The sequence below is a fragment of the Manduca sexta genome, chromosome 10 (genome assembly GCF_014839805.1).
Source record: "Manduca sexta isolate Smith_Timp_Sample1 chromosome 10, JHU_Msex_v1.0, whole genome shotgun sequence".
Classification (NCBI taxonomy): Eukaryota; Metazoa; Arthropoda; class Insecta; order Lepidoptera; family Sphingidae; genus Manduca; species Manduca sexta.
This window is the reverse complement of record NC_051124.1, coordinates 12,299,818-12,371,906: the sequence shown is the minus strand read 5'-3', so window position 1 is coordinate 12,371,906 and position 72,089 is coordinate 12,299,818. Positions and strand designations below refer to the sequence as shown.

Below are 72,089 nucleotides of genomic sequence, written 5' to 3'. Positions count from 1 at the left end.
AGAGTTAATTTATTACATAAATACAAATTTATAAAACATAACAAAAAAAAATTTAACCCTCATTCGAGAGAGTCGCTCTTAATAAGTACGTCTGTCTTCCATCAAGCGTATGCAGTTGTGATTCGATGGACATTGTTGCTAGAAACTAGTACTTATTACATTAATTGCAAGTGTGCTTTTACGTCATCAGTTGAAGGCGGGCATGCTTACTATCGAGCGAAAAGCTGGCTCGTCCCGTCATCCATTTGTTTAAAAAAAGTAATATACAGTTTTAACATTAAATATTCGACACTAGTTCTCAACAGTTGCCATTGTCAAGTCAGCATAACACAAGCAGACTGGACAGTTCCTCAGAAAACTCCGCTCCTACGAATATGGATGAAGTGCCTCTCCAGAATACGAAAGTAGGGCGACTGATAGTCTAAAACTGTCAAGTCTGCCATTACCATAATATTCCACCACATATAGTAACGTTCGTGGGTGACCGTCAATCGTTCAGACAATTTCCATATTCAATGTAACTTTTGATTATAATACATGAAGGGAATTTATATTTGCTACTTGGTTTCGTTTACCGATCCACCTACGTAAAAATATCCCGATATAAGAGTCCCACTGTTTTATTTTTCGGGATAAATATTAGCCTTTATTTTCGGGACATGGTATATTTGTGTTTTTGGAGTTAACTTCAAACAAACACCTTTACATACCTTTTCATTTATATGATTATAGCGTAATTAAATACTCACTTTTATGTGCCAACAGTGTAGGCTCGACTCGTGGCAGTTATATCACGTTAATGTGAGGTATTCAATACGCATCGCGCTCTGTGGGCCCGACACAGTGCCCTAGAGTTCGCTTTCGATTTGCGAATCAACGCGAACGTAAGCTAGTATATGCACGCGTGTTTGGTACGAATAGTTAAAATTAACCTTATAGTACACTGTTTATTTTTATATACAGATTGTTAAATGGTAGAGTGACACTAAGGACAAGTTTACAAGCAGTTTTCACCAGAATTACCCTTTTAACATTGTAATAACACCTACAAATTGCCTGACCATAAAATATAACGACCTTTTTGCTGCATTCAGCCACAAAAAAAGAAAAAGATAATTTCAAAGTAAGAACATAACATATTTCAAAATTAGAACAGTCGAACACTCGATCTGTTAACAGGACGCTACAAAGCATTGCGTCCAATAAATTCGTGACATCACTGCAAACTACAACCAAAAACAAACGCACACGCCGTCAGCGACCATTAACCTGCTCAGTTGCCCAATCCTGTCATTAAAGCGACACAGAGCGCTAACTTGGGGATATTACGTCATAATGTAACGTAACAACGGCGGGAATTGTATTGCACTTCATATCCTGAGGTCTATAAACAAGATCTCCCTGTGCGATACTGTTTGTTATAAATGTTATGTTATTAAAATACGCACTCCTCATGTTGTGGAGTTATCGTTGTATTACATAGTTCTCCATATATAATAATATATTAGCCCTGTATTATATACTGCAGGGTACGGACCTACTCTACTATTGAGCCTACACGCTGGCCTAGTGCGGATAGATAGACTTTACACACCCTCAAAATTCCTATAGAGAACTTCTTAGGTATGCAGGTTTTCTCACAATGTTTTCCTTTACCGATAAAGCAAGCGATAAATCAGAAAGTATACACACATAATTATTTTTAGAAGTGACACTGGGACAGTGTGCCTTTAAGATAACAACCAATTATACATATTTTTACAATTGCGATTACTCAATTTATTCGACTCCGTCGGATTACTCAATTCGATGCATATTATTCATATTTTTGTCAGCTTGTTTAGGCTAAGTACATAATACCTTATGTACATAACTAAGTAACTATAATGCGATAATAAATTGATAGTAGGTACCTTATTATTAGGAAACGAGTCAGTTGTTCGCCTGACAGTAACCGACTATATAGTAATAATACCTATCTTGTATAATGATTTCGAGCTGGGACTGAGTAATATTTAAAATTCAAAAACCCAGTCACATATTTTCGGCCCGACTCGAGATTGGAACCCGGGACCTCAGCACGATAGTCATACTCATACCGTTTATCTAATAGAACTACGCCATCCAAAACTGTCAATGTATTATACCTTTTGCTCATTTTGCAGAAATATTACGGTTTTTTCTATACGAATTATAAATTTCTAATTGGTAGTCTCGAAAATACGGTTAGCGCGCTATTTCGCTGGGAACGGCTTAAGTCAAAGTAAGGATAATAGCTTAGCGAAGTTTACTTGTTAGTTGCGTCTCTAACTAGCCTTTGGAGGATAATGGAGTTTGTTGTGTTTTTGGTATTTATAAAACCCATGTTAATTTGATGTCTCCCCTGCACCTGATGGTAGCGAAGTGGGGTTCAGATAGAGAGTCGCCTGTCGACTGACGATAGATGATTTTCCCTCACCAGTTAACACAGTTATGTCGGCCTGGTTAAACTGTTTTATCACTTAAGTTTTTGTGTTTGACTATAGCTATATTATTGGTGATTTCTCGTAATTTGAAAAGTAGTTTTATTAATTACTTTTTTATTGATTTATTATACCCTTTAATGATTCTAAATTAATCGCAAGCCAAATGTAAATAAAATGTTCACATTGAACAATATAGCAAAAAAAATATACTTATTGCTCTATAACTTCAAAGCGCAAATTAATTATATGTTCTAAACAATTATTACTACAAAGAAAGTCCGACCTACATTCGTAATTGAATTAATAATTGTAAATATTAACAGTATATTACAATCCCACGCATTAAGTCGTAAATCAAAAATGTGATTTTACAAGGAAACCGTTTTAATAAACATAATTTTTTGGTAAACATTTTTCCATTATCTATTGATAAAAATGTTAATAAATGAAAAATATAGTCAGGAAAAAAAAACTACATTTAAAAAACAATACTGTATTTTTCTATTCCATTCGAAGGTGTATATGTGTGAAGGTGTAATTATCATTACGTATACTCAGAAATGGCAAACACAAAATAAAATAAACTAACTTAAAATTACAACTAAAACTAAAACCGCCCCAATATCGTAAACATGTAATTAACAATATCGCAAGTAACTAATTAAAAAATAATAAACCACAGTCACCTATGTTTCCTAAATGCAACGATAATTAAAAACTAATTAATTTTGTCAGGCTATCGGCACCGCGGCCATTATGGCGCGTATATTATTAATATCTGTCGGTACAATATTTAGAGCAACAGCCTCTCCCTAATTCTACCGGGGGAGGAATGGGTGGAAGGGGGTTTTTTGGGACAGGACTAATAACTTTTGATTTTATAGTGGAAAAGGTCTGGATTATAACTTAGAGTTCTCAGAGATTTGACATCCTGGTTTAGAGGGGCAATGGTGGGTGTGAGGGAGAGATGTCCTTGCAAGGACGATAAATAATTCAAAATTCAATAAATTTTATTCATGATATCGGGTAAATAGGTACATTGGTCTTAAGTAATAACGATAAAGTTCGCCGACATCTGCTTTTGTAGCATATAAATGGAAAATAGATGCTTAGATCTAGATTAGAATAAGTAATAAGTTTAAAACAAATAACCTTTGACAGAACAAATAAAATATATATGAACAGGTACACAGAATTTTAAACTAAGTTAATTTATAGCTTATACAAAACAATAAACCTTCTAAATTTGAAGTATTAACAGATCAATAATTATTAAGTTATTAAGTAGGATAACTGTATTTTCATTAATATTCTTCTAGCAGTAAAACATTATGTAGTAATAACAATGAGTGAACCTTGTAAATAATCTTGTATAGTGTAGTAACACTTTTCTATAAGTAAATAAAAACATTACAAATTTACTAAAGTGGTACAGTCGCTCTGTAGACATATTAATTTGTAGAATCAGCCTCAAAGGTGAAGTAGCATTTGCTATTAAAAGTATATTTTTAAACATCCTGTCACACCTTTATCTCAGAAGGTGTAGAGTTAGACTGGTGCACCCATTTTATGCCATGTCTATTTCGTCCCATGATGTGATAGAGCGAGTCTATCGCCATAACGAACACAAATACTAGACTTGAGGTTGATACTAAATAGAAAAATCGAATATCACTTTGATTCTTTTATATATTATTAGGTATATATATTTTTGTAGCTGTGTATGTAATATAGTGCAAAATAATTATTTTGTCAGACACTATCTGGACCACTCCACTATCCATTAAGGATCATTTTGGCCTAACGAAAAAAGCATTCGTCATATACTAGTACATTCAACAGTGATTTCATTTGCCATCTAGTTGTTTGTTAAATAAAAACTTTTTGATAAAAAATAAAACCGGCTTACAATCATTACTACTGAAGAATAATTTAACTTCATATGAACGTACGTTTAGAGTCGGTGGCTGATTTAATTTAAAAATTGTTATCGTATACTTGTTCGTGTTACTTAGCTTAGCTGGTAATTCGTAGAGGTTATGAAGTAGCTTTTATATTTTGTTAAAAAATATATATTTTTAACTTCTATTTAAGTTCACAATAGATAAGTATACGATCGCAGCAATCGCAAATAATTTGCTATTACTTATTGAAGACTTCCATTGTCTATTTCTGAAGATATTTATCATATCGAAATATACATTTAAATAAAGAAAACCCCATCCAAATCCGATCAGATTTTTGGGCAAATCATACAATCAATCAAATAAACAAACATACGTACATAGTACATACGGGTTGAATACCGAACTTCTTTTTTATAGAAGGTTAAAACAGAACTTTCTTTGACAAATTTTCGCCACCGACCGTTAATTTTAAATCTCCCACATTTTGTTAGTTGATCCTTGTCCTAAAGGTAAGATAAAGTATCACTTTTGTCGCGGCTTAGCTCGGAGGTACTTGCGGCGGAGTGAAAAATAGAGGTGATCCCGGATTAAAGGCGGGATAAGCCTGGATCACATTATTAAGTCTTACGCTTTAAGTTGCTTTAGGAATACCAATTTTGCGATATCCTTACTAAATAGTAGAGCGCTAAATGTTACTGACAAGATACTTAAGCCTTGTTTGGGTTGATAAATCCTTTCATTGGTATACTGGTAGTTAATTTCTGATAATTCTAGAGTTCTGTGTTCTTTTTACGAATGGAAAATAAAGGTATACGTGTATACTCTTCGAAAAATACACCTGTCAGTATTTTTTTTATTTTTTTTTATAAAAAGAACAAGCCAAAGTGACCTTAATACACCTGATGGTGAGTGAAGTAGAGTTCAGATAAGATATCAACTGACGAGAGATCGACATATTTAAAACCGGATATACACAGGCTGATCCCAACTAAATAGTCTCGTCCTATAACCATATGGGATGAAATATACACTCAGCGAAAGGAAGTTCCCGTTAATACCTTAGACTAATTTTTGTTTGGTGATGAAGGCGTGGTAAATATCAATTGTTATTGTACCTATAGTGCGAATTTCACTTATCTGAATTTAAGAAATATAAACTATAAAATCTAACATCACCTTGCCCGACCCAGGATTCGAACCTACGAATGTCATACCTCGTAATACAATACGCCACTGAGTCTAACATATTTTCCAGAAAGTATGAAACTGTATGTCGTATATACCAGAAACTAACTTCAGAACACCTCGGCACGAATATCTGTCGATTGCAAAAACATCCTCTTTGAAATGAGACCCGTGATTAGGGTTACCATTTATCAATGGCGGAATGCCTGACTTGTTTGCGTGAAATGTCTGATTAAAAAAAACCTGTCTTAAATAAAAATATTTAGGTAACAATTAGAAGACTATAATGATAACAATAATGATAATTATTTTAAATTAAATATTTATTTGTTAGAAATAAGGCTACAACTTATGTTATGATAAATACAATTTATTGTAAATAAAATACAATCAACAATCAGTTAGGGCTAGTAAAGCAAAGGCAGCCGCTATCAAAGAGAGGTGAGCCAAGTGAAAGAACATAAAAAAATAAATACTTCAGATACTAGTTCGCTCTTTCAAGTAGGCACGCCTTATTCATTTGCGTTATTTCCAGCATTATTTAAGACTGATTATTTTCACAAGACATAATTTTTCCAAAATGTCTGTCTCAGACAAAGATAATAAATTATATAGTTAGTTATAGACCGAACATCAGGGACAAACTTTTGCCCCAAAAGTTAGTAACTGTCTTATTTGAAACGTCCGTATGAAAAGATGTCACAGCGTCCTTAGATAATAATACAAAAAAAATTAATTTGCTAAAAATATGTTGATTTTCGAATTAACAACATGCATATTATGTTATGGCGACAATATGAAGTATTATACATTGATGTTTTGATATCTCACGATAGATTGAGTAACCGTCGCACGTGTGTAATATTTTTGTATGACAGTCTTCCCAATGTCCGCTCTATATAATCTTAAAACTCTATGGTCTCAGATCAGTGCTGACCACACGTCTGTCTGAACTTTAAAATCCTGTCAAATGCGATAAACGCATGTATGGTAACCCTACTCGCGACTTGTCGGCGCGCTACCCTAGAGAAATCTGATTCAAACGGGATCCTAGCTTCAATGTATTTTATAAAATAAAGAAAATAGTTCATACATATCGACGCTGCGAGGCTTGATAGATATTGCATTATATTTTTCTGCTAACAAGCATCGTTGGAGATATCTTTTGTTCAGCTTTAATTCCTTGTTAGTATAATTATTGGCTAGCTTTTGTTCAAGCCTTTGCCCGTGTGAAGGAGTTTTCTGGGATAAATTCCTCGCTATTTTCCCGGGATGGAATGTATCCCATAACCTTTGCAGGGTGTTAACATATCTTGAAATCATATTTCTTAAAAATTCGTTCTGTTAAATTTGAGAAAATCGATATACAGATAGACAGAAAAGGGGACTTTGTTTTATAATATTTTGTAAAGATATTAATATTTGTGATAGACGCAGTGTATTTTTATAAAAATGGTTGACGAGATCAGTAAACTGCTCGCCTGATGCATCAATACTCTTTAAACAATAGAAAACCATCAAATAAAGACTGAAGAAACTGCACTGCACATGTTACCCTGAGAGATTAGATCTTTGTCAAGCAGTGTCAGCAACAGATTTAGAATATCTTGCTTATAGGATGTCAGAGATGGTAATGCTGGTGATAGGTTATTTGTGTTCATCCGGAAAGTGACTACCGTACAATGACAACCCGCCATAGTGACCTACGTAAGGGAGTCGCGTTCTGGGATTAGTCTGTATATCCAGTTGCTTATAGGCCGGCATAATTGTATTGACTTTTTTATTCGGACACGTCAAAGTGTTCACACTGCAACTGATTGTAAGTGGAGTGGGTTCTAATAGAACGTCGACTGACGAGAGATGATTACCCCTTGGCAGTCGACATAATTATGCCGGCCTTTTGTAACCAGATATACACAGGCTGATCTCGGAATGAGACATACGTGAGCCACTATGGCGGGTTTTAACACCTTGTGTACGGTGGTCGCTATCCGGGATATAAAATACATCCACCACCAGCAAAGTGCCTCAAACCAGGTGTACACTATAACAATTACATCTGTCGAGATAAGGTAATGAAGAAGTCAATTATACTCCAATTATAAATAATTACTGTCGTATAATACTGATTGCGGGGAAAAATTACTTGTGTGTTATCAATTATCATGATTTGTAAATAATGCTCGCGGTCATTACAGCGACGCTGTTTGTATATAATAATAATATAATAATACCAGCCCTGTATGTACTGTCCCACTGCTGAGCACGGGCCTCCTCTACTACTGAAGGATTAGGCTTTAGTTTACCACGCTGGCCTAGTGCGGATTGGTAGACTTCACACACCCTCAATATTCCTATGGAGTTTGTATATATTACTATTTAGGTTATTTATCAAAATGTTGTTAATTTATAATACCAATACCGACTTGTTTCGGTTTCGCAAATGTAGTACTAATAACTATGATTTCTGATGATCCGATTGCTACCAAATAGTATGATCCCACCAACCAGGCTGGTCTGATGATTATCTAAAAATGACATTATTTTTTTAATTGTAACATTTTACCTTAATGTGAAGTAAAGTGTCCTTTCTATTTCATTATTGTGAAATAAAAGGTAAGAACACAAAAACGGAAACACGATTTGAAATATTGAATCGTTATACTTATGATGATGACTGTACATACTGTATTTACTCAACAAACTTCCATACAATCAATCTTTATCATAAAAGTCAGAGCAACAAATGAAGTCGATTTCGTTACCTCAAAGCCTACGTCCGAAGCAAACAATTTCGATAATAAACAGTGATAACAAAAAAATCATAGCTCGGTAGAAGCGAGGACGGCTGGTTTTTTCCAACCGTACGTCACGGTTAAGTTGCGATTTAGAACATTATGTATCTGTTCCAGTTACCAATCACCTAAATCAATAATTACTAGTTACGTTTAAAAATAATGTTTGTTAGTTGGTTGGTTAAAACTGATAGGACTTTTGCATTTTTTTACAATATTATAACTAACTTGTTTTATGTAATGGTCTTACTAATGACCAGTACTAACTCAAGTAAACACGAGTTTTGAATGTTATCATACTGGATGAATGCTAGTTAAAAGGTCGTCAGATCGTCATCTCGAAGTTAGCAGTTTTTTTTTGTGTATTGGACCTCGCAGTGAACACCATGGGAAACCAGTGAATAGAAAACTGGAATCCCCAGGCTTAGCTAATGCAGGGACTTGGAGGAAAGTTGGAAGGGAATATATGAGTAACGAAGTGTGGGGTAGGAGAAGGAACCCTCTTAGAATAGGAGGAGAGAAAAGGATATCTTCGCGACCCCTCTTAGGCCTCAATGTGTTGCATGAGTTATACACTTAATTATGCCTAGGGCCGCGACAAATGTCTGGCCGCGCGTGCGCGTGCATTCGCTGTACAGACATAGCGCATAGGAATTGTAGTCAGCTGAAGGAAGGTTGTTAAGATAATTATTAAGGACATACAAAATTCTAGCCAAAACTGCAAATAAACCAGCGCTCACCACCTAGTAACTGTCAACGTAATAGTAAAGCGTAATAATTTGAATCTGGTTTGGTGCTTAAAAAAACAGTGCGTATACACAGTTGCTGTCACTGACGAGCGCAATTAACATATTTCGTAACGTATTACCTACGCGTGGCTCTGTGTTGAAATATTTAATAAATATACAATTTTACCACTAAATTCAAACTGTAAGTTGAATATCTTTAAAACATCCGATGTCTCGATGTGTGCATAGCAACGGCAAAGGGTCCATACAACCCGATTCCTGTCGCATTCCCTTTATGCAAAATCTAATTATAAATAGAACTTAGAAAGATACGCAGTCCACATTTATCCATATTAGTCCCTATATATATGACGGGTTCTCTTTTGAAAAAATTCACCTTTCGCCACTGGTGCATAGTGCAGTTTTATTTAATTTAAAGTTCTAGATGGCCCTGTTATAACTTGTTGGTGATTGACATTTAATCAATAGACAATTCATAATCGTTGATGTCTCATCCTCTCCCAGTGACCGTCCTGAGCCGAGGTTCGTAACCCGTGGGTTGCCCTCAGTCGCTTAATTTTCAAGGGTTGCGAGCGCCTAAAGCGTTTTCCCAAAAGTCCGATGTGATTGTATAAGCCGACTCTTACCAGTCTTACGTAGGGTAATGTAGGAAAAAATCTATTTCATTAATAATATTAGTTAATTTATTATCTATTATTGTAAGTATATACAGTAAATATGTTAATTACAAATGCAAGTGTCCATAGATGACTTTCCAAAAAAAATCGCAATACAATGATTTATTACACCTGAAACTCTCTTAATGATTTTTTATGTTCACGCGAACGTTAGACATTGAAACAATTTTCGGGTTTTATCGCAGTTTTAATGTTTTAATGGTCAGTCTGTCCCTCCCGTGACCACGAAGGCTACAAAGTCCTCAAAACGTCGAGAGAAAACTAAAACATTAAAACCACTATAAAATCGAAATAAAAGTTTAAATTTTAAACTCTTTTTTTAGCCTATAGTCATAAATAACTTCACATTTCAGCAACATAACATACTGCGATAGTTATTCCGTTGTGAAGTAGGTTCTGATGATATAATAATGCTTGTTATTGCGGTCGCGATGCCGCGCAAATCTAACCTAGTCACGCTAACACATTGTCTACATTGAGTTATTTATGTTTTTTTAGTATTGAATATGTATAAATAAGTATTCCCTCATTTATATAGTACTTATAATTAAAAAGAAATGATGCACATTTTTTAGTATTAATAATATATATCAACTCAGGTATTTATATATTGGATATTTTATATATTTTACACTTTATCAATATAATAAGTAAATACCAATCATAATACCATTACGCAAATAAATAAACAAACAACAAATATGATATTGTAAAATAATATTTACATGGCATGTTACTTCTTATGTCTATATAAGTAATTTTTTTGTGTGATATTATCTACGCCATAGTTTTTTCCGCAGATCACGTGTAAAAGAAAGTAATTTTCTTTTTTATTCGTCATCCACTTTTATTTTCTTTTCAAAGGCGTGACGTCGCCAAAAATGTGATCTAAATTATTCATTGTGTCAGCGAAGACGCCATTTTGTTTTCAAGGTTACAGGGACGTGTTGACGAAAGTCCAAATTCACGCGCTCCTACAACACATCGATCATCCGAATGTCTTCCAAAATGTATTGAATCAGCACTTTTTATATTGGTTGGTTAATACCTATACAGTTTTTTAAAATTAAACTCTATCTTAAAAGCGGAATGGTATAATTTTGATAAAATTTTGACTTGTACAGTGAAGTGTTACTAATTGTTTATTAATGATCAACTTATTGAATAACGAGATTTAAAACGACTTGATAATTCAACTGTGGGCAAACTTGTAGATTCAGTACAAAGGCCATAGTATTCGGCACCGAAGTAAATAAAAACATTGTCAATTCTATTTATTGAGGACAGCCAGTTGTTGCAATATTTATAGAATTTATAAATAAATACAACTAAGTATGTTAGTGAAACAGTTGTTATAATGTGGGTAATTTGTAAAATAACCTATGCTCTACGAATTAGTAACAAAACATGTGGAAATATAACCACAACAATAAAGTACAATTAATAATTAGAATAAATAAACTAAAACAGTTATATAATACTAAATGTTGAGACGAGAAATTCGCCTGATGGTGATTATTACGATTTACCGCACATTATCAGTACCGTAGTAGCTGTGAATAAAAATAAAGATTATAAAGCACTCTGAGGCTGCATTGCGCTCATTTTCTTTGAATATAAGAAGGATAACCTTATAATGTGCATCAATAACATTGGCAAAATTTTACAAATTCAATTTGAATATATTAAGTTAAAAATCCTAGTAGATGCGCAAATTGCGCCTTGTTAAAGCGAGAAAAAAAAGTCGATTAAATTCGAATTAAAATTGCAAGTTTGAGTTTTATTACGACTGACGTCTTAATAATATTTTTAAAAATGGAATCCTTTTTGTTCTGTGCGTTAACCTACATGTTATGTCACCTTCATTATAATAAAATTAAAAACTTTATTTAAAAAAGGAACAATACAGTTCCAAAGGCAAGAGGTTGTTTAAATTCATTGACATAAACTAATATTATAAAAAAAAAACATAAATAAAACAAACACTGTCAATATTATAATCATGCGATCTAACCTTGATGAAGATGGCATTTTTGTTTGATAGAAAATACGAATACTTGTATTGTGCTTTTGCTGGTAGTAGAATTGCATTCGCCAGAACAGCGACCACCGTAAACAAGGTTTAAACTCCCCACAACGGACGAGGAATAAACATCTCTCATTATTCGAAACTCTATCTAACCACTATCATGGGCAGTGGACTGACTACAAGTTACTTGTCATACAGAAATACGAATATTACAACATAATTCTTTCAGACTGATCCCACAGTTGTTATTGTCATGCCGGCCTTGTTTTCTTTTTCAATATTTAACGAGCGTGGAGTTATATCTTCAATTACTGCAAGGAGGATGTTATACGATGGTACTGCCTGGTACGCGGTGAGAAAAACCTCGTGACGTCATCTCTTTTGTTTTTATAACAACGCAAATCTGCGGCTGAGGAAACGTGAATTCTGTAATAAGTTCATATAATAATAAATTCCACAAACGCAGGAATATTTTTGTTTCAATTAGATAAGTTGTTATTACGTAACTCGGTCAAATGCTGATACTTTGTTAGTTGCGGAATTAAATTCTCCAATTATCGCGCACGTGAAATACAACCCTATTGTAATCAATAAACGATCTCAATTGCTTTTTTAATCCAACCTGAAAAGGACCAAACAGAATAGATGTTTTTTTGACATGCTCACAAATGACCTACTATGATTGGTGTATTTTTAAGATCAAAATATCGTCGGAAGTCGTATATCCATCGTATAGTGTCCACCAAACATTGTCTTAGAAGCAAAAAATGATATAGGGCAGTATTTTAAGGTGGCTAAAAAGCACTCTAAGTGGAAAGGAAGGTTCTGAGTTCGACACCCAGGTTGGACAACATATATTTTTCTAGCATTTGCTCCGGACTGGAGTCCTTAGAATAATTTCAAAAGGCTGGACTAAAGTGCAAGTCTTAGTATCAGGTGCCGAGGGGTCACATTGCAGTACTCGTTTTTGAAATAAAAATAAATTTTAAATATAGACGTATCTATACTTCTATACTATAATATAAAGCTGAAGAGTTTGTTTGTTTGTTTGTTTGTTTGTTTGAACGCGCTAATCTCAGGAACTACCAGTCCAAATTGAAAAAATATTTTTGCGTTAGATAGCCCTTTGTTCGTGGAGTGCTATAGGCTATATATCATCACGCTATACCCAATAGGAGCGGAGCAGTAATGGCTAATCTCAGGAACTACCGGTTCAAACTGAAAAATTCTTTTTGCGTTGGATAGCCCTTTGTTCGTGGAGTGCTATAGGCTATATATCATCACGCTATGACCAATAGGAGCGGAGAAGTAATGGCTAATCTCAGGAACTATCAGATCGAACTGAAAAAAATCTTTTTGTGTTGGATAGCCCTTTGTTCCTGGAGTGCTATAGGCTATATATCATCACGCTATGACCAATCGGAGCGGAGCAGTAATGAAACATGTTGCAAAAACGGGGAAAAATTATTAGTTTTGAGAGCTTCCGTTGCGTGCGCTGCGTCAAACGGTTACAGTTATGCAACAATGATGTATGACGGGATTGTTCCTCTTAAAAAGTTCTAAAAAATATATTATAAAACAAAGTCCCCCGCTGCATCTGTCTGCCTGAACGGGTTAAACTCAAAAACTACCCAACGTATTAAGATGAAATTTGGTATGGAGACAGTTTGAGAACCTGGGAAGAACATAGGCTCCCGGGAAACTACTACTTTTATAACGGAAAACTTTAGCCTGAAAAATTATATAACGCGGGCGGAGCCGCGGGCAAAAGCTAGTTAGAAATAAAATTAAGAATGTAGTGCACTGGCGCCATATTGGAAGGGGTTATAGATAGTGCTGTAGGTTAATCTTTGTAGTTAACAGATTTTAATTATTCTTTTTTTATGAAGTCTACTCCAAAAATATTACAATCATTCAAATCTTGTATGCCTCACTTAATTTCTTTCTTGACTCCGTGATTGTTAAGTATTACCGGAACTAACTGTTTGGGTCTTCGAATATTGATAATACATACCATTTTGACCACAAAACGCGACCTCCTACGGGGAATCAATCCGCCATCAGTGCATCATACTCTTCATAAAAGAATCTCAAAGAAGGTAGGTAAACAAACATTTTTCAAGATGTAACCCTTATTATTTGAGCAGTAAGGGTGAAGGTTGTTACTCGTGCCGCAGCCCGGCATCTCACTTACATAAGCCAGTGTACTTGACTTCCAAGTTTGTTGATGAACCGGTACAGTCGCGCTCAGACAGTTAAGTAACTAAACTCGACAGGGTAAGCTTCATACAAAATTTGAGATTTTGGGATTCCTAGGATAGGCAATTAAAATTTATAATCAGTATTGAACTAAAAAGGTTTTTTGTAAAAACTGCATTAAAATTGGTTTAGAAATGAGGTAATAATTCATAATTAAAATATTGCGATGTGCAGAATTAGGCGCGTAGTGGACAAATCGCTCCACCTCATTCTTTCATAGGCATCGTTATTCCCCATGACGTCACATATTGCGTCTATTTTCTTGTTTCATAACACCTTTGCCGTCTACCGAAATTTAAAAGCTTATAACTTGTTGATTATTTAATGGATTTCAATCGTGTTTTCTGTGGTTCAATTTATGTGAGATAATTATGGATATACTGAAAGAATAAAAATGAGTCCATTACCCTGTTCTAGCAATTTTTGATACTCTTATTAGGAAAACAACTTGTTCTTGCGTTAGTTAAGTACAAAATACACAACAATTTTCAAAACAGTTAGAATATTTTGTATGAAACTCCCCCAGGCGCTAAGTTCGGGGACGGAAACTTCTCAAGTCATATCAGCAGAGTTGGTATTTTATTTTGAAACTATTAAGCTGCCTCCAAACTGATAAGTAGGGAAGTTTGATAGTGCCTAAACTCTTGAATATTAACGACAATATTATTAATCGCTCTATGCTCTCGTACAATCGTTTATATCGTGTATATAATGGTAGCTACACTAACGCACAAAATGTCCCACGTATAGTGTGCTCAAGTTATCTTTTTTTTTGGTTTCGCGGAGAAAGTCCCTTATTACTACCGCCCAGCCTTCGTGGGGGGCGACTGAGCGGTTATGCTGGGGTAACCGTGCCTTACGGGCCGGCGTTAAGCCGCCCGGATTTGATGACGACCGCCGGGCCGAGTCCCTATGTACAACTAACCTACGCACGGCCTACCAGCTAAAACTCCGCGGTGGCCCTCTTCGGCGCATTAGGAACGGCTGCGGGCTTCCTCTGACGGAGTTGTCTAAGTCTTCGTCCCCAGCCGCCCCTGCGCGGTGCCGCCTTGCGGCCCGTCTCCTATGGGTGGGGGGCTCAGAAGCCCCCGCGGTGCTCAAGTTATCTGGTGGCTTAGAAAATAGGCTTTTTGAAATATTTTAAAAAATAAGATTAAATTTATATAAATCTAAAAATATTATGTTATGTTTAAAGTCGCCTATGGTAAATCAATTACGTACACATTAGACACAGTTTCCATTTAACCAATCAAACAGAAAATTACTTTAATGACGTTGATAGTAGACAAGATCCTATTCCGTTCTTCGCTATTCTCTCTCTGAAAATTATTGGAATTTTGACCTTATGTGGTGCTAGAATAATCATTAGAAAACATGAAAAGGATCTTGATGGCATGTATGATTACCACTGTCCACAAACCCTAAAACTTACAGACGGTGCCTCGCGCCCCTATGATATCAAATGTTAACTCTCATGATGCCAGTAATAAAACTGGGTACATCATCAACCAAAACGCAACAGTTACTCCTGGAGCAGTAGTGGACAAGTTATAATTATCCAGACGAATTCTCGCAAGCTGGTTCTACCACTACCTAATAAAATAAAAATTATCAGTATCTTTTCGTATTATCCAGTAAATGTAATTACTTACCGTGGGCTATTTATTTTTATTATTCAGGTATCGAGGAAGCCTTGTTTACGAAACCTATAATAAATTACCCTTTGTTTTGTGTACATTGTAACTAGAGCTATTTTTGTTGTATACTAGCTTAAGCTCGCAATTGCGTTGCGTGAAAAAATCTGGGGTAAAACTACAGCTATATATTATTTTCTCGTGATAACAAGTATGCCTATATCATTTCTTGGGTCCCAAACTATCGTCGTACTAAATTTTATAGAAATTCGTTCGGAAGTTCTTGACTTTCACGCATTCAGACAAATGCGGCGGGGGACTTTGTTTTATACTACTACTACTTTATTTTTACAGATTAAATGCTATTACTTTTGTAGATAGGCTTTTATTTCACATTACCACGCTCCTGTTTTTCTTTTTGTAGGTGTTTGTGAAATGTTAACTAAAAATATTCTCTTATCTCTACATCACCCGAATGTAGCTTAGGAGGAAATACTTCTCGAATTAAGTCCTCCAGTATACATCATTGTATAATGTTTGAAAAAAAAATCCGATAGATACATGTTTATGAAATCTATTGAAGTAAGACGAAACGTCAGAAGAATTGAAAGACCGTTTCTGATCTTTGAAAAAAAGTGGGAATCGGGAAAGTGGATGGAATTAATAGAACTCCTTGCAATTTCATTGACCAACCACCGTATTTAAAGACCTAAGCTGTCATAGCGGTTATTGGGGGACATAGTAGCACTCTGATTCAACCGGCACATTATTCTTCACAAAACTACAAAAAAATATAAATAACTAAGTCATTTCCACTCGGCTGTACCCGCGGAGCGTGAGTGTTTGAAGGTCAGAGCAAAGTATGCAACGCAATCACGACTTATTCAACTCTTATAACAGATCAACGTTACACACACTATTCAAATTCCAACCTTATCTTAAGTATATAGAGTACAAAATCGCCCGTTATAATTTTATATACAGCATGATATTTTAATAATATGGCAGTAATTATGTAATTAATTCAACAGTTGTTATGTTTTGTGTGCGTGCAGATGTACTCAGGTATGTGGTGGGTGGATAGGTTAAGATGTTATGTCCTATGTCCGAAGATTGAAACGGATATAAGGTGGAATAATAACAACTTTAGATGTATCTATTAGTCATAGCCTGTGTACAAAAAACACAAAAAATTAAGAGTCGCTGTGCAGTGAGTGATGAGCTGGCAATCAAACAAGAAGTCTTTGATTTTTTATTGCAGTTCAATGACGAGATAAGCTTGTCGTTCGCTTTCTGCTAAGTGATACGACCGCTCATAAACTATAGCATACAAAACTTTAAATGACATTTGAATTCAATGTCGCATTCACAACAATTTTACTTACGAAAAATAACACATGAAAACAATAATGTCGACAGATGTAGGAGCGAAGAAATTGCATTCTGTAACATAAAGCTAGACTTTCATCTAGGTGTTGCTTCACATGCAAAACTGTTCTCAATATAAGAGTTCTTTTGTAGGTATTTTTTTAGGGTAGAAGCTTTCTTGGATTTTTTTTTATTGCTTTGAACGACGAAACGCGATGCCGTTCGCCTGATGGTAAGCAATACGATTGCCCATAAACAGTAGAAACTCCATCCAACACTTAGAATTACAAAGTATTGTTTGATATTTCACTGCGCTCGCTATCCTGAGACATGAGATATTAAGTCTTATTATGTCCAGTAGTTACACTGACTACAATGTCCTTTAAATCGGAACACAACAGTGCCTACACACTGCTGCTTAGCGGCAAAAAATAATCAAAGGTATTGTCCATCTCTGTATGAAGTTTCAATCAAATTAAAAATATATATACTTATAGAAGCGCTGACAGTTATAGAGGAAGTATTGGGTCCGAAATTAGGGGTAATTGGGCATCCAAACATGGTAAGATATCATGATTATTAGCCACATGAAGTCTACTGGTGTACAAGGTCTCCCCTAAAGATTTTCAGACGGACCTCTCATAGTCGACCAGCAGCATGTTCCTACGATCTTTATCAATTCATCTGTCCACCTTGTTGGTGTATAGTATAGTTTGAAGAAAATTTGACAGTTTTGTAAAACTTGAAAGCGGTTTACATGTTTTAAAACGTTTTCATTATACTATAAATGTTACTGCTATAACCTGCGTAGAAACTATAAAATGTTTCGTCAAATATATTGTCGGTGCTGAAATATCTAGGATGTGGAATTCTTTTCTTTTTACTAATGTTATTTTTATTTAAGTCGGGCACGGCAATTTGAGCCCATGGGGTTTAGATACAGTATCGGTTTTACACCTTGGGTATGGCGGTCGTTATCCGAGCGGATATTATAAGTAAAGTAGTAAGTAAGTACGTAAGTAAGTAAGGTGTAAGTAGTAAGTATCATACCACCACCAAATGTAAAAATAAATAATAAAAATACCTAGTCGTAGTTCACACGAAGTTAAACCTTATATCATTGGAACAAACTGGAAGGGTACTGAAGTTCCTCAACACGCAGAATCAAACCAAAATTTATTCCATGGCGAGGGTTAATGTCGTTTTACACCACTATTCCATAAACTAAAATTACTGTTTCGTAATAGAGTAGTTGACTACTTTTTTATTACATTAATCGAAAATGTATGTCATGCAAAATATAAGGACAAAGATTTTTCAAAATGCACATAATAATAAATAAGTTACAAAGCTTTGGAATTTAGTAGAAGGGGTAGCTGTCAAATAACAGTAATAGCAAACTGTGACGTCATCAAGTTTCACCGGTCATAATGCTATGCGTGTGAGAAAGAGATACCCCGATAACTCCACCCACCCCCACTTTGCGCACAACAATATCATAATATATGAATAATTGCTTTGACCAATTTGAATGCTGTTTATACAGAATAATTATTTTTTGTTACATATAAAACAATATATAAAATTGAACATATTAAACAACCTTATAGCTACAAAAAACTTTAAATATAAGAGTAATATTGATAGATTCCATAATATCATGGTATTGCCTCAAATAATTTAAAAAGCAATAAAATTATACAAATGCTTCACATTATTGTAAATTTCGAAAACATTCTTGGCAATAACATGAATCTAAATTTGTAAGTTGTTTAACATTGTCAATAAATAAAACACGAAAAGAATTGGATTTGGTTTGCGAAAATAGTTTTGTCGCGAAGGAGTAAGCAGAGGTATAAGTAACTAATGCATCCACGGTCCGTCACTTTTACTTCCGTTCTTGTAAACCTATTGTAAAACAGGCAAGAATTTTTATATAGGTATTAGAAAAGAAAAACAGAAATTTTGATCACCGTGGATATCAAACCCAAGCACTGTAAGTACACATTCTACCATACAATTTATAACTACGGACATAAAATAGTCTTTAAACAAATCTTATGAACAAACACAAACAGTTTAAAACAATTTGAACCTTATGAACACTAATAAATAATACAGACCCAGGCTATTGAGAGGCCCCATTTTGTAACATCAATTGTTATGCGGTCAATGATCATAGAGGAAAAAACTTTGTAAAAACAAGAGTACACGTCTTTAGACGTTTGGCATTGTCCTTGACTTCTCATCCGGTATTCGGGTGCATCTATATTTTGACAGGCAAAGGAGTGCGATTTGGGGTCATAATATACAAAATAGTTGATGAACTATAGTCATAAGATATCGAAATAAAACTAGTTTTGGGATTTTCTCTTGACGTTTCGAAGACTGCAGCCTTCATACTCACATACATATATATATAACTCTTAAGTGTAGGTAAATATTGTAATGTTGGCTTTTCGGACGACCAACACCTCAAACCCGCCTGTGAATGATCACAAGCGAATCTGAGGCTACAATGACAGCGAAACTTCGTGAGAAAATTAAAATATAAAAAACGATAAAATCCGAAAACTAATTTCATTTTGATGTCTAAGATTTTCGCAAACCTAAGTAATCATTACAAAATAAAATAGTTATTTAAAAAAAGAAAGAAGTTTATTGTTGGAACAAACATAAAAAATTAAAAACACAAAATCCTACAAAACATAAACAATTATTGCACCAACAATGGGCCTCCCATTCAGCTATATACCACGTATGTAATACTGCAGCACTGGTTTTCAATGAGATGCCCATTATTTACTTATGTTGGCTACCTCGATGTTGTTAGCGTGGTACGACACCGCTCTGAGATCACGGTTTTAAATTCCAGGTTGGGCAAATTGATATTCGGTTTTTCAGTTCAGTATCAGCTCGATTCTATATGCCCAATATGACAATAGGCTGGCCTCTATCACATCATGCGACGGAACAGATATGGCGAAAAGTGGGTACCCCGGTTGCACCTCTGTTTACCCCTTCGGAGATAAAGATGTGATGTATACATGCACACTTATGAACTACGCTTGGTATATGCAATCAACATCCGCTATAACAATTTTGCTATGAGGGTGACATTATCATCTGTGATAAAACACTCTATAAATAATTAAAGAATTAAAAAAAAATGTGATGGGTATATCTATTTATGTTTTTTGTACAATAAATGTAACAGCGCTTGTAGAAATCCTGTGAAAGCAAAATTAAAATTGGTTACAATTCTCAGATTAGGTTACTATTGTAAGACTCTTTCGATCCCAAAAACACACCTAACAAACTATGAGCTAATCATGTGTCATCATCATCACCATCATCAGCCCTGTATTATATACTGTCCCACTGCTGGGCACGGACCTCCTCTACTACTGAGAGTGATTAGGCCTTAGTCCACCACGCTGGCCTAGTGCGGATTGGTAGACTTCACACGCCCTCGAAATTCTTATAGAGAACTTCTCAGGTATGCAGGTTTCCTCACAATGTTTTCCTTCACCGTTAAAGCGAATGATCATTCACAAATCATGTGTATACCCTCTTAATTATAAGGCGTGATCCTTTAAATCCTAATTGTTTTAAATACAAAATATATAAATATAATTTAACTAGGTTATCCTTTTACTAAATGTTTGCGGGTCATCTTCGTAAAATATTGCGCGTGCTTTATGAATATGGATATTAATGCAATTAACCGAAGGTCTCGATATAATACGGTCAATATGTACCCACTGAATCCACGCACTGCGTACAATCGGATAGAAAATTGCATACGAAGATTCAACTTCCCGATAACCTTATTTATAGGTAACCGTTTATATCTATCTAAGTGAATGCCGGATACACACTGTCTGTAAGAATAGAAAAAAAGACAGTCTTAATGAGAACCTCCTCCCTTTTTTGAAAGTCAGTTAAAAACACAGACACTACAGCATCACGCATTTATCCGCGAAGAGGTTTACATAGGCGCAACCAGGGCACCCACTTTTCGCCAAGTGTGTTCCGTCTCATGAAGTGATCTTTTTTAAAACCTGGGTTAATAAAATAAATAGCATCTCTCTCCTCTATCTATCAATATTGACACCATGCTAAAATCAGTTTAAATGGATGACAGTTCAATTCAGTTAAACATAGTGAATGTTCGGAACGCCAAATCTAGTACGTAGTACATATATATTGATGATTTATATCCGAACGCCATGGTATATTAGGCTTCAAACCAGGCGTTTTTGTCCATAATAGTACACAATAAATTTAAGAACACGCAACATCCCGTGTATTTATGTAGGATAACATGATTTATCATAATTAATAACGCCTCGACCCGTGATCCGATTGTTTGACTGTTCTTGTAAACATTTGCATAATTTGTAGCCAAAGATGTTGCTCAATGAGTTCCGTGTTCGTTATAGTCTGCTAATTGGTATTTTAACCCTATACTGTTCCATGATACATCGACGTGTTATTTCTTATACGTCCATGATACCTCCCTACACCTGATCGTAAAGTCCAAATAGAGTATCGAGTGACCATCCATCACCATCATCATCACCCCCCCCCCCCCCCTCCTCCTCCAGTGGACTCAATTTTACAGGCCTGTTTGAATGAGGATATATACAGGCTGATCCTTGAACGCGAATTTCTTATGTAGGCCACTATTGCGGGTTATACATTCAGTGTTCGGGGCTCGCTATTATATATCTAATAAATATAGACAAATTTGCATGTGACCTGTGAATAAAGGTGCCTCACGCATGAGCATAAGGAAAGGTATATTTTACGGCACGCGCCATTTGCGACATTTAAATATCTTAAGACATAAATACTTATATTGTGCGAATTATCCTTCCTTCTTATTATTTTTTATTTAAACAGTAGAAATAATATCCAACACCTTGAATCGCCATCCTGAGACTTGAGAAGTTAAGTCTTGTTATGTGAAGTGGTTACACTGGCTACAATGTACTTCAAACCGAAACACAACAGCGACTACACACTGCGACTTGGCTGTAGAAATAAACATTGCTTTGATACCTACCCAGGCGGACTCTCACATATGATGCACCTACCACCAGTCTCGCATATTTTATCTTCAACACCTAATAACCAATATTTTAAGAGTCAATAAAAGTTCAACGACACTCATAAATCGATAGGAAGGTAGGAGTGGTGCAGGTGTAATTTACTGGTTGCCATGACGACCGCTCTACAAACGAAATGCGGTTGCTTCCGAAGCATGCCGTCAGCGGAATAAAACTAATTACTTACTTAATTATTGACTTAGCAATTGCTTTTTGACCGTAAAGTGAGAAATCGCGAATGTATGATATGCTATATGGGTAAGTTCTAGAGCAATCAGCATTGTTTTTTTCTATCGCTGAGCTATTTGCAAGCGTTTCGGTTTCACTGACAATTACTTACATGGGAAAACCTGACGTCATTATTATGTCTCAAAATGACCAACACAGTTCAGGACCTTTGGAATCTTTGTAAGTCAAAATCTTACATATTGTTACAGTATATAGTCGTATTGCTAACCATTAAGGTTGAGAAAGAAAAGCAAAATTTTCAAAATAAAAAATTGTGAAAATTTTGCTTCACAATGCTCAAATAAATGATATCCAGTTAACGTATACGTTAGTGCATATACTACTCTTTTTCACCATTTATGAGGGTTTAAATTTTGTATTTATTCGCCCTATATTCGACGAACATTTTAAAACAGTCGCTTAATCCCTTGAAGTTCTCACAAGTTTTATCAATCCACTCGAAGTTGGTGTACACTGCTTACTTGCCAGTTGCCAGTGTTTCGCAAGTCACGGGCCCGTCTGCAGGAAATGTCTAACGACACGCTTGACTAACACCATTACACATCCATAGCCATTTGCCATTACATTTTGCTAGTTTTAGAGCTGTTGGTTCAATGAGTCATCAGATTTTTTACATCAAACGACAATTTTGTGAGATTGACTATTGATATTGCAATGAAATAATGGAAGATAAATTAGTTGTAAATTAGCAAGATTATCTGATGAGTAACTTTAACTGATGGTAGGATTTGTAGCAATCGCCATACACAAGGTTGAAAGCCTGCCACAATTGCTCTGGTAAATGTGTCGCATTCCGGGATCAGAATGTGCATGTGATATTTCAAACAGGTAGTTGTAAAGCGAGATTATCGCGAGAAGAAAATTATAATATTAAAACCGCGATAAAATCCGTAGAATATTTTTATTTAAATGCATAACATTCGCGTTAACATAAGAAATCATCATACCTATGAGAGTTTAAATTTACATGCTACGATAATTTACTACAGTATTAGCTTACCATCAAAATCACTTGATTCTACACCGGGCTCCTGCAAAACTAAATATAAATCAAACAACTGAATTATCGGTGTAGTCAAATAAAAAGTGTAACAAGTTGAAACTGCATTAATTCAGTTTTTGTTTCTAACGTAAACGGGAAAGGGAAGTTTCTATCGCGTTCCAACGATGACGGAAAACATTTTGATGTCCGTATGTTTTGTATGAAACTACATTCAGTAATGATTCGTTTTACATAATATACAGCCGTCCCACTGTTGGGCAAAAGTATTTATTTAAATGGAAGACTGGAAGTTGATCAATGTGGATTTATTAGTCGCCATTTTTTCTTGATCGGTTGAGTAATCGCATAGAGAGACCGAGTTGTCGTTCTAAAAACATAACTTCCTGCTAAGATTCTATGGAATATGCCCTTCAGTCATTTAATTAAACTAAAGCAGGGTTCCCTAACCTGGCCCCTCTCGAGGGGTCTGCATGCGAAACAAAAGTTATAAGAAAAACTATAAAGTGCAAGGGGCACGGCCGAGGGTTTGGCAGAAATATGCAAACAAAAACAAAGCCGCTCGGCGCGTAGTTGCTGCACTGCACAGTGAAATGGAGCGATTTTTTGTTTGTTTTATTCATAGGGATAGTCCGCGTATCATAGAGAAACATTATTGGAAAACCCTGAACTAAAGTACAATAATGAATTATTCACATTTACAAAGTCAGTCTAGCTATTGTCCTGTAAACACTACATACAATATTTAACAATTATACAATAATCCTTTATGCATAAGCGAGAACAAGTTACGCCCATTCATAGTGAACAATGGATAATCACGGCTATCCTTAGTGTTGTGTGGTGTGCAGGAAACTAGCAAACTCGCAGACCGCCGGACCGACCAGTCCGAGAACTTACTTGCACTTGTGTAGGCATACCATCACTTTGATTAACACGGGATAAATTCCTCATGACATATTAATATGTCCCCTAAATGGGGCAGAGGGCATCCACAGTGTGCCGCCATCTCGCTCGGCCTTGAGCTTCGCGTTTTATTTCGCTCCAGGTCTTCCCGGTGTTCTTTGCCTTTGCGATGATGGTCCTCCGCCAGGTCTGCTTTATAAATTCCTCATAATTTAATTAAAATATTTTATTCAAACAATACAGTACTGATAAGTTTTAATACAGCAAAAATAGACGTTTATTATTATAGACTTTTTATGGCGATATTAAAATGGTCCACCGTGCAGTATCTAACGTCTAGAAATCTCTTAATAAGAGGTTACCTATACTAAGTTACACGTCAGAATATTATAATAGATATATTATTGCAAAATTGTTATTTTATTTACATTATTTGGCATTCAAGAATTGTGTTCTTTCAATAATCTTTATCATATTTCTTTCGATTGAATAATATGATAAGGTTTTTCCCAAACAATGCAAACTATGACGTATCCAGTGAAAATAGAACGAATGGAAACCCTACATTGGAGAATAAGCGGCAAGTACTAAACAGTTGGTTACCTTCTAAACATCAGCGTCTGAATTACACGGAAATTCTATTATATTTAGCATTTATGCCCGCCAGGGGTATGCAGAGGCGCAATCAGGGCACCCACTTTTCGCCAAGTGTGTTCCGTCCCATGATGTGATAGGGGGCGAGCCTATCGCCATATCAGGCACAAATTCCAGACTTCGGGCAGATACGGAGCAGAAAAACACAAATAGGATGTATCTAAGAATGTATTTATCACAAATAAACTTTAGAAATACCTAGCAGAGCTATATACTTTCACAGTCTGACCTAATAATTCTATATTTTGAGCTGAAGGTATTAATACTCTCTTACAATCATAATATTGGCTCAGATTTCTGGCAGCAGGGAACATATCCGGCGAAAAGTTTTTTCATAAACCATAACAATCACATTACTCGCACTTTCTGTCAGTTTTTTCGTCAGGGGATGTTCCGGACAACATTTGATCCGGGCTGATCCTACGGGAAAGGCGTCGGGACATCGGCCCCGGGGGACCTGCGGTTCTCAAACTTCAAGCTAGTTTCCAAGTCGAAATTCGAGATATTATGAAACAATTTTTCATATACCGATATGCTTTTATAATAATAATTATATTTTTATGTAAACAATAACAAAACGATTTTTTTAAATTATTGTAGATAGAGAAAACTGAAACGACTATGAACTGATGAATATCCTACGTAACTGCGTCGCGTTCCGGGATCAGTCGTGTATATCGAGTTTCGAACATGCCGGCATTGTTTTTCAAACGATGAGGAAAAATCATTTCTTGTTATTGATACTTTGTCTAGAAGTCATTCCATTTACTATCAGGGCTCACTATATACTATACAGGGTCACTTTGTCGTTATGGTAAACAAAAATATCAAAATAACACTTAAAAACATTGTGAATGTTGAGAACCCCTGCCACAAGTCTTTATTACGCATATAAAAGGGGACTTTTTGGGTTTTTTGTTTGTGTTCGGTTGGAGAAAATTTGCTAAGCGATTGGGCGGAAAAGGTGGGGTGTGTGAAGTTTGTTTCCTTCGATTTATGTTACTAGCTTTTACCCGAAATCTGTCTTCGAAACTCGTTTTGTTTTGATAGAATTCAACCTTAAAAGTTGAATTTTCAATGATTCCTGAATTTTTGATTTTGTATTTTTTCTATGTGTCGCAATTGGATTATGATGTTTAATTTTAACATATTTTTTTATAATGACCTGACTTTTTATCTACATGCAATAATTCATAAAACGCCATTATGTATGTATCAGTAGGCGCCGGCAATAAATTGACAGATATGTCTGATTTACCTGTTCTGATCATATAAAAACAATATATATTTTTTATAGCTTTGAATGACAAAACGAGCTTGCCGTTCGCCCGATGGTAAGCGATATGACCGCCCATAAACAATAGAAACACCATCCAACACAATTACAAAGTATTGTTTTTTATTCCACTGCGCTTGCCATCCTGAGACACTCACGTCTCACATCTCAATGTTAAGTCTTATTATGTCCAGTAGTTACACTGGCTACAATGTTTTTCAATCCGTAACGCAACAGTGACTATACACTGCTGCTTGGTAATAGACATTGCCAGTGCTACCAATTCTATGCTAACCGTAAAAAAAAATCATTTTATTGTTAAAAAGTAAAACCAGAACAGTTCCTACAACAATAATAATAGCAAAGTCACGCAGCTGTAACTTTAGTCCTGCCCTGCGAGAAGACGAAGCTAATTACAGCACTGAATTTAGCGAATACCTCAAGAAGCGTGGGTACAGCATGGCAACTATATCGGAGTATAAGAAAATTCTGAAATCAGCTGGCTTCCGTGATTTCGAAGTAAAAGACTGGGAAGTGGAGTGGAAGAATATACTTCAGGTTGAGATGAACAGGCTTCATTCCAGCAAGGAGATGTTCCTGCGCAGGTTCTCGCGGCAGGACTTCGATGATTTGGAGAACGGGTGGCTGGACAAGATCCGAAGAGTTGACGCCGGCTTCCAAGGCTGGTTGCTTGCTGTGGCGAAGAAGTGATATTCATGTTTATCATAACATATGCAGACTGTCTTAAACCTTTAATCCGTGCTGATTATATGTAACACAGTTGAACTTTGTTATTTGTTCCATTAAATATTTTTGTATCAGACGTATGAAAATCATGAAATATACCTATATGAAGGTAATAATAAAAGTTGCCAAAAAAATACAAATTACTCTCAATAACGTAGTCAACGTTATTCCTGAGTCCTCTTTGCCTTTTAAACTGCAATCAGGTAATAAAAACAAAGATGAATGAAAATACCGAATTATAGGTTTTTTCCAAATGAATAATAAAATTTTCTTATGTAGGTACTTTGACTTATCATAAGCGCAAATATGTTCACCTACGTGATAAACAAAGCATTTTATTTTACTTTAGTTATTCTCGTATGTAGTTGTACTAGAATGTATCAGTGTGATTCAAATTTCAACTAAAATATATTATAACCAGAGGTCATTTTTTATATCAGTAGACCAATAAGCCAGTAGTTCTACTTTCGTGGATAAAAGTTGTTTTAAAGATTAATGAAGGATTCTAAGAATCCTATAAAGGCAGACGGCTGCTTTTTCTTTTTACTTAATTAGCTTAATGGTTTTAGCCGATTCCACTTGTGGAATTTAAAAGACATTGAACAGGATTTCATGAAAATCCGTAACCTAAATGAATTAATTAAATGTAATAATAAAAACTGGTACTAGGAAAATGAAAAACAAAAAATAATTTAAGTACTTCTTAATAATATTTTTACTGTAACAGTTTATAAAGATTTTTCGATGAATTTGACTACACCGTCATCGTCCTGCATTGAGCAAACAGCTCATCTATTATTTACAAAAACTATTTTACGAATTTTTATGCGGTTTTTTATATTATAATTTTCTCCCGACGTTCAGAAGACCTTGCAGCCTTCATGGTCACTGAGGACTGAGTTGTCGGTCATCCGAAAAGTCAAAATTTCAATATCTACCTACATTTTACAATTATACACAACTTTAAATTGTTTACTAATTGACAGTCCATCTATATACGATAGAATTCGTATATAACTTCTACAATAAAATAGGTTTATTCCAATCTTTAACATTCGCGTAAACATAAATCATTAGCATCTATCTACAGATATCAGAATCATGGGTTTATGACATCTTTGCATAACATATGGGCTTCCAATGAACTTGCTAATGAGGAAACATTTTTCAAGTCTTTATATACAAATAGTATAATCTACATTACGTCATTAATTATAAAACATAATTTATCAATAAAATCGAAAGACAGTTTCAATGTGATGTTAACTTCTCGGTAGCCAGGCAAGGAGAGAGCTCGTGAAGCCATCACGACTCTGTCAAGCGATTTGATTCACGAAGGAGTCCCCAATCTTGAACTGAGCCTACATAGATTTAGTTTTCTTTTGTCTTAGATGTACCATTAAGAGTTTAAAATAAATAAATGAAGTATTTTAAAATTATTAACATAACTAATATCAAACATAGCTGTAACAATATAATTATTTTAAACGCTCTAAGCTCATAAGTAGTTATTATCATAGTACCCACAACGCAAATTTTATATTTACGTGCAATGTTTTTAGTCAAACTATACACCCTATGTTTCACTTCATATCAGTCTAATTAGTATAATTAAATATTATTTGTTTGTTATATTGTTTAAATTGATTAGAAGCTAAATATAGTTAACAATTATCTCCCAGAGCGACATAATTAAATTATAACTTAGCTCAGTAATAAAAAGAAAACAAAACTACTTTGGGTTAGTACACAACAAACACTTTAAAATAATTTATTGTTATATTGTATCAATTAACATAACGTTATTTGTAAGTGTATGTACAATTTTTGGGAAATAAAGTTGTTTTTAAGTAGCAAACATCAAACATACCTTAATGATTTCTTACATTTACGCGAATGTTAGACATTAAAATTAAACTATTTTTTTCGGATTTTATCGCGGTTTTAATATTTTAATTTTCTCAAGACACTGTGAGCTCATTCTGCGTAGATCGGACCAACAGCTAAAATAAAATAAAAATGTATTTTTGTAAAATGTAGGTAGATATTGTAACTTTGACTTTGCGGATGAACAACACCCCGTTATCATGAAGGCTGCAAAGTCTTCGAAACGTCGGGAGAAAACGCAAATATTAAAACCGCCATAAAATTCGAAAAAATAGTTTAATTTTAATATCAAACATAGGTATAACACGATTCTTTCAAACCAAACAGATTACAACATACATTCTCCAGCCCTTTTCATGAGGGTGGACGAACGCGGTAGGACATGTTAATTCCATACAAAAAGCGCTACCAAGATGTAAGGTTGGGCAAACGAGTCAGTTTTTATAAATACTACTTCCCCGATATCAAATGAGTCAGTTTTTTAAATACCCCCGATATCTAAAAAACTTGACACGAAACACGATCCTGTATTTAATCTTGGAGCGTAAAAACGTTTGCTTGTTATGGATTATTTTAAATAGCGAGAGAAATTCCTTACATTATGTTAGCTTATGTTGTCTTTATTTATTCTACAGGAGCAAAGGAAGGAATTGCAAAAGTAAGCCTATTTTATTCTCAATATATTTTTTATACGGGCAAAATAACTGCACCTTATGGTAAATGGTAAGCAGAGTGGATCCAGAGTTTACTGAGAATGATTATCTCTTTCTCGCTAGTCCATACAATTATGTTGGCCTGTTTGATAACGACTATATATAGGCTGATCCCGGAACGCGACACGCGAAAGCAACAATGGCGGGTTTTACATTTTGTATGCGGTAGTCGCTAACCAGGCGGATATAAAATATATCCTACCTCCTATTTGCAATATTTATTATGAGTTACGTTAAACGCTTGTGATAACGATATTACAATTATATAAATAGATATTACAATTGAGTCCTAAAATCACAGAAAATCAAATAGTACATTATACACAATATATAAACACGCATCACGCCCATATCCCCGAAGGTGAAAGGAGTAGGCAGAGGTGCCGCCAAGGCACCCACTTTTCGCTAGGTGTGTACCTCCCCATTATGTGATAGAGGTGAGACTGTCGCCATAACAGGCACAAACTCTAGACTCCAGGGATTTTACCCAGTATAAGCATGGCAACAGTATTTACTCAGTATAACCGCGTAGTCGCGAATTTTAACACGAAATGGCGATAGGCTGTCCCCCTACTACATTATATTACACCTGCAAGAAATGCTGTCCGCGCTGCACCTGTAAGTCCCCAGCGACTGCTGCACACGGCACCGCCTCCGAACATCACAAAAAATGTACTTAGGTTACCCTTGTCACGGGCGAAACGATTGCTCAACATTATATCCCAGAACGTGGATATATTTGTTTGTAACTTGTAAGAATTCACAGAAGTGACTGACACGAGTCCTAAAACCAATTGTTAAAATTAATACCTACTTTGTCTTATAACATCACTTTAGTATTGTAACTGTTATGCTGTTATATATGTATAAAGCTATATAATATTAATAATTATATGACGAAATACACACGGCGATTTCCTTGCCTTTCCGTACAAGTACGAGGTAAAAGGCGAATTTATAAAATATTCAGGAAAGTAGTAAAAATAACTCATTTAAGTCATTACCTTTCTTTCTTGGTTTGATAAAAGATTATACCTATTTATTTTTCCCGTGAATAAACCGCTGAACTAATTTTTAAGTATTTGGTTGAAAAAAGCAATTAATCGCAATGTGGGACGAATCTGAAAATAAAAAATACGATTAATAACTTTTATAATTCAAGATATTTTCAATAATACCTTACCTTTTGATCCTTTTCTTCTTCTTTGCTCATTCCCACTTTATACGGGGTCGGCTCTCCTAATATGTCTGCGCATGTTCTGTCTTGGGTTGTCAATTCGGGTATTTTATATCGTTGTAAAATTTTGTTCCTAGTAATCCATCAGGTAGAAGAAGGTTCCAAGAGGTATCCATCAGGTTGCTCTCTTTTGTTCTTTCGAAGGCTTATCACTTTTTTTACGAAGTGATTTTCGTCTCTTCGCACAACATGACCAATAATTATGAAATTATAGATATATATTCAATTCATACATTAAAACCATAATTTGGTCTACGCGTGGACAAGAGCCAGGGACTAAAAATAAACTTAACGGTTTCTTGAATCTGCGTGAGTAATCGACCGTGTTATCTGTTTATCCCTCGTCTACCGAGTTGTTTGTCAAGACAGTTCCATATCGCATCGGACGATTTTAGAGTTCCGCATTGCTAGAAAATTATGCTGAAACCTTTTTATAAGTTGTTGGAGAAACCAATCTATGTATTAGTTCCTAATCAACTTCATAACTATTTAAATATGGGTCATATTTGTTCTTTCAAAATAAAATAATATACCTTTACAAGTAAGTATTATCGTACTATACTACATAAACCTATATCAATATCTACTATATCTGCTAGTAGTAGAATATATTTGCCCGGATAGTGACGTAAGTGTGTGGCGTTTCGGGATCAACCTGTGTATATCCAGCTCTAACAGTATAATCATCTGCTGTGAGTCGACTTTTTATTGGACCCCACTCCACTTATCATCAGGTGCATGGGGGTCACTTTGCCGTTACACATATTTGAAATATTGTTATGAGCAAAAGTGGCGCGTAGTGGATTAACGCGGTATCTTTTTCTCACGTAGCATTATGGCCGGTGACACTCGGTGACGTCACGGTTTGCTAATACTGTTATTTGGCAGCTATACGTTTCACCAAATTTAAAACTTTAATAACTTATTTATAATTGCATAATATAATAATAATATCAGCCCTGTATTATATACTGTCCCACTGTTGGGCACGGGCCTCTTCTACTACTGAGAGGGAATAGGCCTTTGTCCACCACGCTAGCCTAGTGCGGGTTGGTAGACTTCACACACCCTCGAAAATTCCTAATAGAGAATATCTCAGGTATGCTGGGTTCCTCACAATGTTTTCCTTCACCGTTTATGCAGGCGATAATTCACAAATAATACACACCTTTTTTTTTAGACAAGTCAGAGGTGTGTGCCCTTGGGATTTGAACCTGCGGACATTCGTCTCGGCAGTCCGTTCCACACCCAATTAGGCTATTGCCGCTTTTTCCTATTATAATTGTATGGATTATGAAAATTCTTTTTCCGTTAGAATATCTATGGCATACGTTTCTGATAAATATATATTTTTTTAAAGTTGTGTACTCTATTCTAATATACAGAACCCACGAATACCTGCGGAGACAGGCCTGCCACACATCACCTGATCATGAGCCGATTAACATCCGGGTGACGTTTGGGCTTATTTTATTTGTGACTATATTTAATTATGTACATATAGATAACATACGTTTGTATACTGAAATTTGTATATATGTACATATTATATAGGTGGATACAGACCTATAATACATACAATTTTCGTACAACCATATATACAATCGTTATAGTTTTGAGCGAGTGTATAAATTTCAGTGAACTGCTAGAATCCATTTTTATTGTATACCTATATCACTGACGTCATAAATTGATATAGCGAATAAAAAATATTTGAACATTATCTATTTTCTCGTAACCAATGTTGGAGTCAGTGCCTAATTCAATTAAAACATTATTTTCGTATTTGTCTAGCCTAGCTAGGAATTTTAATTGGCAACTTACTCCTTTTTTGACGTCATTTAATAAACTGCCGAAGGACTATGCCAAGAAGGAAATCTCCAGTACATATCTTTGTAAGTGTCTATTCTCTTCGCCAAATTAGACACTAATTTCAAAAACCGAGCTGAACGAATGTTTTAGAACCCAAAAACTCACATTAAATCAAATACCGATGCCGCAGAAAGAGTTTGGCTCATTTTTTTTTATACGAGGACGGCAAATTGATTCAACACCTGGGAGTAAGTGGAATGGGATACAATAAAATGTCGACTGTCGATAATAACCCCTCTCCAGTCGAGATAATTATGCCGGCTTGTTGAAACCGAATATACACAGGCTGATCCCGGAACACGACACACTTACGTGGGGCACTATGGCGAGTTTTAACATCTTGTGTACGGCGCTCGCAATCCACGCGGATATAAAATATATCCTACCACCAGCAAATTATTTTTACGACCAGCTTCCTGCTCAACATATCGCTAGAAGATTCAAAATGACTGTATATTGTAATTAATTAAGAATATATAATTCGCTTTAACAAGTGACCAGTCCGAAGCATATGAGGGTTTCCATAAGAATTTTGAAGATATGAGGTCAAGCAACCCGCAATAAAACGTGGTGGACTAAAGGTTAGCATTATTATGCTTTCTAACTATCTAATAGAAGAGGTCCGTCTCAGACAATTTATTATTATAAATGCACTATTTTACTGATAACATGCCTAACAACATACAATGAAACACGAGATTAGCATAATTTGTATGATATCATTTTCTGTCTAGTTAGACAAATATGAACCTGTATTGACTAGAATTAAGCTTGTAACCTTTTTAATGAACACTTATCATTATGTCAATATCACGCGAGGTTGAAATGATAAGAGTAGGAAAATTTAGAGATCTAAAAAAATTATGGATCACAAAATCACGATTCCTCCAAATTATTCATCACTATACAATGACTGACTCGCTCGTAACGAATGTCATAGTTAAAAGAAAATACCGAGTAAAACCGCCGTCAATTATTCGTTAAAATAATCACCACATCCAAAACCGCTGATACATTGTTTTTTTAATATAACATATTACATAGTTACCTCATTTATCGCTCGTGCTCACCCCGCCTACCGCTCACGGTGACCTCTGCTAATTTAACGATAACTAATGTATATAAGAAACGTGTTTAGAGAACTGAACCAAAAGGAAACCATTGCTCGGGAAGATCTGAACATACTTCAAGAACTATCAGAATGTCTGACTCAAAATCATTTCAAGAATTTCTTGACAACGGACAATATTCCAAAAATGGAGTTGAAAGGTACGAATGGATATTTGGAGAAACCTTCCTTTCAAGTGGAGGTATGGCCATCACTCCGAAGGTCCTCAGACACGCTGATCTAGGAAGCAACCCGAAGGTGCTGGACATCGGCTCAGGGTTGGGAGGACACTCGTTCCTAATCGCAGACAATTTCGACGCGGAAGTCATTGGCGTAGATCTATCGGTAAACATGATGGATATAGCCAACAAGCACCTCGAGAACAGGCCACACTTGAAAGACCGAGTCTCCTTCAGAATAGAGGACTACACAAAAAGCGATTTCCCAGCGGGCACCTTCGACATGGTCTATTCAAGAGATTCTTTCATCCACATTGCTGATAAAGTAAGCCTCTTTAAAAATATCTACAAATGGCTGAAGCCCGGTGGTTACTTCTTATTTACTGATTACGTCAGGGGAGAAGATGAGACAAAATACAGTACAGAATTCAGGGAATACCTCAAAAAACGGGGGTACAACATGTCAACTATAACAGAGTATAAGAAAATTCTAAAATCAGCTGGCTTTCGTGATTTCGAAGTAAAAGACTGGGGAGTGGAGTGGAAGAATATACTTCAAGTTGAAGTGAACAGGCTTCATTCCAGCAAGGAGGTGTTCCTGCGCAGGTTCTCGCGGCAGGACTTCGATGATTTGGAGAACGGGTGGCTGAACAAAATCCGAAGAGTCGACGACGGACTCCAGGGCTGGGTGCTGACTGTTGCGAGGAAATGACATATCTGTTTATAACATTCCAATAATAAATATTTTTTTGATTTAAGAGACTATAATAAACAAATGATTTCTGGTGGCCGTCAGGAGTAAGTTAAACGAAGATCAGTGTAAACTAAAATATAACAATACTGTTACATTAAAATTTATGTTACACTTTCAAAAGTGAATTTTATTTTTGACTAAATGGGCTTTGTGAGGGTTGCGGGTGTCACCGGGCGAGCAGGGTAAAGGCTCTTTGCTCTTTTACTCCAATGAGGTGATCCCGAGACGACAACAGGGGTAGTTGGCTTCCCGTTGTCCTAGACGTCAAGAACTCCTTTAGCTCTCCCTTTAATAATTGAGACGGGCCGCATGGTAGCATCGCACAGAGACGGCTTTGCGTAGTTGTTTTCTGCAACAGGATATCCTCGAGCCCTCTTGAATGCGCCGAAGAGGACTATCGCGGCTTTGGTACGTATACTGACACGTATACAGTGTTACTGACTGGGCTCAATGCTCGCTCGGATGATGCTATACTCCCGACTGTAGACATTGGGCTGTAAGACCGGTGAAACTTATATAACCCTTCCACTTACCCTTTTAGTAGCGGTAGCAATAATGCATTTTCCATAAAAAAAATAATATTTCTTACGCATTATAGCTATCAACACGAGCGTTATCAAAAATTTATGATGCACTACAATATCCTGGCAGCCCCGACATTCTAACGGCATTGTCATTAATTAGTAATAAAAATAAGGTTCATGGAAAAGTAAGGTTCATGTAAGCCAAATGAACAATTTTAGGAGTTATATGACATAATTTCTAAATAAAATAGTTTCAATTAAATTTTCATAACTAACAGAAAAACAAGAACCCTAACTTTTGTACCAAAAAATAAACCAAATCCAGAACAACTACAATCCAAAAATAATTGAACTTCATATACGTGTTAATAATGAAAAAATATTAAAACCCAAGCAATGTAATCTTTATGTTTATAATATTCACATTCCATGTATTTGATCGATTTTGTTTCACCTTTTACTATCGACGCTACTATTATTATGAGTGATTAATGTCGTTGCGGGTAAAAACTATACGGGATCCAGAGACCCACTGAACTTCACCGCTAGATTTTTTGATTTTTTTTTATTGCTTTGAATGACGAGACGAGCTTGCCGTTCACCAGATGGTAAGCGATACGACTGCACATAAACAGTAGAAACACAATCCAACACCTTACAATTACGAAGTATTGTTTGGTATTCCACTGCGCTCGCCATTGTGCGACGTGAGATGTAAGTCTCATTATGTCTAGTAGTTACACTGGCTACAATATTCTTCAGACCGGAACGCAACAGTGACCACACACTGCTGCTCAGCGGCAGAAATAGACATTTCAATGTTACCTACCCAAGCGGACTCTCACATTTGAGAGACCTACCCACCAGTATATTAAAGGCATATTCATGAAATTAGTGCCACTATTGTTCCTGATTTACTGGAATTGCTGTTGTGGGTGAGGGCGGCATGGTCTCTACAATTCTATGAAAATATACTTCAATTCGAAACTCTCAACGAGCGAGAATTACGGAATGCATTAAAATGGCTGTTTTGTATATATTGTTAGGTATCAATTATTATAATATATTTAATACGTACATCAGATATAGCATTAAATACGTTTGATTGCTAACAATTTATACTGATAATACTAATAGCCTTGGCTCTCATATTCCACGTTAATCTACCCAGAAGGAATATCGCGCAGTTAATATAGTATTTGCATCGTAAATAATGCATAAATTATTCTCCTTGCGAGGCACTCTGTTGTTGGGGAGTGCGCTTGTTGCAATATGTGTTTCTTTAAAGGTAAAAATAATTTGTTTTTATATTCATACTAACTTTTGCTAGCGGCTTCGCGCGCGTTAAACAATTTTCCGGGATAAAAGTCCCGCTATATATGTTCCCGAGATAGATAGTAGCCTATAACCTTCCCAGGGTCTTAAACTATCTTCATATCAAATTTCATGAAAATCAGTTCAGCAGATTTTGAGAAAATTGATACCAAACAGACAGACAAATAAAGGGACTTTGTTTTATATGTTTGGATATTATTATTTTGATGTAGCTAATGCCTCTTCCCACGTCTCAGCTGGAAGAAGCACTTAGCTAGAGGGGCCTGCAGTAATTCGCCAGCGCATTATTGACATCCCACAAGCACCGGCGCTCGCGCACTACACTCGACGTCGGGTCACACCTCACTCGTAACCGGTGGATGTGACTGGCGATGTGATATCAACGTGTTTTTATTTCAGATTCGTTATTTAGGCATCGATAATGCCACTACAACATATTACAATACTAAATATGTATCCTATGTAAACTTTACGGCTCGGTGGATTAGGAATCGCGGCCTAACGATGCCTTCCGCGACTTTGCATTTTTTTTCGACGTATTCTTTTGATGACAACGTATCAGTAAGTATGAATATAAGAAAAAATAATTGTGACCGTCACACAAATCTTTAATTTATAGTGCTTTTGTACACCAAGCTAGTTATTTATTTATTTTGGGATAACAGCTCCACAACGAAATTTACAAACGGCTGTTACAGTATCAACGTTTACATAAGTCTACAGCCCACAACGTTATCCCACTCTTTACTACAAAGATAACAAGCAATTGCCGTAGATTGATACAAAATTAAAAAGAAAGGAAACATAAAAATCAAAAAACAAATTTATACATAATATGAACGGTTATAGTTATGTAACTTGATATACAATTTCCGTAAATGTATTTTTTTTTCAAAGCATGAATACTCTGTTCTCTATAAGGTGTTATAGCTCTAGTATCCAAAAAAGCTATTTTTATTCAATAATTTTTTATGAAAGACAATAGTTAAATAGACATTTGCTAGTGTTATGATACATTTTATATTCGCCCGGATAGCGACCACCATACACAAGGTGTTAAAACCCGCCATAGTGGCCCACGTAAGTGTCGCGTTCCGGTATTAGCCTATGTATACCCGGTTCCAACAGGCCGGCATAATTATGTCAACTATCGATGGCTAATCATCGCTAGTCAGTCGACATTCTATTGCACCCCCCTCCACTAAAAATAAGGTGCAGGGAATCGTGAGACTTTATCGTGCTCGTTTAAAAAAAACATAACTCCAGAGAAAAAGGACTTCGAAGAATCTTAATCTATCTGCTATTCCTCTAGCAATACACTTTTTATATTAATTTAAAAACTTTGAACTAGTTGCTACGAATGACTCTTGAAAATAATACAATTTTTATAGTATACATTGTATACGGAAGCTTAAAAAGTAACTCCATCAACTCAAATACACCTGCACTTTAATCTGCAGAGCACCAAGGAGTTCTGTTCACACACCTATAACTAAATTGTTCTTATTTTTTTACAGGTGCATTTCTCTTTTTACAAATTTGTGAATAACAGGTACACAAGAGGGTTCGTGGAACTGCATTACACGCTTTGTGATATAGTAGATCGTAACCGGATTTTTGGCCATGTTTTCAAACAGGGTAAATTAAGTGGGTCATGTCCCTATACTGCGGTGAGTTCATTTTCTTTCAACTATTCTTATAACTAAGGCTCAGTCAGTCAGGTCAAATCAGAATGTACACTCTAAGCCTATATTCAAAATTCAAGTAGTCACGTGTTATAATAATATATTGCTGCCACTGCTGGCACGGGCCTCTTTTACTACTGATAGGGATTATACCTTGGTCCCCCACGCCGCCCTAGTGCGGATTGGTAGACCTTCACACACACTAAAATTCTTATAGATAATTTCTTAGGTATGCAGGTTTCCTCACGATGTTTTCCTTCGCTGTTAAAGCAAGCAATAATTCACATAGAATACACACATATTTTTAGAAAAGTCAGAGGTGCGTGCCCTTGGGATTTGAACCTGCCGACATTCGTCTCGGCAGTCTGTTCCACACTCAACTAGACTATCGTCTCTCTCAACGTATTATGTTAAAAAATAATAGATGATTTTAGTCCAAAATTATACAAAAAAGAACTTGTGCAAATCGATCTTCAGCTTTCTGCATGAGTGTATAATAAGTCTTCTCATCGACTCGCTTTGCGGCTCATGACAGCTACTCCTGACGTTGCAGAAGGCTCCGTGCTTTCGCTGAGCCAGTTTACTTTGCATATCCATGATAATGTGTGCTATCATGGAGTAACATTCTTGTAATGTCCCTTGGAGCGTAAAGAAACACAGCTAATAGTTGTTAGCATGGTTTATTTCCAACTGACGTATCCAATGTCATTCTTACAATCTCTGCCCATAGTGCCATAATATTCCGCATAGTTTGCATACTACAATTCTTTGCTATGCAAGGGGCAACTCGGCATGGGACATATTGTATTGAGTCCCCTCGTAACCGGGCAGACACTGATAAACAACGAGAGAATCTTGACATTGCACTTGATCTTATTTCTAAATAAGGTTCATTATCTGGTTGAATTCAAAGGCAAGAAACCCATGTATGCGCGTTCACACGCATAATAATTCCTTTGATTGCTCCAACGCCATCTTCATTGTATTCCACTGGCAATGCAAAATAACCTCAATATCCTGGGTATAGTATAAATCAATATCTATGCCCAGCCAATGCTGGGGTCTGAATCCTAGAAGTCATATTTGCTACATCCCTTGGAGTCAAAATTCTGAACAGGATGTGGAGTTGTGTAGTTGGTAGGCTTTAACTAATAATTTCAGGAGCTCTTATTTTACCGCACTATTAAGCTGTGGAACAGTTTGTAAGCAAACATGTCTCCTTCCAAAATTATAGACCTATAGATCCTTCCGACCGTATAAGGATGGTTTCATCTGTTGCCCGATGTAGTCACTTTATCGAGCTATTAAAAAAATCAGGTACCTATCTTATTTTGCAGTCGGCGGCATGCTGTATGCTATGATGTTTTGTTTCTAGTTAAGATCAATTTACCTACGTATATAATTTTATTTTTTCAGGGGGATTACCACTTCTACAACTTGACACTCCCGATAAAACGGATCCCTAAATCGTTCCCGTATACGAAAGCCAGACTACATATCAATACTACTGCTACTGCGAATAAAGAACTTATATTTCATTTGTATGTTGATTTAGAAATAAAGGAAGCTGATGTCAAAATGAAGGACAAACAATAAAGTTTGGTGTTTTGTCTTAACTAAGTTTAATGTTTTCTTATAATTATAATGTTCATTCTCTTTATTTTAAAGGTTTCTTTTTACATTTTTACATATATTCTTAAAAAAAATGCATATAAAAATATAAGAAAAATAATGACCCTCCGATGGCGAAGCTCAAGACCCAAACCACCGGCGGTTAGGGATTCAAAGTGAGGAATCTCCTCACAATGCGCGCTGTGTCCAGCAATACTGCCTTCTGCATCAGGCTTCGGACCCAACGGCCAATTGAGAGCTTCTGAAGATGTTGGTCGAGGCTCTTTGGTACCTACCCATGCGCAGAAACAACAATATCAGTAATTATTAGCATGTGTGGTCGTGAGATTGTGTGTGTTGGTAATGGCGATGTCTATGAGGTTAACTGTCTTACTATGTTTATCGCGTAGTGTGATATCAGGGCGGTTGTGGTATACGGTCTTGTCTGTAAGTATAGTTGTGTCAGGTGATTCTAGGATAATCTGAGATGTATATTTGTAATATGCTGTTTTTTTTTGTGATGAATTTGTGTTTGTATGCGAATGTCTGGTGTATGATTGCCGCTACCTGATCGTGTCTGTGCTTGTAGTCTGTCTGTGTGATGGAGGAGCATGCGCCTGTGATGTGTTGGATGGTTTCTGAATGTTTGACAGTGGCGGCAACGATCACTACTTAGACTACTATCTCGGATTATGTGTTTCCTATATTTTTTAGGGTTTATAACCTAATCTTGAATGGCCTGCATGAATCCTTCTGTTTCAGTAAATAGCTCGCTCCACTTAAACCATGCGTTTGATTTTGTTAACATTAAGGTTGGTTAAATCGTGACGATGACGACCATGCAGAGATTTTTGTGTCCAAATGTCAATCTTTTGTAACCGACATCATAGTTTGTTCGGCATTTCATATACGACATGGCATCATTCGTTTTTAACTCTGACTGAATATTATTAAATAAATTCTAAAGACGAAGAAATGATTCTTGTCTTGCAATGTTATAGTATTTACTGTGAATTATTTATCAACATAAAACGAATTATGGCTCAATAAATTTTCTGTGTTAAATCATTTGTTTTATAACGTGAGTAAATATATTAATTGAAGATAAAATTTGATATAGTTTAATATGATTGCTTCCTTCTTAACCGAATTTCGGCCACGGAAGCCAATCTCAAAGAAGATCAGCCAAGTACGCAAGACATATTATAGTGCAAAAGTGTGTGCGCAATACACAAGTGCACTCTCTGTTCCTTCACTTTCATAGTCCGATTAGACAGCAATGCGACACAACTGAAGAGTAATCAGGCGCAAGACCAACGGCTTTAGGTGCTTTCTAAGGCACGGGGTTATCACATCGTCAACTTCTTGACCCTGAGCTGCGACTGAGTAATTTTCTTAAGATGGAAAAACCCAATGACATTTATTTGGCTCGACTTAGGATTCGAAACCAGGACCTCAACAATTATTACAACAACGCCACCGAGGCAGTCTGGGTTAATTCATTCATAGCGTAATACATTATTATCTTGAGCCCTTAAGCTAAGAATGCAGTACGACACTATAACGTTGAACCTAAGGCCAGCAGTTTTCTAGTGACTTCGTGATGCTGATACAGGACTAAGCGTCGCGAAACGAAATTCTTTTCTCCAAAATTGACTGTGTAACAAGTGAAGCTGCATAGAAACTATAACTGGAGTAGCGGACGTCTTGTTGAACACCCCCCCCCTCCTACATAGTAAAATTGATGATTACTGCAATTTGTAACACAACAAATTCTATGGTCTGAACGAAAGTCGAAAGAATTTGCTGATAGAAGACAAAAAGGGGCAAACAATTCAAATAATCAAAAAAGAGAATAGCATACACGAAGTTCTTCAGTTGTTTTATTTTGGAATGTCATTTACTATCATGGAATTAATAATTTATTATGTACTATACATTTACTATTTAGTATTTATTAGTGCGACATTGTGTTATTATTATAATGCTTTTTACAGGATTATCACTTGAAAGTGTGAGATGATTTTCTTTTTTTAGAACTTGATTATTAAAAAGGAAAGTTTTAATAATCATAATGAGGAAACTATTCATTACAATGGAATTGAAATATAAAACTAATGTTTTTTTTTATTGTATTGAATGTCGAGACGAGCTTGCCGTACGCCTGATATTAAGTGATAAGACCGCCCATTAACAGTAGAAACATCACCCAACACCTTGTATTACAAAGTATTGTTTGGTATTCGACTGCGCTCGCCATCTTGAGACATGAGATGTTACGTATTATGTCCAGTATTCAAGCGGCGATAGCCTAGTTGGGTGCGGAACAGACAGCCAAAACGAATGTCCGCAGGCTCAAATCCCAAGGGCACACACCTCTGACTTTTCTAAAATCATGTGTGTATTCTTTGTGAATTTATCGTTCGCTTTAACGGTGAAAGAAAACATAGTGAGGAAACCTGCACATCTGAGAAGTTCTCTATAGGAATTTCGAAGGTGTGTGAAGTCTACCAATCCGCACTAAGCCAGCGTGGTGGACTAAGGCCTAATCCCTCTCAGTAGTAGAAGAGGCCCGTGCTCAGCAGTGGGCAAGAATATAATACAGGGCTGATATTATTATTATTATTCACTGACTACAATGTCCTTCAAACCGGAACGCAACAGTGACTACACACTGCTGCTTGGCGGCAGAAATAAACATTGCGCTGGTACCTATCCAAGCGAACTCTCACATTTGAGAGACCTACCACCGGTATAATAAAGGCATATTCATACGATTCATAGATAAGGTGTTCTGGAATTACATAAGTATAATTATGTATAATAACAATATATAAAATTACAAGTAATTTGTGTGTTTAGGATTCCGTGACCTGCCTGCCTTGTGATTTGTGAATCTGTACTTTCATACTGCTATATAAAGCTGAAGAGTTTTTTTGTTTAAACGCGCTAATCTCAGGAACTTTCGAATTGAAAAATTCTTTAAGTGTTAGGTAGCCCACTTATCGATAAGGGCAATTATATTTTTCGCGTTTTTATATGATTATTTTCTCCCGCAGTTTTTCATATTATATGGAGAACATAATAATACCGCGATAAATCCCGGAAAATAGTTTTATTTCAACTACCAGAATAAAATCATGGAATTTTTCTGCTAATAGGACACGGTCCATTATTGCTCCATGTTGTCTGATTGATCAACTTAACAGAGGGTATACTTTCTATACATGTAAATCTGTAATATAATTATAAACTAAGAAAGTCACTGTAAAATATATTTAAGTCAATTGTTTACAATATGTACCTACTTACAACGAGCTCTCATAGTAGGAGTTATACTTTGCTAATTCTGCACCTTATACCAGTGGTTTCTAACCTTTTCAATATTGTAACCCCTGTGATCTATGTGGAAAATTAATTTTACCGACGTCAAAACGTTATCAAAACAGACAATACAAGCAAATACAAACATCTTTATTGATTATAAATTGCACAACAGCCTTACAAATTTAACGTCAACTCTGTTATTTTTTTTTCAGTTTTACGATCCTATAATTAGGTTCTTTGTTACCCCCTCGAAATAGTAACTTTTCCCCGCGAGGGTAATTATCCCCAAGTTAGGAACCCAGGCCCTATACCTTCATTAAGACGCTCGCTCTCTTCATCTTCTTCAGGTGTCTCTCCATCACTGAAGGTTGGCAGTCAGTTCCTTGAACCTTTTCTTGTTAATGGCAAGACAGAATAGTTCTTCAACCGTTTTTATTCCAGTCCACTTCCGTATGTTACCTAACCACAACTTCTCTCTTTTCATACATACATCATGAATGATTGGCCGAAATTTCGGCCACAGTGGCCGATCTCATCGGATATCAGACACCGAGCTCATAATTTATTTAATTGATAAATTTGATCTGATGATTGAAAAAATTACATTAGATTAATTTATTGCCGCAGGTGAAATCTTGTCTTGAACACTAACGGAACCCTCATCATCGTCAGTCACACGCAGTCCACTACTAAACACACACCTCACACAAACCTTTGGGACAAAACCCTCATCGAGCAATAATTGACCGGAAATTAAAGTCATTGACTTTATTTTGTGAAAACTCTTCTATTTCAATTTTTCAATTATGAGTCAAATAATTATGTTTGATTGCAATGATATAAATAGTCCTTGTTTATAGTACTCGACATAAATCTACATGGCCAGTGTTTCACGCGGTTTCTAAAGTATTGGTGTCGTGATGAATAAATTATTCGGAATGAGCCGCACAATCTTACTAGCGAGTTTGGTTGTTGCGGTGTGTGTAGCTGTAAAGGTAACAGCAATTTGTATACAATACGTACCTACATTGGTTATTCTCACAGAATTTCGATATTATATCCTGGGTTTTTAGCGCCCAATCGTACATTTCAGCTGGCGTAGGGGCGTGACGACCCCCACCGCCCACTAGTGGTGCTCACTACCACTAGTGCAAATAGTCCACCGACTAATGGCGGTAAAACCATTCCAACACGGCGGAAGGAAGTGACAAGACACAAGACGGGCAGCAGCGTCTTGTGATGAGACTTCCGCAACTGCGATCGCCAACCCGCCTGCCAAGCGTGGCGATTACGGCAAAACCCCCCCTATGGTAAGGCCACATAAAAACCGGCCCCTAGTCCCCGGCGGCCCCGCTATTCCTGGCTACGGTAGCGGTCATGGTAACGTCGGGGCAAGGGGTGCTAAGAATCCCCGGCAGAGACCAGGCTACCACAACCGACGAAAACTGGCCCTGGCAACATATAACACGCGCACACTGCGGACCGACGAGAAGTTAGTCAAACTGGAGGAAGAAGTGAGCAGGTTACGGTGGGACGTTATAGGATTATCTGAAGTCCGAAGGCAGGGGGAGGACTCGATAATCCTCAAGTCAGGTAACCTGTTCTATTTCCGGGAGGGCGACCAGCAGTCTCAAGGTGGTGTCGGGTTTATCATCCACAAGTCCCTCGTAAACAACGTCGTGAAGATCGAGAGTGTGTCGGCAAGGGTGGCGTACCTGATACTCAGAATCACCATACGGTATTCGCTGAAGGTTATTCAGGTCTACGCCCCGACCTCGGCACACTCCGATGATGAGGTGGAGGCTATGTACGAGGATATATCTCGGGCTACACATAGCTCCCAGACCTACTTCACCGTTGTTATGGGGGACTTCAACGCGAAACTGGGCACACGTAGCGTCAACGAGCTGAAAATGGGGAAATTTGGGTATGGGCAACGGAACGCGCGGGGTCAGCTACTGGCCGACTATATGGAGAGGGGGGACTCTTTATGATGAACTCCTTCTTCAAAAAGCGTAGTCAGCGCAAGTGGACCTGGCTGAGTCCCAATGGTGCTACCAAAAATGAGATTGACTTCATCATGTCGACCAAACGGCGTATATTCAATGATGTCTCTGTGATCAATGCGGTGAAAACCGGGAGTGATCACCGAATGGTAAGAGGCACATTGAATCTTAACGTATCGCTTGAGAGGTCTCGACTGATGAAGTCCACCATATCAAAACCCCCGAGAGCTTTCAGCTCGAACTCCGGAACCGCTTCGAGAGCTTAGGTGAGTGCGTAGATGTGGATGAGTATAGCAACAGGCTCGTGAAAACTGTCCAGACGACTGGGTCTAAGTTTTTTAAGACCCAGCGTCCGAAAAGAACTCAAAAGATCTCAGATACATCTAGCTAGCCCACCCTACAGCTCATGGTAGAAAGACGCAAGATGGTCCTGCAGTCTTCTGGTGACGTGACAGTCTGCCGGAGGCTCAATCGACAGATCTGTAAGTCTCTGAAACGTGATACACGCCGATTCAACACTAAATGTGTTGAAGAGGCTATTGAGCGGAACAGGGGATCTAAGGTGTTCGCCAGGGATCTGTCCATTGGGCAAAGCCTGCTGACCAAACTGAAGACCGAAGACGGCAGGATTATATCTTCCCGGCCGGAGCTCATGGGTGAGGTAGAGAAGTTCTACGGACAGTTATACACGTGAACACGACGACCGACGACGTGGTTGCAGTGCGGCCACAGATCCAAGAGCCCCAATAATCCGACACTATACCGAAGACATCCCGGACATCGACCTGTGCGAGATTAGTATGGCTCTCGGGCAGCTGAAAAACAACAAGGCTCCGGGTGATGACGGAATAACAGCAGAGCTTCTAAAAGCGGGCGGACAGCCAATATTAGAGGCTCTCCAAAAACTGTTCAATTCCGTCATTCACAAGGGTACCACGCCCTAGGCATGGCACAGGAGCGTGGTGGTGCTCTTCTTTAAAAAGGGCGACAAAACCCTTTTAAAGAATTACAGACCCATCTCGCTCCTGAGTCACGTCTACAAGCTTTTCTCGAGAGTCATTACGAATCGTCTTGCTAACAGTCTCGATGACTTCCAGCCTCACGAACAAGCCGGATTCCGAAAAGGCTATAGTACCATAGACCATATACACACGCTACGGCAGGTTATACAGAAGTCCGAGGAGTATAACCGGCCCCTCTGTCTAGCGTTTGTAGACTATGAGAAAGCCTTCGATTCGATCGAGACCTGGGCAGTGCTTCAGTCTATCTAGTAGTGCCAAATTGACTATCGGTATATTGAAGTGTTGAAGTGCCTATACGAAAACGCCACCATGTCAGTCCGCCTCCAGGATCAGTACTCGAAACCTATCCAGCTACAGCGTAGCGCGAGACAGGGAGATGTAATATCTCCGAAACTGTTCACCGCTACACTGGAAGACGTCTTCAAGCTTCTGGACTGGAGAGGACTCGGCATCAACATCAACGGCGAGTATTTGACTCACATTCGATTTACCGACGATATCGTAGTCATGGCTGAGACCCTAGAAGACCTTAGCGCAATGCTCAGTGACCTCAGTAGCGTTTCCCAACAAGTGGGTCTCAGAATGAACATGGATAAGACAAAAGTCATGTCTAACCACCATGTCAGACCCACCCCTGTCAAGATAGGAGACGCTACACTTGAAGTTGTCGACGAGTACGTCTACCTGGGACAAACAGTCCAATTAGGTAGGTCCAACTTCGAGAAAGAGGTCACTCGTCGAATACAACTCGGCTGGGCAGCGTTCGGGAGGCTCCGACACATCTTCTCGTCCCGAATACCGCAGTGTCTCAAGACGAAAGTCTTTGACCAGTGTGTGTTGTCAGTGATGACATATGGAAGTGAGACGTGGTAGCTCACTATGGGCCTTGTCAGAAGGTCGAAAGTCACTCAGAGGGCAATGGAGAGGGCTATGCTCGGAGTTTCCTTGCGGGATCGAATCAGAAACGAGGTGATCCGCAGGAGAACCAAAGTAACCGAAATAGCCCTTACAGTTGCGAAATTCAAGTGGCAGTGGGCAGGGCACATAGCTCGTAGAACTGATGGCCGTTGGAGCGGAAAAGTTCTGGAGTGGCGACCACGAACCGGGAGACGCAGCGTAGGCAGGCCCCCCACGAGATGGACCGACGATCTGGTCAGGGTCGCTGGAGTCCGATGGATGTGGGCGGTCCTGAACCGGTCCCTGTGGCGCTCAATGGGGGAGGCCTATGTCCAGCAGTGGACGATTCAAGGGCTGAAATGATGAATGATGAATCGTATATTTATTGTCAATTTAATATTTTTATTTCACTGTCAATTATCTAGGGTATAAAAGAAAAATCTAGATATAGTCACGGACAAATTAACGTGGTCAATAATGCTCTGAATATCATTGCCTCACCTTGTCTCAATCTCCAAAAACATGGATGCAGGTGTTGTTTATCTCAAATATAAGAATATTTTTAATGATTGCCAATACTTTAATTGCACTATGGCCAATGTGGAAAAGAGGAAATCAATTCAATCCCTCAAAATAAGTGTTGTCTCATTTTGTAAGAGCAGGTTACATATATAATTATTATAATTATAAATTATCTCCAAAAGCAAATCTCGCGACAAGCTTCTATCTCTACATAATATTATAAAACAAAAACTGATTCAATTTAATGTTTTTTTCTTTTTAGGGCATTAAAATAAAAGCTTGTATTTAAAAAAAAATTACTATTAATTTTTGTTAGCTAAATCCTTTCATATGAAGCCCTTATTATGAGAGTGCGTAAAAGCTAACCAGTCCGCCATCATGCACAGTCCGCCATGTTGGATTTAGTGTGAAGTAATTTTATATTTTTATTGTCAGCAAACCATTTAATTTAATATCAATATCATAGACGTGCACAAAATATAATTTGTCCATCATCCTGGGCTGTCCGCCATATTGGATCTAGTATGACGTCAGCAAATTAAACATGTGTGAACCAGAACATACACACGTACCAACATTGCATTAAGTAAAAGGTTATAAAAAAATTTAGAACGGTCTTAATATGTTAAAACGTGCGGTTTTTCTGAACACTAAATTGAGCCCATGCAAAACAATATTTAGTTCAAAATATTTATTTAAATGTTACGTACCGTCATTGTCTCAATGAGTATATCATAGAGAAAAGTTAGCATATCTACATGTGTTAAATATTTGGGTTACCTTTTGAGAAGTAATATGCATCTCAAAATGTTTGAGCAAGCTAAATAGGCCAGTGTTTTTGCAGTTTTTATTAAAATCAGTTATTCCCTCACCGCCATTATCTCATTCATTTTAAGAGAAAATATTAATCTATATTGCATTATCGTTTTCATTCAGTTTGGTTACCACGTATTCATTGATTTTTCTAACCCAAATAAAAAGAAAAAAATATATACGAAAATACTTAACATTACAGAAAAATGAGCCGTTTTTTTATGTTTTAAGTTTTATTATTTTTATTGTCGAGAATAGAAGTCTATATTATAATTCTCTTATAATTAAGAGAATTGTGTGTGTAAAGTGGCTCTTTGAAACTTATTATGTTATCACACATTTTCATATACGAAGGTTATATTTTACCATAATAAATTAGTTTTAACATGATACAGTCTTAGATGACTGCACGTATAAATAGGCTTCCTTTAGTAAAAACTGTTTCAAAAAAAATCACGCACAATTTTATTATTATAAATTCGAGATTATGTGAGAATCACCAAATTGCGCATTTGCTTGATATACACATTTCTGTATGTCGCTAAGTATCTTCTCCTGTTTGCGTCACTTGGCAGTAGTGCGCTGGCGCTGTATGGAGTTGTCAAACATCGGCGCTTGCGCACTACACTCGTCGCCGGATAACACCGCCTCTCACAGCTGACACGTCCGATGCGGCAATGCGTCTTGAACATGTTTTTGTTTTAGATCCGATACATAAGCACCGAACATCCTTTTTTTTTTTTTTTTTTTTTTGTTTTCGCGGAGAAAGTGCCTTATGACTACCGCCCAGCCTTCATGGGGGGCGACTGAGCGGTTATGTTGGGGTCACCGTGCCTTACGACCCGGCGTTGCGCCGCCCGGATTTGATGTCAGCCTTCGGGCGACCGCCGGGCCGAGTCCCTAACCTATGTACAACGCACGGCATACCAACTAAAACTCCGCGGTGGCCCTCTTCGGCGCATTAGGGACGGCTGCAGGCTTCCTCTGACGTTTGTCTAAGACTACAACTGCAGCCGCCCCTGCGCGATGCCGCCTAGTGCGGCCCGTCTCCTATTATGGGGGGGGCTCAGAAGCCCCCGCGCACCGAAGGACGCCCTCGGCGTCTACGGCAGCATGAGGCCAACTGCACACTGCCGTCCATCCCGGGGTCAACCGAAAATTGTGCAAGAGCGCACAAAAATGCACTAGGGCGGACAGCCCCTGCTGCCCGCCGACGACCCCCATCGTGGCCCCTATTAGTCGCCTTTTACGACAGGCAGGGGATACCGTGGTGGAATTCTCCAAACGCCCCCAATCCACAGGGCGGGAGACGCCGGTCAGTCGTCCACCCGACGCCTCCTACGTCTCCTCTGGCGGCGAGAGGGATCCTCCCTCTCCCGATCCCTCTCGGCACCCTCCTTCTGCGAGATGACCACCTCGCAGAAGTGGGCCACCGCACGCCATGACCTCTCGCTGCCGACCATGGAAGCGACCACGGCCGGCAGCGAGAGATCTCCTCCGACGACTGATCTGAGAGCGCTGCGCTCTTCGTCCCAGGCTGGACACAACGCCAAAGTGTGTTGAGCCGTATCCAGCGGGCAGTTGTCACAATGGTGACACACGGCCGACACCTCCGTACCAACGATCCGGCACAGATACTCACCGAAGCAGCCATGCCCGGTGAGTACCTGTGTCAACCGAAAAGGTTGCCGCACCGTGGCGCCTGTCCAGCCACTCGGCAAAGACAGGCCGCACTGCCACGACGGTCCGGAGCCCCGCTGACGGGGCCTCCAGCCTGAGACGCCACTCCTCCACGGCGGCTCGCCGTAGGGAGGCCCTCATGGCCTCAACCTCCTTCGGGGCCGGCCGCTGCCCGCGACTGAACGCCTCCTCCCGCCAGTGGAATACCTCTGACAGGGCTCTGGCGTCCAGATCCCAGGGCAGGAATCCGGCCAAAAGACAAGCCGCCTCGAACGAGACCGTGCGGTACGCCCTGATCGCCCGCTGCGCCACTACGCGCTGCGGGCCCCGCAGGAGAGCGACAGAACGCTCCCCCAGGGCGTCAGCCCAAACAGGGCTGCCGTACAGTGCCATGGACCGCACGACCCCGTGGTACAACCTTCGGCAAGGGATACCAGGACCTTCCAAGTTGGGCAGCAGGCTTGAAAGAGCGCCCGCTGCCCGGGACAATTTTGTCCGCAACACCGTGAAATGGGTGCGAAACTCCCATCGGCTATCTAAAACCAAACCCAAGTACTTCATACTCTTGCCGATGGGAATCCGCACCCCCCCCACAACGATGTGGGCACCGGCCGGTGGCCCTCTCCGAGGCCCATGAAAGCAAATGGCCTCGGTTTTCTCGAGGGCCACCTTCAGCCCCAAGCGCCGAATACGATCGACTACATGGCCGGTGCCCACCGCCGCCAGGATTGCGGCATCCTGGAAGGTCCCTGATGCCGCCGTGACCAGCGTGTCGTCAGCGTAGCAGGTCACGTCGACACCCCGGTGGTTGGTACCACGGAGCACCCAGTCGTACCCGATGCTCCACAGGAGAGGGCCCAAAACCGAGCCCTGTGGAACACCGCACGACATCGCTCTTCGGTGCCACCCGTCGACGCCCGGATACACCACGTCCCTGTCAGACAGATACGCGTGCACCAGACGCCGAAGATAGGGCGGCACCACGTGATACCGCAGTGCTTCGTGGATGCAGGGCCAGGGCAGCGAGTTAAATGCGTTGGAGATATCCAACGATATCGCTATAACTACGCTGCCTCTGGCCACTGCTTCCTCCGCCTGTGACTTCACCCGCAGAATCGCGTGGACGGTAGAACGTCCCTCCTGAAACCGAATTGGTTGTCGGCCAGATCTGGACCGACCCTCTCGAGATGCTCGACGAGGCGAGCATGGACGATACGCTCGAAGAGTTTGGCGACCTCGTCGAGCAACACGATGGGCCGGTAGGCCGACGGCGACTCTGCGGGCCGTCCTTCCTTCTTCAGCAGGACGAGCTTCCCGGTTTTCCAACGCGCCGGGAAGACGCCCTGCTCCAAACAGGCGGAGAACAATCTGCGGAGCCTCGGACCCAGGTGCTCGAGGGCTAGCACCCACGCTCTACCGGGGATGCCGTCGAGCCCTGGGGCCGTGTTTTTGCTCCGCAGCCGAAGCACCGCCGCCCGCAATTCCGCGGGCGACACCTCCGGGATATCCCTTGCCGAACTCATTACCGACGATGACGCCACTTCCGGTGACGCCATCGGTGGAGGAGTGGTCTCCACGGTGGCCGGGAACAAGGCCGCGACTACACTGGCCAGAAGGTCTGGCCGGAGACTCTCCGACAGTGGGGGCGCCGCTGGGCGAAGCTTGTTCATCACCAAGCGATAAGGGCGCCCCCACGGGTCCCCGTCGAGAGTCCCCAAGAACTCCTTTCGAGCCGCGACCTTGGCCCTATGAACGGCCACCCGCAGCGCTCTCTTCGCCTCTTTATAGAGGCCATAGAGCCGCCGCTCTTGGTCCTCGTGGTCCTGCCTTCTTCGCCTGCGGCGACGATGCCTGGCGTACCGGCGGCGCGCAGCAACGCAAAACGCACGCAACCGCGCTAACTCCGCCGACCACCAGTACACCTGCCGCCGCGGCGGACGACGGAGGGCCCGGGGCATGGCGGCGTCGCAAACGTCCGACATTGCCACCCCGAACCACTCCGCCTCCTGCTCGACCCGCACCGGGGACTCCGGTGCGGGGAGCCACGACACGACCAGAGCGGCCAGACCTAAGGCCTCCCTATCGAGGCGACGTAAAACCCACCGCAGGCCGCCCTGAGCAGGGGCACTCGACACACCGCCGGGCTGGACACTCGCTGACGCGGAGACGTCGAACCTGATGTAACGATGGTCCGACAACGTCTCCACGCCCGCAAGGACTCTCCAGCCCCGAACACGACGCGCAACGGCGGGACTCCCAAACGACAGATCGACAATAGACCCGCCGTTGTGCCGCACGCACGTGTCCACCGACCCCTGTTCAGGACGACCAGGCCAATAGAGATCGCCCAGTCCTCCAGGACCTCGCCTCGAACTTCAGTCGCCGGCGAACCCCAAACCACAGATTTGGCGTTGAAGTCACCGGCGACGATCGTGGGGCGAGGTTGACCCTGTTCCACCAGGGACCCCAGCTGAATGAGAAACGTCTCGAATTCAGCTAGGGGTCTGTTGTGGGAAAAATACACTCAGACAATCCAAATGTCCCCCAACAGAACCGCCACACATCCCTGGCCCTTCGCTACTTTTTTCGAAGGGCGGGGAGCCGGCGGCTCCCTGGTGATGATAGCTACCGAACCGCCAATGTCCCCTGCCCAGTTATCACGGGGAGGGACAAAATACGGCTCGGCAACCACGGCCACTTGCACCGACCACTGCGCCATGCTTTGGGACAACAGGTCCTGAGCGCGGGCGCAGTGGTTGATGTTCGCCTGGAGGAACTTTAAGTCCATTACTGGACGACCTCTACTACTTCCATCGCGACCTGCGGTGGGTCTGCCGTCTGTGGCTGGGACACGGCCACAGCGGCAGCAACACTACGTTGCGGGGGCGGCGCCGGTTACGGCGAGAGGGGCGGGACACGCCTTCCCTCCCAGCCGGTGCCCGGCGGGCCTATCCGAAGCCGCGCAGACTGCACAGTTCGGCGCGGCGCTACACTCGCGGGCTTTGTGACCCGCCTGACCGCAGCGATAACAAAGCTCGCTGCGGTCTACTGCGCAGTCACAGCGCTCCCGCACATGCCCGGACTCCAGGCACCGAAAGCACCTCATGGGCCGCGACTCGAGCACGGTTACCCGAGCCGCGGTCCAGCCGATCAGAATTCGGCTCGCCCCCCGCACTTTTTGGGCAGCCTTTATGGGCATCCGCACCCACACGCTGCCCACCCCGGAGCGATCGGGACGGATTTGACCGACCCTAATGCTCTCGGTGGAACACTCACCGGCCTTAGAGAGGGCCGCTGCGACTGACTCTGGAGTAGCTGTGTAATCCAGCTCCGTCAGTCGCAGTTCAACGGTCTTCGTGGGCCGGGAGATTTTAACGTCCTCCGACCCACTAAAACACTCCCTCAGCCTCGCGGCGAGGGAGTCGGCCCTCTCTTCGGAATTGGCCCCGGGCACCTCGTACATCGGGGCACCCGTGGCCGTAATTTCGGCCTCAGCCTCGTAATGTCGAGGCCGGTGAGGTCCACCCTGCACTGAGCGTCGGTCAATACGCCCTTGTAAGTGAGCCCTTTCTCCACTGCCGCCGGCGTCAAAGAGATGATGACAGCCGCAGAGCGTGGCGGGCGAAGTCTCGGTTCGGCCCGACGCGACGGTTGCTGCGGGCTTGCAGCCGGCGCCGCACCGGACCTGGGCTTCTTCCGTTTGCCCACCACGACCGTCCACTCTCTGTCCATCGACACTGGTGCCGGCGGCAGCGGACGGGGCTCACGTGGAGCCTGCTGCGGGGGGGGGAACGGGCTTCTTCTTCGCCCCCCCGGTCCTCCTCTCCTCGGGCTTTTTAGCCGCCCCATTGGCTCTGCGTGGTGCAGGACCAGCGCTCCTTGCCTGTCCACCAGACGGTCCCGCACCGGATGGGCCAGGGGCCTCAACGCGGGGAGGAGCGCTGGAAGGTCCAGCCACTGGGGTCGGGGTCAGAGGGGCGGGAGCGGGTTTGGCCGCCCTCTTCCCCTTCCCCACGCCCTTGCCCTTACCCGAGGGAGGATGGGAGCTCCCCACTACGTAGCCCCCCTGGACGGGAAGCTCCACAGGGGCACTGCGCACTTCGTGCGCCAGTGGGGGTCTCCGAGCCGGGCCCATAAGCGCCGACTCCACCCTCGCCTGCACCATGGCCTCCATCCGCTCCAGGATGTCCTCCACTGGAGCAGACTTGGAGGCCGTCTCTACATCCTCCAGGCGCCGGCGGAGCGAGGCATTCTCCTCCTGGAGTGTCTTTAAAGACGCCTCCAGGTGGGCACTCTGCTCCCTCCACTTTTTCGCCTCGTGTTCGAGGCGAATTATTGTGGAGGACTCCGGCTGCCCCACATACTTAATGAGGATGTCGGTGACCTCATTTAGGGCTTTTTGTGAAGTCCCCTTGAGGTTCCCCGACTTCCTCACTATCTGCCGCACTACATCTCCGCAGCGCAGCAGATCCTCCCTGGAGATCACGCGGTCCTCGTCGACCTGCATGATCTCCTCGCCAGCCACCGGGGACTTGCGAAATTGCGCCGCCAGATCCTCCTCCATCTGCCTCTTGGCCAGCTGTCGCTTCTGCGCGTCCAGCTCTTTACGGGTCTTTTTAAGGCGCGTAGAAGTCGTAGGCGGACGTCCTCGCCCCCGACTGTCCGTCGTTAAAGCTTTGGGGAGAGGCTCGTCCGTCTCCGAGGACGTCCTCCAAAACTTTTCACCTCGGGCCGACGAGACATTCTCGCTCGACTCCGAGTCTCCGGCGTAATTCTGGCCCACTACGGCCTCAACGGGTTTCCCGCCCACACCTGCTGCTACCTCCTCCGCCTCTCCAGCCGGAACTGGAGTAGGCAACCTCTCCAGCACCACAACCGCCTTCTTTTTTAAAATTGGTTTTTTAAATGGTTCCATTTTTGTTCCCACGAGTATGGGGGAAATAAAAGTCCGCCCAGGCAGTGCCCCCTGTACCTGGGTAAGCCTAGCGTAACCCGCCAAGAGGGTCGGCCTGTACTCTGGCGGGGTCGCACTCGAGACCGAACTACCCATCGGCCATGCATCCCTCGCGGTGCGCCGCCGCTTGGGATTCGGGGTAATTTTTTATAGAGGTTTTCTTCCTCGCAGTCCGGGCGGTTAAGCCAAGACCCTCGGTCCGGCAGGAGCGCGAGACATAACCACCGACCTCCATACCGGATTACGATCTGCGACGGAGACAGCGGAAGAGAGAATCCCCCCCACTGCCTGCTCGGGGCGGGGTAAGCGCACACCGAGCCCGTCGACACCCCCGGACAGAACCGGGAGCCGCCCGAGATGGGCCCACCTCGTCCGAATCGGACGACGTCCGCCGCAAGGGGCGACGACCGCCATCCAACTCCATTGTCAGGATATTGGCCGTCGCGCCGACCAGCTCGATCGACGCGCCGTTGCCCAGGGTGCACCACGAGGAGGTTTCCTGACCTAGCACCCCAAGCACCGAACATCCTGCTATAACTTATTACAACCCTAAATATATATCTTACGCTAACATATCTTCTAAGCGTTATGGAAGAAACGACCCATTCTATTACGTGGAGATTCACCTTTACTTCAATTATGAATCTCACAATAATGTTTCCGTAAGTAGTATTGTCAAATATAATAAAAAATAAATAAAACAGAAATGTCTATGGTGATTAAACACCTTTCTTTGAAAAAAAAATGTACAGATTGATTTATGAGATACCTGTGGCAAGGCGTCCATACAACCTGATACCTACCGGCTTCCACCACTAAACAAATCAAATTGTAATGTTATAATACACGAATAATTTTAAATTTTCCATAGACCTCTAATACTTATTCAATACTTAGATACATTTTTGAATACCATAATACATTCACAGGTTCACTTCTACTTTTACGAGTTCTTGAGCAACACTTACAGAAGAGGGTTCGTCGAAATGCATTTCAAATTGTGTGATTTGATACACAAAGACAAATTCTTCGGCAGTACGATAAAACAAGGAAAACTTTTGAGGCCATGCCCTTATCCTGCGGTAAGTTGAGCTCACATAAAATACTGGAATCGGAATTAACAAGTATAGTCGATGGTGGTAAAATACTTGTTTCCTGCAGGACACAGAAAGTTGTCATACCTGAGGCCGCATCCAAGATGCCTGTCTACAATCTTGAACGCTTACGTTAACTAAGAAAATGACATATCCATATCGATTATAATAATAAATGTAATTGCAAAAGAAATAATGTGTTATTGTGAAACGTCTAAATAATTTTAAACAAATAAAGAAATCATTTTTCCTCTAACCTTAAATTAACTACATGTAGTAGAATCATGCGTGTCATTCGCTTTTATTTGCTCCTAAATAGATCAATGAGAATCATTAAAAAATATATCAGTAGTCACCTAAACCCGGCCCAGGCGGAGAGAGGAGTCATGACGCTAATGACCCTCACTCTGGATCCGCCATAGACAAGCGGTTTATTACCATTCCCACCCGTGTTTAATTTGTCAAACTAGTGATAAACCGAATTTCACCTTCATAGCACCTATGTACCAATATTACCTCTTATATGTAAATTTATAGTAAAGTTTTCAGCGGCCTCTCTTTCTTTTATATTTCCAGGGCGCTTACGATATGTACAACATGACGATACCGATAACACAGATCCCCAGATCGTTCCCGTTTACAAAAGGCAGAATATATTGCAACTTTACTGCTACGGCCACTGACGATATCATTGGCTCGGGGTATATAGATATGGAAATAAAAGAAGCTCACATCAAAAGAAAAATTTAATTTAATTTATTTAATAAATTAAGACGCAAAACAGATTACAATCAAAATTAAAGCTAATTATAAAATATACAAGCATAAAAACAAGATTGTATTCCTAAACATTGCGCCCTTATACTAGTTAATTACTTAAAGAATAAAACATGAAGATATTAATATTATTAACACTTAGAAATATTAAATTAGTACATAGCAACACGGGTTCACTCACGTATTCGTAGTCGGAATCGCCGACCAGTTTAAACCTATGAAGGTGACCTCATGAGCGAGTGCTGAGAGGCCTCCGAGACGAGACATCCCCTCAGTACTCGCCCATGAAGATGTCTTACTTAATAGTTTGAAGCTGGTCGGCGAATCCGACTTTGAATACGTGCATGAAGATTTTATTGATTTCGAAGATTTTTTTATTAACCTGTTTATGCACTATGAGTAGAGTTCTGCAGTATCAGAGCGATGCCGAAAGAACGGGTGACCGTCTTGACACATTTTATGCATGCAATGTGACAGCGCTGACTCTTCATATTTCAGCCCTCCCATCGCTCCTCTACGGCAGGATCCAACTAATTACTTAGTTACTTAGCACGCCTATAGTGACCACGTTGTCATTGGAAAACTACAATAATTGATTATAATCTATATCGACATTTTTTTCGAGCTAAGTTTATTAAATATGTAAAGGTAGCACTGTTTTCTATGTATTTTAACCTTGTTAAAAAATTTCGAAAGTAAAGTTAATTAGCTTTTCAACCTTCGATGTACACATATACATATATAATAATATCTTAAATTTAACGGCTGAATTAGGAACACTGGAAAAGTACGTCATAAATACATCACAATATCTATGTTCTAAATAAAATAAACATGAAGTAGTTATGTCTTTTCTTGTGTTCTTTCACATCACACACTGTACACCACTTATCCCCTACAACAGGTGCACCCAGTTTTCGCCATGTGTACTCCGTACCGTAAAGTGAAAGGTGTCTGGCCATTCACCATGATTGATGCATATTCCAAATTCCCAGCTGATTCGGCACAGTAAAACCCAATATCAGTTTGCCCAGCCCATGATTTGAATCTACCAATAATTATCTTGTATAAGTGATGTATTTTAGAATTAGTTTACATCACCATTGTGGTTTAAGTTATTAATGGTTATGCAGTAATGACATAGCCGGATAATAGTGCAAAAAATATAAAATATGTCGGAGCACCTTAAGATTTGGAAAAAAATATATATTCAAAAGAATATACCTCCAGATTGGTTCCATAGAATTTTTTTACATTTATACGTAAGTATGTCGTGGTCCGGAATCAGGCTGTGTATATCCAGTTCAGGCCGGCATAATTATATCGACTGGCAAGGAGTACCAATGTCTGAGTATAAAATAAAAATAAACATACCTACTACAAAATTTTATCTCCGAATAGGTAGGCAGATGTGCGACCATAGCAGCACCCACTTCTCACCGTCTATTCTGTCCCATTATGTGATAGAGGGTGAACCAACTAAAAATTAATCAATTAATGTTACCGATGTTAACTTATAAAGTTTTCATTGAATATCCGACCATCCGTCATAGTCCACAGGGACTATACAATATCCTTATGATCCAAGCTAATTATATTCACCAAGTTGCGCAACCCAAAAAGTTGCGCAACTAATTTAAACCTAATTTAAAATTTAGGCACAAAACTTCTTGTAATACGGAGCGGAGGGGTCGACAACAATTTGTCACTCCGACCCTTAAATAAATGACGACTATCGCCTGCCCCTGTCCACTGATAATGCTTTTTGTTAAATTAAACACAACTTTCGTAACCTGCCTGATTTGTTCAAATATTTTGTCAAAGATCGGAAATGAAATCTCGATCTCGAAAGCAGATAAATAACAGGAAACAGAAGGCAAGGGCTTCAAAACATAAGATGGGAGGATGATATCAAAAAAATAGCAGGACCAACATGGCAAAGAAAAGCAGCAAATAGAAAATTATGGAAAACTCCAGGGGAGGCCTATGCTAAGGGGCAAGCTGATAACAAAATTATAGGTACTAGGCATTCAATGTTGGCGATACAAAAGGCCCTCTCAACTATTGTCGAGAAGAGAATAACCTACAAATTTTGAAATTCCAACATTTTATTTACGTGCTCAGCAAAGTGACTTCACTGCACCTGATGGTAAGTGGCGTGGGGTCTTATAGAATGTCGACTGACGAGAGATGATTACCCCTCGGCAGTCGACACAATTCTGCCGGCCTGTTGGATATACTCGTACACAGGCTGATCCCGGAACGCGACACACGTACGTGAAACACTATAGCGAGTTGTAACACCTAGTGGCAGTCGCTATAGCCAACGCATCGCAAAAGCAACAAACAATGAACACATAAAGAAATATTTAATCTGTGCGAGCAATCTAAGCTTAGTTTTTTAACTGCCACCAAAATAAGTCTCTCTATCTCTAGTCATTGACTACAATGTCCTTCAAACCGCATGTCCGTGTTTGCATAATGCTTAGCGACAGGAATAGACATGTGTGTATCAACATGGGGCCGTTCAAGTACGTAATCATCAAAAAGGATGGAGGTTTTGTATTGCTTATTAAGATTGTCGCAGAGTGCGGATGTGTAGCACTAATCATAGTGAATTATTGTGATATAAGAATCATTATATTACATTACACCTACTACTGTGTTGGCGTATTACTACACACTTCTCATACTTCTCACAGTAGCACCAAACTATAATACCTTAAATGTAAAAAATCGCTGATACCAAAGTTTCAAAAAATAAGCGTAATACTTCATCAGATAAGTCACAGTACGCAAGGCAGAATCTAAAAGCAATATCGGCGTTGTGTCAAGAGGCCGGCGAAGAATTTAATATCGAAAACACGAGCCGGGAGTCCGCTATCCTTCTACGGAGGAACTACTAAATATATTAAAGTATACGCTAGCTTGTAACGAAATTTGGTAGTTCTCTTGTTTGGGTGAAGGGAGCATTCAAGTATTACTTAAACAAGATATTAGTATTTTACCTTTACCCCTTGTAAGCAAACGTAAGCAAAGCTCTTTTCCCCTTCTCCTGTCTTCCTACACTATGGGTTCAAAATCTGATTAAATTGCTTCATTATTATTTAATTACCAAAAAAATTACAAAAATAATGAAATAGATATTGCTGACGTAATCATTGTTAGACCCCCTGCATGTAATCGAACATAAGCAAAGCAAGACCCCCAACCTTTTTAATGATTACTTACTTGAACGGCCCCATGTAGATACACACGTCTATTCCTGTCGCTAAGCATTGTGCAAATGTGGACATGTGGTTTGAAGGACATTGTAGTTAATGACTAGACACTGTGAGACTTAATTTGATGGCTGTTGAAAAACTAAGCTTAGATAGCTCGCACATATGAGATATTTATTTATTTTTGTGTGTTCATTGTTTATTACTGGTGCGATGCGGTCGCTATAGCGACCACCAGGTGGTAAAACCCGCCATAGTGGCCCACGTAAGTATGTCGCGTTTCGGGATCAGCCTGTATATATCCGGTTTCAACAGGCCGGCATAATTGTGTCAACTGCCGAGGGGTAATCATCTCTCGTCAGTCGACATTCGATTGGACCCCACGCCACTTACCATCAGGTGCAGTTGGGTCAGTTCGAAGTGTCCGAATAGCAAAAGACACATTATGTTATCTAAGGTATGTTCTATGCGTAGTTTTCTCAGCTATGCAAACTAAGCTCAATTCACTTAGCTTAGTTCTTGGTCTTGGTCATAAGTATAAATTTCTTTATATTGTAGTTTTTCTGAACACGATGATAGCATTTTCTTAATCTAATTCATAAATAAAATGCTTACTTATTGACTATAATCAAGGTTTATTTAAAAATTCATATGTTATAAAATAAATCCTATAATCGCATTCTGGATAGTCGAAATTCCCGCTATTTTAGCAACATAACATACCTCATTCATCACATTTAGTATTTAACATTTAACTCGGGAACCATCTGAGTAATAAATCTGGCGGAAACAACAAATTCTCTTCGCATTATACTTCCGGAGTCTTTAGTGTCACACTAATTATATTTATTTACTTTTACAAGAATATTAGAACTGAACTGGAAGAGGTGTTTGCCGTTTTATTAAAAATACAATATTGTTATCACTTGTCAGTAAATATCTTATTGGCTTTATTTTTTTATTTATTTTTATTTTAATAAAATTAAGACGCAAAACAGATTACAATCAAAATTAAAGCTAATTATAAAATATACAAGCATAAAAACTAGACTGTATTCCTAAACATTGCGCCCTTACACTAGTTAATTACTTAAAGTGCGGACTAAAATAAATTAAGCCTATTAAGTACTGTGTAAAGTTAAAAAAAAATAAATTTACTTTAGAAAAGAACTCAATAAGTAAAGCACATATAAATAATATCAGCCTTGTATTATAAACTGACCCACTGCAGGGCACGGGCCTAATCTACTACTTAGAGGATTTAGGCCTTAGTCCACCACGCTGGCCTAGTGCGGATTGGTAGACTTCACACGCACTCAAAATTCCTATAGACAACTTCTCAGGTACGCAGGTTTTCTCACAATGTTTTCCTTCACTTTTAAAACAAGCGATGACTCTTAAAGAATAAACACACAATTTTAGAAAAGCCAAAGGTATTGAACCTGCAGACATTCGTCTCGGCAGTCCGTTCCACACACACTAGGCTATTACCGCTAAATGTTAACTTATGATTTACTACCATGTAACCACACACCACTTCCAGACTACTGTATACAGCGCTACCAGCTCACCTGGTTTAAATTTATAACAGCGGACGTGTCGCCGTCAAGCGATAAATTCATAAAGTCGCAAAATAACATTTCGGGTACATAAGCCGCAGGGTGGTTGCTAAACCAGACATTTTGTGTAAAGTCTATACACCAGTTCGTACTTTATGCAGTACCTAAACTAGATCAGATGGTAATTGCAGTGACGTCGGATCATAGTGTTAGGATAGCGTCCAACAATGTAGGTGCATTATGCAAAAGAATTTAAAAAAATATTCATGACGACAAGAGGAGTTGCTAGAATTATTGTGCTATGTATTTCTGAATAGTACCGGTTGATCAGTCATATCTATGTCAGGTTACTAACAATCTATCAGTGGCGAAATGTGACATTTTCCGAATCGGAACAATATGTAGGATATAAATAATTGCGGCCTGTAAATCGTTCTGATTATAAATAAACTCTTCATAAAGGGAAGCCGGTAGAAATGTACTGGTTTTCGATAAAAACATTTTCAATGCTAAGAATGGGGACAGAAAGTTCAGCCGGCATTCATTTTTAATGTTAAAATCTTAATAAAGCTATTAAATATGGGAAAAACCCGCTTTTACAATTTCCCTTTAGGACCTTTATGGTGATATTCTTAATTTTTTACTCGATAAAATTACGCTTTCCATCTTGCACTATAAAAAAAATTACAATTATAATATATTTCAGAACATTTACACAAATCCTGACACACCACCCGCGACACATAGTTCCTTTATATTTAATTTTGTTCAGAATTTTTCCACTCCCACAAAATGTCATCTGAAGGCCATAACAATAGCTCCCCGTGAAAACTTGACGTGTAATCTCGTCATTAATATTATGAATGCGGGTCTAATTTTAAGATATCTTAGTATCAAATCCAGTATTTTATTCTTAAATTAAATGTTTTACGGTTGATTATATTATGACAATCATTGCTGGCACGTAGAGGTAGGAAATTGTAGCATCGTACGAAATCGTAGTTGCAATCAAAAATCTCGTAGCAGTTACGCAGTAACACATTTATCGTAGCTTCTAGAGAAAAGCTCTTAGTAGGCCGGCATGATCGTATCGAATGGCATGAGATTGCTATTTGTTGCCATTTGATACTTTATATGGATGGTATCGTGTTTACCATCAGGTGCAGTGCAGTCGCTTTGTCATAATAATAATAATATCAGCCCTGTATTATATACTTGCCCACTGCTGAGCACGGGCCTCATCTACTACTGAGAGGGATTAGGCCTTAGTCCACCACGCTGGCCTAGTGCGGGTTGGTATACTTCACACACCTTCGAAATTCTTTTAGACAATTTCTCAGATGTGCAGGTTTCCTCACGATGTTTTCCTTGACCGTTAAAGCGAACGCTAATCTCACAAAGAATACACACATGATTTTTAGAAAAGTCAGAGGTGTGTGCCCTTGGGATTTGAACCTGCGGACATTCGTCTCAGCAGTCCGTTCCACACCCAACTAGGCTATCGCCGCTTTGTCATGGTAGAATAAAAAAGAATTAAAATTAAGTGTTTGACTTTAGAATTAAAGAGAAAATATCTAAAGACATTTACATAATCAAATTTAATAATAATGCCCTAAATGTTAAAATGTTTTAGCTGCTATTCCTAATAGACAAATAGCGATTTTAACTCACATCAAAATGAAGATACTTTGAAAGGGCTCTTGCGTCACAAAGGCCGACCAAAGCCTACAATTTCCTACAGAGAGAGGCTTCCAAATAGCTCATTTCCGACCGTGCCGCGGCTGTACACCGGCTGATCCCATATTGGTGGGACAATAGGCAATTTATTGGCTGAAAGCCTGAATTTTAGTGGAGGGAAACAATTTTCTATTAAGTATTGTTTGAATAAGTTGGATGGGATAGCAAAGCTTGAATGTCATTAATCCATACAAGTTCAAATAACATTTGCTAGTGGTGGAATATATTTTATATCCGCCCGGATAGCGACCACCGTACACAATATGAAAACCCCCCATAGTGGCCCATGTAAGTTCCCCAGGCCGACATAATTTAGTCGACTGCTGAGGGGTAATCATCTATCGTCAGTCGACATTCTATTGAACCACTCCACTTACCATCAAGTGCAGTGGGTTAATGTTATCATTAAAATTACTTTCTTTATTAATACCATTATTAAAACCGTTTAAAATAAATGTTAGAACAAGACCTTTCCCGCTATAAATGTCTCTGTGTGCGTTCACAGCATTACGCGCCATCAATGAAAAAAACGATCAATTATAATTTATTTACTTCTTCCGAAAACAAAACCGAAATAATAAAATATCTATGTGCCAAATATCCAAATCCGTTCGGCAGTGTTTCAGACATTTTCGCAAACTTTAAAATTTATAAAACTAGTAAGATAAGATGTAAGTCATATTAACACTCAATGTTGCTGTTTTGCATCGTGTTTTAGTGTAAGCCATCTATGTTTGCGCGGTGCATTTGTGTTTCACGTTGTAAATGATATCCTAATAAACTGTATTCAGAGTTATTTATCGGACATCATAATTACACGCCAGAAATAGCTTTTAATATTGTTGAAATAAATTACTTTAATAAGCAAATTTTGTAAAATCACATAGCCTTGATGCATGTATTTCATTTCCAAACTGTGTTATCTGATATGCGGTTCTAAAATGAGTAAATCGCTCGTTGCAATTCATTTTGTGATCGTGATTTCTTTGTTTGTTGGGATATTATGTATTGGAGAAAAGGTACTATCATTTTTACAATTATCATCACTTTAAGTTCAAGTTTATAAAAAAAAATGTTGCAGAACAGAAGCAGACAGACACGTGGCCGAAATCTGTTTTGTTTCGACAACAAAGTCAGCGAATGAATGTATGTAATTATTGTAGATTCGGTTTATTAGTACAGAGCGTCCAACCGTGACCTATTGCGATCATGAATTTATTGCATACTACAACCTGACTTCACGAAGGTACGGCAGGGCAGATCCGTTCTACTATGTGGATATTAATTTTGAAGCAAAACAATCTTTTGGGAACAATTTCACTGTAAGTACTCACAGTCTATCCATGTGTCAAATTTCATCCAATCCGTTTCATCATTTAGTTGTTTACGTTTACTTCTAAAGAAACAAACGTCAATATCCAAACATTTTTGCAAACTTTTGCAATTATAATATTACTATGAAAGTATATATATATAAAATGTAGGTAAGAGATGGGTGACGCGAATGCGTCTGCCACTTCGTCTGCCTCTGCTACTTCACTATCATTCGGTAACTTCAAAAACAGTCAGTTTTATAGTAGTGTAGTGTTTCATCGCAACAATTTTATTTGACAGTCTTATGCCTCAACATAGAGAGCGCACAATAATATCATACGTAACTCAAAGTCCTGCTTAATCTTAAACAAACTCAAAGGCTCAAAATGAATTATTGCTTCACATTGACAGGTACATTTCTATTTCTTCGAGTCTTGGAGTACCACCTACAGACGAACAATGATCGAGATGCATATGAAGTTTTGTGATTTTATAGAGAAAGATTTGTTCTTCGGAGCCGCCGCAAGACAAGGTAGACTGCGGGGGTCGTGCCCCTACCCTGCGGTAAGTAAAACCTCGGTCTTACGAATCATTTGACTGCACAATCAAAACAAAGCAACTCTGACTACCTGAGTAGTAGTAACCCGTAAGACCAGCCTTCCCGAGGCAATTCTATCGCACTCGGTCTCCACTCTCCACACCGAATGTACGCCATGCATGGGGGAACATTTGTCGTAGCCCTAGGCACATCGTAAAATGTGTATACCTCATGGTTAATAATTCGCAATGAGGCCAATAGGTACCCTGCGAACATTTCCCCTCCTCCTCTACGCCCATCCTAAAGAGGATACCTAACCTTCTTCCACACTTCCTTCCCCAATTGTTCCCTTCCACCTCTACTCTAGGCTTCTGTGGTCGCTAAGGCTGGGGATTCCTGAACCCACTTCGCAGGTTGCCATCGCTGGTAACTCCCTTACAAAAAAATAAAAAACCTGGGCAATTTAGCACGTTCAAGAGACGTGAAACTTTATCATCACCCTTGTTGTTTTATCGCTCTTTATTCTCCTTCCAAACAGTTACAATGTGACATCAAGTAACCAATGTTATAGCCTGCGATCCCTTTGTAATAGTATAAAAATATATAAAGTTAATACAAAGAATTAGCTGAATTACTACTACGTTAAGTGATATTATTTCTGTTTTCAGGGAGCTTACCATCTAAGCAATATGTCTGTACCTATAGACCAGATCCCGCAGTCGTTCCCGATTAAAAGAGGAAGAATATATAGCAATTTGTCTGTAACTCTCACAGGCAGAATCATACTATCGGGTTATATAGACATGGAAGTTAAAACGGTTCGAATAAAAAAAAAGAACTAAATATCAGTTAGAATTTGCATGAACTTTGAAACTGAGAATGAAATTATTAAAAACCGTAGAACGTAACCAATGAATATTACAACAGAAATTGTATAAAATGTTAACAAATTTATGTGTTATTTTCATGATTTATTTCCTTAAATTTTGTAGTTATCAAAATTAAAGACTGAAGTGCAATAAAAGAATTCATATACAAATAAAGATGATTTTAGTGCAATATATAATCTGTGTTTAAAATCTTAAGTATAAGGTTTGTTAACATTCTGTCGGGCCTCACACCTTATATAATATATTAACTTTCAGTGGCTACTATATAATACGATTAAATTATTTGAATGACCATGAATGATTTTTAAATGACCAGGTCTCCAAAATGATTATTTATAGGTAAGGCAGTTCAAAAATGTACTTAGATATATAAGATAATTATTTTTCTACCTGCCTTTACTGAACCCCAGCATGGGGTGGACGCAACACTTCAAAGATGTTTCAGAAAGGATTTTGCTATACTTTAGATTTAAATATATTTATCCCCAATAAAACAATGTCAGTCACTTGAGAACAATACTTGACTTATATAAGTTATATTATAACTACTTATTTGCCAACTACAGCAATCGTTGGGTTGTCTATCTAATAGATTCGGATTTTTCTAAAGGGTATTCAAGTATTACGTAACACACTTTTTGCAAGAATTCTGGAAATGTCCCCTCCCCTGTCCCTCCTTCCATGTAACGTGCCATAACGTTTTTCTATACCCTCCCTATTTCCATTATTAAGAAAGAGAGAAAGAAGAAACAATTAACCGAGGAAATGATATCTTAGTCTTATGAGTTGTCACACTATGAATCGGCTTTGGGTTGAAGGGTTCGATTCTTCGATCGGACATCACATTGTGTGACTTTTCCTAATATTTTTATGTCCAGGATTATATGCCATAGAAGTATTAACGCTGATAAAGGAGCCGAGGTGAGATGGAGAGGAGTCAAAATATTTCTGTGATACAGGGGAGGTCGTTTCGCTTACCAAGCGAACATGCTCGTCTCGTCATTTAGTTTCAATTTTTTTTTATCGCTTTAAATAATGAGACGAGACGAGCTTGTCGTTTTCCTGATAGTAAGCGATATGACCGCCCATAAACAGTAGAAATACCTTGAATTACAAAGTATTGTTGGGTATTTCACTGCCATCCTAAGACATGAGATGTTAAGTCTTATGTCCAAACAATTGCTCACTACCTAATCCGTAACATAAACACCGGTTGCCTAATTTCTAGTTCAAACGAGAATGCCAGCTGATATTTGGTGTAATGCGGGCGTAGTGGCGGCTGTGCGACGCGATGGCCCGTGAAATTGGGCCGCATTGGCCCTGTCTTAAATGGTGCTCGTACATGCTCCACTTCGGCTTGCCTATAAACATTATTTTGTTAACTTGTTGGCATGCTTGACAAAGCTAAAGGTAGTTAGTACTCTGGTACATCACATCGACTGCTTTTGTCACTATGAAGTGCAGTTCTAGTGCAGGAATAGCGAACCTTTATTTTTCTTTTATTGTTTTGAATGACGAGACGAGCTTGCCGTTCGCCTGATGGTGAGCGATACGACCGCCCATAAACAACAGAAACACCATGAATTACAAAGTATTGTTTGGTATTCCACTGCACTCGACATCCTGAGACATGAGATGTTAAGTCTCACTATGTCCAGTAGTTATACTGGCTACAAGTCCTTCAAACCGGAACACAACAGTGACTACACACTGCTGCTTGGCGGCCGAAATAGATAATGCGGTGGTACCTACCCAGGCGGACCAGTAAAATTAACATATATTATTAATTAAATTTATATATAGTGCGGGTTGGTAGACTACACATACCCCTCGAAAATTCCTATAGCGAATTTCTCAGGTATGCAGGTTTCCTGACGATGTTTTCCTTCACGTTAAAGCAGGCGATAATTCACAAAGAATACACTTATGAATAATACTTTCAAAATATAAAAACAACCAAGATACCTCTCTTTCAGCGGATGCCACAGTACGACTTACATGGTGCTGCAAATTAATGATTTGCTTATTTCTAAAGGTGTCAGATTGTAATCAAACCCACAAAATATATCACCACCGTTAAACGAAGTTATCTACACAATACGTAGTAAACAACCTATTGTTTATTCAATAGGGATTTATGTGGAATTTTGTTTTTCAAATCCGGTAAACCGTCGACCTGGAGTTTTTTTTTCATTCAAAATTCCGCCCGACCGCGGTGTCGATGCAGTGTGAAAATTGGAAAAAAAACGCACCAAAGCTACGGCCTCAATCAACGGCGCTTTACAGCGAGCTGCCACCGTGTCCGGGTTTAGCCTGAAACCTGTTTTGACGTTTTAATATACCAAGTTATAATAACAATAATAAAGTCTTAAATTATTGTCTTTTACCTTGCTTAACATGTTATGGTTGTTCTCCCCTCCTCCCAGCCAAAGAGGGATCCTTCTCCTTCCCCCACACTTCCTTCCGCAGATATTCCCTCCCAACTTTCCTCCAAGTCCCTGCAGTCGCTAAGCCGGGGATTCCAGATATCCCGCAGATAGCCCAAATCTAGTTAAAATTGATTAGCGTTGGAGGAGTCTTTTACCTGTGAAGGGGTTCTTGCATTTGGAAATAGTACATAGATTTGTAATTCCATTAAAATTAATCACTATACTGGGGATAAATTGCAAGCAATAAAGGTCGTTTTCATTTAACTATTTCTATTTTAAGGTATCAATGAAGTAGTTAGAGTTGAACGGAATGTGAAATGGAGACCATAGATTTAAAACACTAGGAACACATCTCTAACTTAAAGAAGTTAAGTGTATTTGTCAGTTATAGTTCGCTATAAAATTAAAACAAAATCCTAAGGAAACCTATATACCAAAGATTCTCCATTCGTTCGAAGGTACGTGAAATCTATCATCCCCCACTAGGCTAAGTTGGTAGATTGACTAGACTCAGAGGTAATGTCTCTTTCTCAAGTGAGAAACAGACTAATACACGACTGTTATATTATTGTTGGTTGCTACCAACAAAGTGGCATCGTAAACGACTCTTATCAGACAAAATCTATGCACAGAAATGCGCTGTGTGACGATGGCTTTTTTCCCTCAATTATACCGGCTTTAATGCTCACTGTTTAAGTTTTTAATATTGTTATGCATATTAATTTATGTTTTAAATAATGATGCTGTTTTGAATAATTTTGCTCTAATAATTCTTCAATTTTATTCTAATTGCTTCCGAACATTATTAACAAACCTAACCAATTAAATTCGTTTCAATTTCGAGTGTACTTATATTTTTTGCAAATTAAGGCAACATCAAAGGTAACAGTACCGGGGAATATGCAAAAGATACGAACTTTTTAACAATAGTTAATTTCCGAGCATTATAAAGTTATGGATCAAAGCAACTCGTGTAGACTCCATGGCTATATGGAAATGGAAGTGCTGTCAAATATATAAGTATTACTATATGAGTCTATGAGGTATATTATGTGTAAAGTAATTGTTTTCTTGTTAAACGCAACTTACTCTAACGAAGTTCATTATATTATAATTTATTTATTATAAGGTTCGAAGACATAGTCTAATATATGTAAGTATGCTTTTTTTTAACCCTAAATGGCTTAACATCGAAAGAGTCCAATCACAAAATAGAGAAATGCGGTGTATTTTTGGTTCTGGGTGGTTCAGTAACTGTACATAGGGTTTGACATTGCGTCATTAAATGAAACCACAAACTCGTCTTTAACCCTGTTAAAATTGCAACATGCTCCTTCGTAAGTAATCTAAAGGTAAAACAAGCAACGGCTTAGACTTATCTTCATTAAAGTCGGTAAACCTCCATTTAGGCAATGTAAACTTTCTTAAATTCTATTTATATACCTAAATAATATTAGTAACAAATATTATTATTTTTGCCGCTGTACTAATATATAAATTTGCATGCTGTGGTCTCCTATAATTGAAGAGGCACGTCACATTGTTAATTATACCAATATTAGGACATTGTATTTATTATATGCCGTGTATCCTTTGTTGGAGGTCCTTAAATAAATAAAAATAAAAAAATAAACACAGACAACTTATTGACGAAAAACTACACTACAATGAGGCAATCACTTCATCAACGTTGGTCTCGTAGTACTCAATTGTTTCTCAGCAACAACTGGACATCGCCTGCGCGGTGCTTTAGTCATTTAATTGACAAATTATATTATTTTTGCGTTATATCACCGAACTTATTCAAATGTTAGTTCGTTACTTTGCAATACAGATTGCAAAATAAGTCGCTTATAGCATCTCTAAATCAAGGAACACACCTTCCCATGAAAGTTTTCTAATAATATTGTTTTGGAGGCCGAGCCGGCAGAGCACTGGCGGCTCATAATCGACGATTAAAGTAGTTTATACGTTGTTAATCTCCTGTTTGTTGAAACTTCCTTCGTTTAACTTCATCATGGTGCTTATATAATGCGAGCATTTTCGGTAAAACATCCTAACTGCCATTTCGCAATATTAGCTAAAATGCCTCTTTTATTAGTTCTTAAATATGGTATATTTCCAGTATTTTTATAGTATGGTTATTTTTGTAACAAAATAAGACAAATATAGTGAAAATGTTTTACAATTAATAAGAAAAATAGCCGCTATAATAACAAGTCTGAAATATAGGATACGATGTTCTTACTAAAAAGACTTAATATTTAGAATCAGTTGTTTATAAATTCCAACGGGATGTTCGGAGAACAGAAATCCTATATGCGAGAATTTGATTATCCAACTAGATACTTCTGCATTGTTTATGTTTCTGCCAAGCATTGATATTCCAGGTATAAACTTTGATTCTAATTTCAAGGTGGTCTGACCGACGCATCTGTGTTCGAAAATAAGTTCTATAACTGGACTTTAATAAATATTGGACAATAAGTTTTAACACTAGATATATTTAAAACTAAACGACTTTGATGAGCTTCGTATTGATCTTCATCTATAAGACTTCATCTGTCGGGAATACATTGTCAAAGCTAATAGCAATCTAAATATATATTCTATTCGCAGAAATATAATTTCTACACAAACTAACGTCCCAAGTTATGATATTTTCCCTGGAATATTTCTATTAAAGGCCAGATATCATTTGATATTTAATAAGTCCTTGAATAATTGAAATGTTCGGAGAAATGTCTGATAGCGATCCTTCACGAAGGTTAAGTAATCGTCTATAAAATTTATAAACAGGTATTTATGATACAAAACTATTTATGTAAAAGGATTAGTAGCCTACCAAATGCCTGCTGAAATCACAGCCTCGGTGGCGAAGTTGTATTGCATGCACGGTACGGCAGCGCCCTGAGGTCCTAGAATCGAATCCCGGGTTGGGCTAAGTGATATTTTTCTGCTCAGTATCAGCCCGGAGTCTGGAATTTATGCCCGTATCGCTATCAGCTCGTCCCCTATCGCATCATGGGAAGGAACACACTTGGCGAAAAGAGAGTGACCTGTTTGCGCCTGTGCATATATTATACCCCTTTGGGGATAATGCGTGATGTGCCTTTAAAAGAATTAATAGATTCGCTAGCAAATTCTTCCACTATAGTTACTGCTTTCAATATACCGGCTTGATAAAAATAAGCAACATCTAAATCATCTAGGTACTAGTGCGACACCCGAATGATACCGTGAAATAAAAACTAATATCATACTAGAAAAACCTAAACGCAAATATCTAAGCACCTCTTCTGCCTATTGGCAAACTCCATTCCCTTCTTCATTTAATGGTCCCACAAAATTCCATCAATGTTATTACTGCAGCATTGGTCACTCAACACA

At 39.0% G+C, this 72,089-nt stretch overlaps 3 protein-coding genes and 1 long non-coding RNA gene across 4 annotated transcripts; 3 read left to right on the top strand and 1 right to left on the bottom strand.

The window, feature by feature from the left end:
• Positions 1 to 29,144: 29,144 nt before the first annotated feature.
• LOC115453830 lies at positions 29,145 to 31,184 on the bottom strand. The gene is made up of 3 exons (XR_003939602.2): positions 30,798 to 31,184; positions 30,619 to 30,735; positions 29,145 to 30,398 (listed from the first exon to the last, which is right to left on the bottom strand). It is a non-coding gene; the product is annotated as an uncharacterized LOC115453830 (long non-coding RNA).
• A 2,740-nt stretch (positions 31,185 to 33,924) lies between these two features.
• LOC115454195 (phosphoethanolamine N-methyltransferase 3-like) lies at positions 33,925 to 34,722 on the top strand. Its single transcript, XM_030182936.2, has one exon. It carries the CDS (start codon positions 33,925 to 33,927, stop codon positions 34,720 to 34,722), a length of 798 nt encoding a protein of 265 aa, XP_030038796.2.
• A 2,308-nt stretch (positions 34,723 to 37,030) lies between these two features.
• LOC119188970 lies at positions 37,031 to 39,968 on the top strand. Its single transcript, XM_037437326.1, has 3 exons — positions 37,031 to 37,184; positions 38,141 to 38,293; positions 39,725 to 39,968. The coding sequence occupies exons 1-3, from the start codon at positions 37,128 to 37,130 to the stop codon at positions 39,902 to 39,904; spliced, it is 390 nt and encodes a 129-aa protein (XP_037293223.1). The 5' UTR covers positions 37,031 to 37,127; the 3' UTR covers positions 39,905 to 39,968.
• A 24,489-nt stretch (positions 39,969 to 64,457) lies between these two features.
• LOC115454160 lies at positions 64,458 to 66,287 on the top strand. The gene is made up of 4 exons (XM_037437014.1): positions 64,458 to 64,547; positions 64,692 to 64,850; positions 65,254 to 65,406; positions 66,049 to 66,287. Exons 1-4 carry the CDS (start codon positions 64,470 to 64,472, stop codon positions 66,220 to 66,222), a joined length of 564 nt encoding a protein of 187 aa, XP_037292911.1. The 5' UTR covers positions 64,458 to 64,469; the 3' UTR covers positions 66,223 to 66,287.
• Positions 66,288 to 72,089: the final 5,802 nt, after the last annotated feature.

Excerpts from the sequence above, each read along its gene's own strand:
- LOC115454195 (XM_030182936.2), top strand. The coding sequence starts at position 33,925 with ATGTCTGACTCAAAATCATTTCAAGAATTTCTTGACAACGGACAATAT.
- LOC119188970 (XM_037437326.1), top strand. The coding sequence starts at position 37,128 with ATGCCTTCCGCGACTTTGCATTTTTTTTCGACGTATTCTTTTGATGAC. Across the intron at positions 37,185-38,140 it reads CTTTTGATGACAACGTATCA|GTGCATTTCTCTTTTTACAA; the intron begins GTAAGTATGAAT and ends ATTTTTTTACAG. Across the intron at positions 38,294-39,724 it reads GGTCATGTCCCTATACTGCG|GGGGATTACCACTTCTACAA; the intron begins GTGAGTTCATTT and ends TTATTTTTTCAG.
- LOC115454160 (XM_037437014.1), top strand. The coding sequence starts at position 64,470 with ATGAGTAAATCGCTCGTTGCAATTCATTTTGTGATCGTGATTTCTTTG. Across the intron at positions 64,851-65,253 it reads CTTTTGGGAACAATTTCACT|GTACATTTCTATTTCTTCGA; the intron begins GTAAGTACTCAC and ends TCACATTGACAG. Across the intron at positions 65,407-66,048 it reads GGTCGTGCCCCTACCCTGCG|GGAGCTTACCATCTAAGCAA; the intron begins GTAAGTAAAACC and ends TTCTGTTTTCAG.